Genomic DNA, 60,948 nt, shown 5'->3' on the forward strand with positions numbered 1-60,948 from the left:
ACAGGACCCAGAGATTCTACAACCGTCCTAAAATGCATGCCGTCTGCCAAGCGCCCGAATTTTGATCACGTGACCCCCAGGGATGCGACCACGGGGGCGCGAAAAACAGTCATCAGTCACTTTTTTCAGTTTCATTGTGACTGTCAGACTGCGATGCTATCTCAAAATTAAATGAATTTCCAAACTGCCAATCTTTAAAGAAATATTTCTTTAATTGAGAACAGCCACCGGATCATGACTCCGCATGGACAAGACTGACCTTTTGCCCCCCAATCCCTCCCTTTCCGATCCCCAAATCTCTGCTTCTCATTGGCTATCTTCCAAGTCATTCTTCAGACTTCTTTTCCTCGTCATTTCCCAGGAATGTGCTCCCTCCCCTCATTTCCACGACAACTGGACTTCAAAGGGATTTAGCAGGCAAAAGTTTATCTCTTGCTCTCCTCTCTATGCCAGCGTTGAAACGCTGACAGTGACTTCAAATGGTCACTAAAGTGAGTGGTTGTAAGTCAAGGACTACCTGAAAAGAACATGAAATCTACCTCTGACTTATTCACACCAAGACCACCACCTAGATCCTTCCGGAACTTATTTCTGTGTAAACCGTGTACGTGTTCTGACCCAGCTCCCCTAACACAACAAACCCTCTGACGTGAACTCAAAAGATTCCTTTATTAGGAGAGCCCCCGCAAAAAGTTTCTCTCTCACCGCAGGCTAACATGTCCGTCCGTCCGTGAGATGAATAGATGTCTGCCACTCCTATTCATCTCCGCCCACTGCCTTTTATCCCCAGAGCTAGGATGGGGCTTCACTAACAGCGGTGGATTTTCCGTCCCGAGGACCAGCCCATAGATTTCCACTGCTCTCCTCTCCTCTGCCTTCTGTACATCCACACATCAGGCACAGGACCCAGCTGTTCCTCCTCTTCCTCATCAGCCACCTCCAGACCTGGGGGCTGTTGACTCTTCATCTGAGGGATGACGGACGGCCCAGGCTCTGCTTCTCTCTCTCTCTCTCTCCCTCTCTCTCTCTCTCTCTCTCTCTCTCTCTCTGCCAACTCCATTCCCTCTTCCCCCTAGGAACTCTCCCCCTAGCCTCCTCCTCCTCCTCTGATTTGGCTGCTGGAGGGGCCGGCAGCTGACAGGCCACAACGGTAGGCTTCCAACCACCATAAAAACATCTGGCCTTTGCTTTTCCCAGATATCCTCAATTCCTTCCCTGTTTTTGGCGCCTCCAGCCTGTTCATTCTCCGGCGTACGATTTGTAATTGAATCCGTGCGGCCTTTCCTTTCGGAAGCAAACCCATTTCAACATATTGCATTCTTCTTTAAACTGAAAACCCTTGTGTCTGTTTGGGGGGGTCTATGACCATTCACCACGGCCAACTCATGAGGGACAACAACAGTGGTAGACATTACATACTGTAACAACTGGTTCGCCCAGAACTGAAAATGTGAGTGCACACACGGCATCGAAGAACCAGTGATTATGTAGGATGTGATAGCGCCAGGGCAGTCAGGTGGGAACCAGCTGCTGGTTGGAACTACCGGTTCGCCCGAACTGCTCCGAACCGGCTGCGGCCCATCACTGGACAACGAGAGGTACACTAATATCAAGGAAATGGTGGGATGGAATAATTAAAGAACGGATACAAAACAGGGGTGTGTTCTACTCACCTTTACTACCAGTTTGCAACGGGGCCGTGTGCACTTCTCTGCATGCTCAGAAGCTTCCCGATGACATCCGGGTCAGTGGGCGCTGGTTTTACTACCGGTTCTTGTGAACCGGTCCGAACCAGGGACAGCCCACCACTGATGCAAAAGGAGGGACGACATGAAACGTGAACGACAAAAATTAAAATATTTTTTTTTTCAATTTATTTTAAATCGTTGAATTGTTAAATTGTCCTGCAGTGAGTTGGCCACAGCGAGTTGGCTTCGAATAGAATAGAATAGAATAGAATAGAATAGAATAGAATAGAATAGAATAGAATAGAATAGAATAGAATAGAATAGAATAGAAACCATGGAGGTCTTCTAATCCAACCCCCTTCTCAAGGAGGAAACTATATATTATTTCAGACAAATGGTTGTCCAGTCTCTTCTTAAAAATCTCTAGTGTTGGAGCACCCACAACTTCTGGTGGCAAGTTGTTCCACTGGTTAATTGTTCTCACTGTCGGGAAATTTCTCCTTAGTACTAAGTTGCTTCTCTCCTTGGTTAGTTTCCACCCATTGCTTCTTGTCCTGCCTTCAGGTTCTTTGGAGAACAGGTTGACCTCCCTCTTCTTTAGGGCAGCCCCTGAGATGTTAGAACCCTGCTATCATGTCACCCCCAATCCTTCTTTTCATCAAAATCGACGTAACCAGTTCCTGCAACCGTTCTTCATATGTTTTAGCCTCCAGTCCCCTCATCATCTTTGTTGCTCTTCTCTGCACTCTTTCTAGAGCTGTGATGGCGAACCTATGGCACGCGTGCCACAGGTGGCAGGCAGAGCCATATCTGTGGGCACGTGAGCGTTGGCCTAGCTCAGCTCCAGCATATGGCCAGCTAATTTTCAGACCTTCCGGGCCAACCGGAAGTCAGGAAACGGGCCATTTCCCGCCTCCAGAGGGCCTCTGGGGGTGTGGGGAAGGCTGTTTTTGCCCTCCCCAGGCTCCAAGGAAGCCTCTGTAGCCTGAGGAGGGCGAAAAAACGGGCCTACTGGGCCCACTGGTAACCTTTTTGCCGTCGTGTGCCAAAAGCGTGGGAAGTGTGAGAGGGGGGATCGCGCGCGCATACACAGGGTGTGGAGGGGCATTGAATTATGGGTGTGGGCATGCACACGCCCCCCCCTGCGCTCCCGGCACGCGACATCAAAAAGGTTAGCCATCATTGTTCTAGAGTCTTAACGTTTTTAGTTGTCCCACAAGAAGTTGGCCATGGTCGTGGCGAGTTGGCTGTGAAGAGATGGCCGCGATAAGGTGGCCATAGCGAGTTAGCGAGTTGTCCCATTCTGGTTTGTTTTGTAACCTTCAGTTGTACAGTAGGGCAACAATTTTTAAACCAGGTTAACTCAGTTCTGTTCACTTATAGAATGCATGCAAAATCCAGGGCCCATTACCCGCTGGTCCTTGACTTACAACCAATCCTGGCTAAAATGAATATCCAAACTAACTTCAAAGAGCACTAAGACCCCCTGAGGTAAAAATATTCTCCTTTGTTGGCAAACTAACCTGTATAGGGCACAGATGTGATTACTCGTACGTCCTTGACTTATGAACATTCATTTAGCGACCGTTCAAAGTTACGACGGCACTGAAAAAAAGTGATTGAGAACCGTTTTTCCCACTTACGACCATTGCAGCCTCCTCCGCGGGTCACGCAATCCAAATTCGGACGCTCAGCAACTGGTTCGTACTTACGACCGTTGCTGTGTCCCAAGGTCACAAGATCTTTGGACAAACAAAGAACAAGGAGGCAGCCCGTTTCACTTAACAACCGTGTCACTCCCTTAACAACCACAGCGATTCACTTAACAACAAAGGCGGCAAGACGGGGCAAAACAAAACTCACTTCACAAATGTCAAGAACGACAGCAATTTGGGGCTCCCTTGTCGTTGTAAGTCAAAGACTGCCTGTACTTCATCCTCAAGGAAATCCCAGTTTAGCATAAATTTGAATACTGGGTTTTGTCTCAGTGGTGGTGTTCAGCCGGTTCGGACCGGTTCAGGCGAACCGTTTGTGGCGACCTGCGGGTCCCGGCGCTATGCCGTCCTATTTACCCACGTTTTCTAAGCCGCGCGCCTGCGTGCAAGCCGCACACGCGAGCAAAGTGCATACGCGGAAGGGGCGCGCACGCTCACATTTTTGGTGCGCGGCGAACCGGTGGTAAAATTATTTGAAATCCACCTCTGTTTTGTCTCTAAAGTCAACACAAGGGGGCAGCAACGTACAAGCAAATCCCTTAACAAGGAAGACTTCATTTTCCTTCAGGACAAGGACAATCAAAAAGAGACATTTATCTGATATCTTCTTTCTTTGTGGAGCCTTGAAAGATTTCTGGGAAATCAAGAAAGCTCTTTGTTTTTTTTTCAATCCCAGCTGCCCAAACGCTTGTCGGTTGATTGAGGAAGACGTGAGCGACGGGATACCTATAATAACGACAAAGAAAGCGAACCGGATGAGAATATTTGCGGACTCTGCTGTGACAATGGAGTGGCTGAGCGTTTATTGATTGATTGATTAGATGATTATCCCATCTTGATTACTTTATAAGTAACTCATGTGTTGAACCTATACAATGATTCTTCCTCCTCCTATTTTCCCTACAACAACCCTGTGAGGAAGGTCGAGCTGAGAGAGGGGGAATGGGCCAAAGTCACCCAGCTGGCTTTCGTGCCGAAGGCGGGACTAGAACTCACCGCCTCCTGGTGATTGGCCCAAAGTCACCCAGCTGGCTTTTGTGTCTAAGGCGGGACTAGAACTCACCGTCTCCTGGTGATTGGCCCAAAGTCACCCAGCTGGCTTTCGTGCCTAAGGCGGGACTAGAACTCACCGTCTCCTGGTGATTGGCCCAAAGTCACCCAGCTGGCTTTCGTGCCTAAGGCGGGACTAGAACTCACCGTCTCCTGGTGATTGGTCCAAAGTCACCCAGCTGGCTTTCGTGCCTAAGGCGGGACTAGAACTCACCGTCTCCTGGTGATTGGCCCAAAGTCACCCAACTTTTGTGCCTAAGGCAGGACTAGAACTCTCTGTCTCCTGGTGATTGGCCCAAAGTCACTCAACTGGCTTTCATGCCTAAGGTGGGACTAGAACGCATCTTAACAACTGTCTCGTTTAGCAACGAGAAATTTGGGGCTCAATTGTGGTCGTAAGTCGAGGATTGCCCGTACAAGTTTGGTCCAGACTCAGATACCTTTTATCAAACTTGGTTACAGCTGGATTCCCTTACTGACTGTCTCTGTAACACCTGCCCAGTGTCCATACAGGAAGTCCTCGATTTACAACAACAGTTCGTTTAGTGACCGCTCCAAGTTACAACATCTCTAAAAAAGAGTGACTTAGGACCGTTTTTCACACTTACAACCGTCGTAGCATCCCGTTGGTCACGTGATTTGCATTTGGATGCTTGACAACTGACTCACATTTATGACAATCGCAGTGTCCGGGATTTGTGTAACAACCTTCCCCGCTCCCCCGTTGACAAGCAAAGTCAACGGGGAAAGCAGATTCCTGTGTGACTCATTTAAGAACTGCAGTGATTATTCACTTAACAACGGTGGCAAAAAAAAAGTCATAAAATCGGGCAAATTCACTTAAGAAATGTCTCACTTAGCAACATAAATTTTGGGCTCAATTGTGGTCGTACGTTGAGACTAGCTGTATTCACACAGGGAAGAGATGCTTAGGGTCCCACCCTTATTAGATATCCCAGGGACACGGGTTCAAGAGAGACCTTCTCGGGGTTGGTGCCAGGCTCCAGAGATACGACTGGAAGGCAGCCCCTTCTCTCTCAGCGATCCATAAGGCTGATACGGCCATCTTGTCTGGACAAATGCATCTGGGTGTGGCTGATGGGAGAGGGAGTTCTTAGATGACCCAGAGGGGCGGGTTTGCCATTATGGCAATGCATTGAATTTTGATAAAGTACCTACATAAAAGCGTTTTATCGATTTTAATTGATTTTAAACCTCACCCACTGCCAAGAGAGCCGCAGCCTAAAAGTACGTTAAAAAAAAAAAAAAAAAGCCAAGAAATAAAGATTTATTTCTCTCCCGTGTTCAAAACTATGAGGTAAAAAACGCTACAAAAACGACATTTGGTCAAAATTTTGCTATTTCTCTTCCTCGAAAAAGGTCACTCTGGATCAAAATACTGTTCCCTGATCTATAAAGGCCATGTTTTATGTACTAATTTTTCTTTTTTCTTTTTGTGATTGGTGGCTTTTTGAATAAAAAATAATTTTTTAACTCAATGATATGCAGGTAGTCCTTGACTTATGACCACAATGGAAGCCAACATTTCTTGTTGCTAAGTGAGAAAGTTATGAAGTGAGACTTGCCTCATGTCGCTATCTTTCTTGCCACTGTTTTGTGAAGTGAATTGATGCCGTTGTTAAGTGAGTCACACGGACGTTAAGTGAATCTGGCTTCCTCATTGTTTTTGCTTGTCAGAAGGTCGCGGAAGGGGATCACGTGACCCCGGAACACTGCGACCATCATAAATACGAGTCTGTGGCCAAGCGTCTGAATTTTGATCACGAGGATTGCTTCAACGGTCGTAAGTGTGAAAAACGGTCCTAAGTCACTTTTTCCGGTGCCGTTGTAACTTTGAACAGTTGCTACACGAACTGTTGTAGCTGGAGAACTACCTGTACATACAATAATATTACTTTTTTATGGTTTCAATGAGTATATTCTGTCAGAGAGAACAGTTATTTTACCAAAATTTCCTCACCTTAGGGCACATCCACCACATGTGGTAGTATGTCCCTAGTTTGTGACCACATCTCCAACATTAGCACCAGCGAGACTGGCAAAAATGTACCCCAATTTATCACCCCAATATTGCTGATTCCTACAGGTGGTCTAGAGGTGGAGCTCTTGCCTCACAACCAGGAGGCTGTGAGTTCGATCCTAGGTAGAGGCAGATATTTCTCTTTCTGGGCACAATGAGAATATATCTGCTGAACAAAACTCCGCATTGGCAACAGGAAAGGCAACCGGGCAGAAAATACTCAGCTCCATTCAGTTGCCCAGACTCCACCCCACAAGAGATTATGGCGTTGTTAAAAGAAGATGATGATGATGATTGGTGATTTCTACAGAGACTCCACAGAAGAGGGCAGAAGGCCTACCTCTCCCACCCCAAACTCAATTGCCTTAGAGTTGTGGTACATCCAATTTTGGACACACGACAAAAAAAGACGTTGAGACTTCGGAAACAGTGCAAAGAAGAGCAACTAAGACGATTAAAGGCCCAAAGACTAAAACATATGAAGAACAGTTGCAGGATTTGGGTCTGGCTAGTCTAAAGAAAAGAAGGATTTGGGGGGGGCATGATAGGAATATTCCACTATTTGAGGGGCTGCCACAAAGAAAGACGGGGTCAATTTATATTCCGAAGCACCAGAAGGCAGGGCAAGAAACAACGGATGGAAACGAATCAAAGAGAGAAACAACCTGGAATTAAGGAGAAACTTCCTAACAGTGAGAACAATTAACCAGTGGAACAGCTTGCCACCAGAACTTGTGGGTGGCTCCATCACTGGAGGCTTTTCAGAAGAGACGGCTCAACCGCTTGTCTCAAACGGTATAAGATCTCCTGCTTGAGCAGGTCCCTTCCAGCTCAATTCTGATGGAGTGATCGAGTGAGTGATTGATTAAGTGATAAGAAGTGATGGTAGCTTAGCAAGCTGATCTTAGATCTGCAAAAACTGTCATGCGCCCTCAAACTTCAATTTTTGCAGCATTTCCTCACAATGGAAATTGGACAATCCTCTTCCTCATCCTAAACTTACTTACTTACTTTCTTTCTTTCTCTCTTTCTTTCTTTCCTTCCTTCCTTCCTTTTTTCTTTTTTCCTTTCCTTTCCCTCTTTTTCCTTTCTTTTTTCTCTTTCTTTCTCTTTCTCTCTGTCTCTTTCTTTCTCCCTCCCTCCCTCCTTCCTTCCCTCCCCCTCCCTTTCTTTCCCTTTCTTGCTCTCTGTCTCTTTCTCCCTTCCTCTGTCCCTCCCTCCCTCCCTCCCCCCTCCCTCCCTTCCACCACTCTCCCTTTTTCTTTCTTTCTTTCTTTCTTTCTTTCTTTCTTTCTTTCTTTCTTTCTTTCTTTCTTTTTTCTCTTTCTCTCTGTCTCTTTCTTTCTCCCTCCCTCCCTCCCTCCATTCCTTCCTTCCCTCCCCCTCCCTCTTTCTTTCACTTTCTTGCTCTGTCTCTTTCTCCCTCCCTCTGTCCCTCGCTCCCTCGCTGCCTCCCCCATCCTCCCTCTTTCTCTTTCTTTCCTTCTCTTTCTTTCCTTCTCTTTCTTTCTTTCTTTCTCTCTCTCTTCTTTCTTTCTTTCTTTTTCTTTTTTCTCTTTCTTTCTCTTTCTGTCTCTTTCTTTCTTTCTTTCTCCCTTCCTCCCTCCATTCCTTCCTTCCCTCCCTCCCCCTCACTCCCTCTTTCTTTCACTTTCTTGCTTTCTGTCTCTTTCTCCCTCCCTCTGTCCCTCCCTCCCTCTTTCTTTCTTTCTTTCTTTCTTTCTTTCTTTCTTTCTTTCTTTCTTTCTTTCTTTCTCCTTTCTTTCTTTCTTTTTTTCTTTTTCTTTCTTTCTCTTTCTGTCTCTTTCTTTCTCCCTCCCTCCATCCCTAGCTCCCTCCATCCCTCCCCCTCCCTCTTTCTTTCTTTCTTTCTTTCTTTCTTTCTTTCTTTCTTTCTTTCTTTCTTTCTTTCTTTCTTTCCTTTTTCTCTCTCTTTCTTTCTTTCTCTCTTTCTTCCTTCCTTCCTTCCTTCTTCTTCTGAAACCATCTGCTCACAGTCTGGGTGTTATTATCCGGGTGCATCAGGCACGACAATAGATATTAGAATCGCATCATCTCTAAGACGCCTGCTGGGGTAAATATGCCCCCAGATCCTCCGAGGGTGGGTGGGAGGCTGGCACAAGAAAGCTGCCCCCACCCCCCGCTGTCAGCCCTGGTGGCAGCAGAGCCTTGCAATTAAATCCCCAAAGCGATGGGGTCAGGATGACTTCTGTCTCTCCCCCCCCCCAGCCCATCCTTCCCAGGCCAGGCGCCTTCAAATTTCTCTCTCTCTCTCTCTCTCTCTCTCTCTCTCTTTTTAAGCTGGCTTCCAGATACATGTTGGCACGGCTGAGGCAGAATGCATCGATTTCCCTATTTTTCCCTTTGCTTCCTTTAGCCGTAAAGGTTTTAAAGTAATAGCCTCGTGCAAACCAAGCGAACCGCATTCACAAGGCACCTAATTCACTGTGTTTTGTGTGCGTGTGCGTGTGTGAATGTTGCACCATAGATCAATGAGTCAAATAAGATGAGATGAGTATGGGCTGTGTTAAGCCACCATCGATTACCACCACCAGCCTACAATCGGGGTTAGCGCTTAACCAAGCTTAGGGATTGCAGCCAGAGCTCTTTAGAATAGAACAGACAACTTGAGACAACTATTATTGAGATAATAGCGTAGAACAGAATAGAATAGGATAGAACAGAACAGAACAGAACAGAACAGAACAGAACAGAACAGAACAGAGAAGAGGAATAGACTAGAATAGAGAAAAGGAAAGGAAAGGAAAGGAAAGGAAAGGAATGGAATGGAATGGAATGGAATAGAATAGAATAGAATAGAATAGAATAGAATAGAATAGAATAGAATAGAATAGAATAGAAAAGACTAGACTAGACTAGACTAGACTAGACTAGACTAGACTAGAGAAGAGAAGAGAAGAGAAGAGGAATAGATTAGAATAGAGAAAAGGAATAGAATAGAATAGAACAGAATAGAATAGAATAGAATAGAGAAGAGAAGAGGAATAGACTAGACTAGACTAGACTAGACTAGAGAAGAGAAGAGGAATAAATAGAATAGAATAGAATAGAATAGAATAGAATAGAATAGGGAAGAGGAATAGACTAGAATAGAATAGAATGGAATGGAATGGAATGGAATGGAATAGAATAGAATAGAATAGAAGAGAAGAGAAGAGAAGAGAAGAGAAGAGGAATAGAATAGAGAAGAGAAGAGGAATAGAATAGAATAGAGAAGAGGAATAGAATAGAAAAGAATAGAGAAGAGGAATAGAACAGAACAGAACAGAACAGAACAGAAGAGAATAGAATAGAATAAGAGGAGAGGAATAGAATAGAATAGAATAGAATAGAATAGAATAGAATAGAATAGAATAGAATAGAATAGAATAGAATAGAATAGAATAGAATAAACAAAGTTGGAAGGGACCTTGGAGGTCTTCTAGTCCAACCCCCTGCTTAGGCAGGAAACCCCACACTACTTCAGACAAATGGTTATCCAACCTCTTCTTAAAAATTTCCAGTGTTGGGGCATTCACAACTTCTTTGCCTGACCTGGGTTCACTGCATTGTGCGAATGCGTCCGAAGGAGAAGGCCGAACGTGTCCCATTATCTGGATGGATCGTTGCGTCAGGGGACAAGGGAAGGCGGTCTACAAATCCATACATTTCCAAATACCCTGTTTCCCCCAAAATAAGACATTATCCCCTGATAATAAGCCCAATCGGGCTTTTGAGCACATGGCAATAAGGCCAAGCGCTTATTTCAGGGTTCAAAAAAAAAAAAAAAAAAAAAAAAGATAAGACAGGGTTTTATTTTCGGGGAAATACGGTAGGTTTATTGGATATGTTGCTTTTGCAATTGGGTTTCAGGTCTATAGCTGAGGGGAGTTTATTGTCATTTAATCATAACGATGCATTTCATCCCATCATCTGCCACATCGGCCTATCTCCGGTCCTTGGGAAGGTCTGGAAAGGCAGATAAAAATGTTAAATCCAGTCTGCATTGGAAGAAGCAGGAGGAGGAAAGAGAGGAGGGAAAAAAGGAGAAGGACCAGGAGGAAGAGGAGAGGAACAGGAGGAGGGGGAGGAAAAGGAGGAGGAGAGGAGGAGGAGGAGGAGGGAGAGGGAGGGGGAGGGAAAGGAGAAGGACCAGGAGGAAAAGGAGAGGAAAAGGAGGAGGGGGAGGGAAGTGAGAGGAAGAAGGAGGAGGTGGAGGAAAAGGAGGAGGAGAGGAGAAGGAGGGAGAAGGAAAGGAGGGAAAAAAGGAGGACCAGGAGGAAGAGGAGAGGAACAGGAGGAGGGAAGTGAGAGGAAGGAGGAGAAGGAGGAGGTGGACGAGGAGGAGGAGGGAGAGGGAGGAGGGAAAAAAGGAGGAAGAGGAGAGGAGCAGGAGGAAGGAAGTGAGAGGAAGGAGGAGGAGGAGGAGGTGGAGAAAAAGGAGGAGGAGGAGGAGGGAGAGGAGGGAAAAAAGGAGAAGGACCCAGAGGAAGAGGAGAGGAACAGGAAGAGGGAAGTGAGAGGAAGAAAGAGAAGGAGGAGGTGGAGAAAAAGGAGGAGGAGAAGGGAGAGGGAGAGGAGGGAAAAAAGGAGGACCAGGAGGAAGAGGAGAGGAACAGGAGGAGGGGAAGTGAGAGGAAGAAGGAGGAGGTGGAGGAAAAGGAGGAGGAGAGGAGGTGGAGGGAGTGGGAGACGAGAGAAAAAAGGAGAAGGACCAGGAGGAAGAGGAGAGGAACAGGAGGAGGAGAAGTGAGAGGAAGAAGGAGGAGGAGGAGGGGAGGAGGAGAGGGAGGAAGGGAGAAGAGTATATGAAGGAGAAGGAGAAGGAAGGGAAGAGGAAGAAGAGGAGGAAGACAAGATGGAGGGAGAGGAGTGTAAGAAGGAGAAGGAAGGTAGAAGGAGAAGAAAGAAGAAAGGAGAGGAAGAGAAGAAGGGGGAGAGGAGTGGAAGAAGGAGGAAGGGAGGAGGAGGAGGAGGAAGAAGAAAGGAGGAGAGGAAGAGAAGGAGGGGGAGAGAGTGGGAGAAGGAGGAGGGAGAGGAAAAGGAGGAGGAGGAGGAGGAGGAGGAGGAGGAGGAGGAAAAAGGAGAAGGAGAAGAATGATTAATGCTGATGGGGGAACACTCTATCTGAATAGTTAAAAGGGCCTGCCTTCTAATTGTTTTTAAAAAAATCAAAATATATATAGCTGGAGCCTGCTTGAGTTTCCAAGTTGGAAAAAAAAACAAAACCGGATCTGAATTTCCCCAGGACAAAGCTAAGTGATTCGAAGCAGCGGGCCAAGTGCCAAACCCTTTGCAACGCACCGAGTTCCCAAATGATAAAGCGAGGAGGAATGATTCTGCACCAGGGAACTTTTAGCTTGATTGTTTTTTTTTCCACCGGGGACTCAGTGTTCCCAACCTGTAAAATGGGTACAGGACGTCCTGTTTTTCCGACTTCATCCGTTCCGAGTTTCTAGCTTGGCTGCTTTGACATCTGGAATAGCAAGGTCTCGTGGAGTGACCACAATCGGGGGCCGGCCATTAAGCAAAGCGGTGGGTTTCAGATATTCTTACCCACCGGTTAGCCGCATGCTTGCTCCCAGCCTTCGGCGCATGCGCCTGGTCTCGAAAAAGTGGCTAAATAGAACGGCATAGTGCCAGGGTGGAGCCATCCGTGATCTCCGCTACCGGTTCGGGCTGATAGCCTGAATACCACTTCTTTAGCGGTTGCTAAACGAAACCGTGACTGCCCTTTGGAGCTTCCTTCAGCTTCGCTTTAATGTGGATAAAAGAAGGAATCATACAGAGACAGCTACATGAACTCTAGGAAACCCTCTATTCACATTATTATAAGAGAGAAACGTGCTTGCTTGGAGATTATATTAAAAATCAGCTAAACCTCATTAAGTGGTAATATATCTTCTGATGAGACCTAGATGTCACGGAAGGACAGCCAGATGGAATACATCTGAATGGCCCCACTGTCAGATACACAAAACCAGACACAAGAAACGAAGAGTCACTTATTACCTCTTATTACCCAAGGACAGCAGTAAATTTCCCATTAGCAACTATAAGCAACTATAAGAAAAGTTGTGTAGCTGAGATAATCTTATAAACTAAAAATAATGGTTTACTAATGGTTTAGTAATTAGGAAATGTGTCAATTATCATATAACAAGTGTATGTTAACCATATATGGAAAATGCATGATCTCACCGAAACCTTTGTCTTAGAAATGTATAAAAACAGAGGTATCACAGCTCTTTCCTTGTTCAAAGCTTCAGGTACAAATCTGGCTCTGAATCTTGCGCAATAAAACTGTCTCTGGCTGACCCAGGAATGTTGTTTGGTCCCTTCATTCCATAACAGCTTGGCTTCGCAGACCTGCGAAAGTCATAAATGTGAGGATTGGTCGTCAGGTGGCTTTTCCATCACCGTCGTGTCCGTGAATGGTCGCTAAATGAGGCGGTCTCTAAAGGAGGATGGCCTGTAAGCGCACTTAATTACACCACGCAGGAGAGTCACGAGTTCCTCTAAAATAAGATGATAGATAATCCTTGATTTACGACTGCGATTGATCTTGCTAACCGAGACAGTGGCTCAGTGAGGTTTGCCCCGTCTTACGACCATCTTTGCCACCGCTGTTAAGTGAATTAATTAAGTACTAAGTGAATAGCGGCAGTTCTTAAATTAGGAAGTGAATCTTGCTTCCCCACTGACTTACCACAGCTCGTTTAGCGACCGCTCAAAGTTACGACGGCATCGTAAAAAGTGACCGATAACCGTTTCTCACACTTACGACCGTTGTAGCACCCCCCGCGGACACGTGACCAAAATTGAGACGCATGGTTCATATTTATGACGGGTGCAGCGTCCCGGAGTTCGGCCCCCATTTTACGGCTTTTCTGGCCACCGTTGTTAAGCGAATCCCTGCCATTGTTAAATGAGTCACGCGGGTCGTTAAGTGAAAGGTCGTAAAAGGGGACCCAGCAGGGACCGTCATAAATACGAATCAAGCATCCGAATGGAAACGACGCGACTACGGGGGATGCTTGATTCGTATTTCGTCACTAAGTGTGAAAAACGGCCACAACTCCCTTTTTTTTTTCAAGGTGCCCTTGTTAACTTTCTCCTCGGGGAGCAGGAGGTTGGACTAAATGACCTCCGAGGTCCCTTCCACAAACTCTTATGACAGGAACTGTTGTTTAAATCGAGGCCTGCCTGCCTGCCTGGTTACTGCCCGGATTCTCTTACCAACTGTGGCAAGGAAGGTTCGTGGAGACTCACTGGAGCCACCGTCTCGCTTAGCGACGGAGATGGTGGTCGCAAGTCGAGGACCGGCTGGGTTTTTCTATCTGTCTTTAGGGACTGTAAATGGAGAGGTGGGAGATTTTGCTTTGCAGAAACGGGCCGGCCGCCAAAGCTGGTTTGTTGCCTCTTGCCAATATTTCCATTTTGCTTCTCTTAATGGCCTCCGTGTAATTAATCCTGCTCTCTTTCCCGGAGCGGCCCCCCCTCCCCTCGCTTTATTTCCCCGGGGGGGGGACACGGGACCCACCTCCAAAAGGCCTTGAAGGCCCCCCCCCCTCCAGCCCCCTTCTTGGTCGGAGTCCTTCCTTTGGAGAAAGCCAGAAGGATCAGGGTCTTTGAACAGAATTTAACTGTCGGAAGGGTCCTTCGAGGTCATCTAGCCCAACCCCGCCTGGCTCAGGCAGGAAATCCTAGTATATACCATTTCTTCTCTCTCCGGGCCTGCCCTAAAGGCTCAGTTTTCCTCAACTCAAGGATGGCTGCGATGAGGAGCGGGGTGAGGGGATAATCTTATACTTTCCTTCTTCTTTCCTTCTTTTTTTTCCTTCTTTCTTTTCCCTCCCTCCCTTACATCTCCTTCTTTTCCTTCCTTCTTCTAGTTTGATCTCCCCCTCCCTCTTTTCTTCTTCCTTCCTCCTCTTCCTTTTCCTGCCTTCCTTCTTTTTCTTTTCCTTCCTTCTTTATCTTTTCCTTCCTTCTTCCTTTCTTTTCCTTTCCTTCTGTCCTTCCTTCAATCCTTCTTTCTTTTCCTTTCTCTTTCCCTCCGTCTCCTTCCTTTTGTTCTAACTCTCTTTTCCTTCCTTCCTTTTCCTTTCTTTCTTTCTTTTCCTTCCTTCAGTCCTTTCTTTTCCTTTCTCTTTTTCCCTTCCTCCCTTCCTTTCATTCTACCTCTCTTCTCCTTCCTTCCTTCCTTCCTTTTCCTTTCCTTCTTTCTTTTCCTTCCTTCAGTCCTTCTTTCTTTTCCTTTCTCTCTTTCCCTCCCTCTCCTCCTTTCATTCTACCTCTCTTCTCCTTCCTTCCTTCCTTTTCCTTTCCTTCTTTCTTTTCCTTCCTTCAGTCCTTCTTTCTTTTCCTTTCTCTCTTTCCCTCCCTCTCTTCCTTTCATTCTACCTCTCTTCTCCTTCCTTCCTTCCTTCCTTCCTTTTCCTTTCCTTCTTTCTTTTCCTTCCTTCAGTCCTTCTTTCTTTTCCTTTCTCTTTCCTTCCTTCCTTTTCCTTTCCTTCTTTCTTTTCCTTCCTTCAGTCCTTCTTTCTTTTCCTTTCTCTCTTTCCCTCCCTGTCTTCCTTTCATTCTACCACTTTTCTCCTTCCTTCCATCCTTCCTTCCTTCCTTCATTTTCCTTTCCTTCTTTCTTTTCCTTCCTTCAGTCCTTCTTTCTTTTCCTTTCTCTCTTTCCCTCCCTCTCCTCCTTTCATTCTACCTCTCTTCTCCTTCCTTCCTTCCTTCCTTCCTTCCTTCCTTCCTTCCTTCCTTCCTTCCTTCCTTCCTTCTGGATGCTTGGCAATAGACTCACATTTATGACGGTGACAGTCTCCTGGAGTCACGTGATCCCCTTTTGCGACCTATCTGAGAAAGAAAGCCAACCAGGCAGGCTCACTTAACGACCGTGTGACTCATTTAAGAACAGCAGTGATTCACTTAACAGATGCAGCAAGAAAAAAGTCGGAAAGTGGGGCAAATTCACTGAACAAACTTCTCACTTAACAACAGAAACTTTGGGCTCAATTGTGATAGTAAATCGAGGACTACCTGTAATAGCAGCGCTGGCTAATAAACAGCTGAGACGCAATGATCATTCCAGAATTGCAGAATTCACCATGCAAGCTAGAATAGAATGGAATGGAATGGAATAGAATGTAAAATATAGAATAGAATATAAAGTATAGAATAGAATAGAATGGAATGGAATGGAATAGAATGTAAAATATAGAATAGAATATAAAGTATAGAATAGAATAGAATGGAATGTAAAATATAGAATAGAATATAAAGTATAGAATGGAATAGAATAGAATGGAATGGAATGGAATAGAATGTAAAATATAGAATAGAATATAAAGTATAGAATAGAATAGAATGGAATGGAATGTAAAATATAGAATAGAATATAAAGTATAGAATAGAATAGAATGGAATGGAATGGAATGTAAAATATAGAATAGAATATAAAGTATAGAATAGAATAGAATGGAATGGAATGTAAAATATAAAATAGAATATAAAGTATAGAATAGAATAGAATGGAATGGAATGGAATGGAATAGAATGTAAAATATAGAATAGAATATAAAATATAGAATAGAATATAAAATATAGAATAGAATAGAATGGAATATAGAATAGAATATAAAGTATAGAATAGAATAGAATAGAATAGAATAGAATAGAATAGAATAGAATAGAATAGACAGAGTTGGAAGGGACCTTGGAGGTCTTCTAGTCAAACCCCCCGTTTAGGCAGGAAACCCTATACCCGTGATGGCGAACCTATGGGCACGCGAGCATTGCCCTAGCTCAGCTCCAGTGCGCATGTAGGTGCCGGCCAGCTAATTTTCTGGCCTTCCGGGCCCACCGGAAGTCGGGAAACAGGCCGTTTCCAGTCTCCGGAGGGCCTCCAGGGAGCTGGGGAAGGCCGTTTTCGCCCTCCCCAGGCTCCAAGAAAGCCCTCTGGAGTCTGGGGAGGGCAAACTAGCCATCCCCGCCCTATACCCGTTCCAGACAAATGGTTGTCCAATCTCTTCTTCAAAACTTCCAGTGTTGGAGCCCTCACAACTTCTGGTGGCAAGCTGTTCCACCGGTGAATTGTTCTCACCGTCAGGAAGTTTCTCCTTCGTTCTAAGTTGCTTCTCTCCTTGATGAGTTGCCACCCGTTGCTCCTTGTCCTGCCCCTCAGGGGCTTTGGAGGATAGCTTGACTCCCTCTTCTTTGGGGGCAGCCCCTGAGATATCGGAACCCTGCTATCATGTCACCCCCCCCCCAATCCTTCTTTTCATCAAAATCGACGTAATCACTTCCTGCAACCGTTCTTCATATGTTTTAGCCTCCGGTCCCCTAATCATCTTTGTTGCTCTTTTCCGCACTCGTTGTAGAATCTCAACAATTTTCAGAGGTTGCAAAACAAAAAAAAAACAACCCTAACTTAAAGCAGGCCAATTTTTCTATTGGGGTACGGACAGCTTCTTCTCCCGGGCCCCAAAACCTCTTGCCTTGCTTTTAAATTTTCCACCGCCGTGGAAATCTTACTAACAATAGCTTGCCGCTGGACACGCACTCTGCTTCATCCACCCCCCCCCTCCGATGTAAGCATTATGGTGCCCATCAATATTATTTATGAACTGCCGAGAGAACGCAGCCATCGCTGAACGGATGGAGAGGTCCATCAGCGCTAAATATCTTAATGTACCAGGCTCGGGGACTCGCCTGATTGCATCGGCCCAAAAAGCCAATGCAATCCTAGGCTGCATTAATATATATATATATATATATATATATATATATATATATATATATATATATATATATAACTATTCCAACGGTGATCTTGATTTTATATATATATATATATATATATATATATATATATATATATATATATATATAAAATCAAGATCACCGTTGGAATAGTTAGAATAACAGAGTTGGGAGGGACCTTGTAGGTCTTCCCCTCCACGTACCCACACATATGCATGCTTGCCTTCCAACGCCAGAGGTGGGTTTCAGCAGGTTCTGACGAACCGGTAGCGGACATTTTGAGTAGTTCGGAGAACCGGTAGTAAAAATTCTGACTTGCCCCGTCCCCATCGATTCTCTGCCTCCCGAGTCCCAGCTGATCGGGAGGAAATGGGGATTTTGCCGTAACCTTCCCCTGGAGTGGGGAGGGAATGGAGATTTTACAGTATCCTTCCATTGGAGTGGGGAGGGAATGGAGATTTTACAGTATTCTTCCATTGGAGTGGGGAGGGAATGGAGATTTTACAGTATCCTTCCATTGGAGTGGGGAGGGAATGGAGATTTTACAGTAATCTTCCATTGGAGTGGGGAGGGAATGGAGATTTTACAGTATCCTTCCATTGGAGTGGGGAGGGAATGGAGATTTTACAGTATCCTTCCATTGGAGTGGGGTGGGAATGGAGATTTTACAGTATCCTTGCCCTGGAGTGGGGAGGGAATGGAGATTTTACAGTATCCTTCCATTGGATGGGGAGGGAATGGAGATTTTACAGTATCCTTCCATTGGAGTGGGGAGGTAATGGAGATTTTACAGTATCCTTCCATTGGAGTGGGGAGGGAATGGAGATTTTACAGTATCCTTCCATTGGAGTGGGGAGGGAATGGAGATTTTACAGTATCCTTCCATTGGAGTGGGGAGGGAATGGAGATTTTACAGTATCCTTCCATTGGAGTGGGGAGGGAATGGAGATTTTACAGTATCCTTCCATTGGAGTGGGGAGGGAATGGAGATTTTACAGTATCCTTCTCCTGTCACGCCCACCATGCCACGCCCACCAAGCCACACCCAGAGAACCGTTAGTAAAAAAAATTGAAACCCACTACTGCCCCCCCGCCCCATTTTGGGCCTAGCAGGCCTCCCTGAAGCCTCCAGGGTCCTGGAGGCTTCAGGGAGGCCTGCTAGGCCCAAAATGGGCCATAGGGGGCTGTGGCGATCTCCCCACAGAGCTGCAGGGAAGCCTACTAGAGCCCAAAACGGGCCGCAGAGGAGGTGCGCTGCAACCCCACCCCCCCACCCATGCATGCACGTCTCCCACATGCACCCCACATGAGTGGCAGAGACCCCAAAATCAGCTGGCCGGCAGGAGGTGGCCACACATGCGGATTGGAGCTGGGCTGGGTGCATGCCGTAGGTTCTCCATCACGGCTACATCCCCTTTCAGACAAATTGTTTGTCCAATCTCATCTGGAAAAGGCCTCCCGTGTTGGAGCACTCACCACCTCTAGTGGCAAGCAGTTCCACTGGTTAATAAACCTACTTTTTTCAGTTAGCCGGGCTAGTCCTGATTTTACGGTTGGTTTTTAAAATTTGATATTGATTTTAATTGAAAATGTTTTAAATGATGGGCCAAACTTTATTTACTTATTTTTTAATCGATTTTAACTTTTGTGTACAAATGTTTTATTTTGGCTGTTCACCGCCCTGAGTCCGAAAGGAGAAGGGTGGTATAGAAATCTGAAAAATAACTAACTAACTAACTAACTAACTAACTAACTAACTAAATAAATAAATAAATAAATAAATAAATTGTTCTTGCTATGGAGGAAATGTTGGAGCACTGACAACATCCGGTGGCAGATTGTTCCACTGGTTAATTGTTCTTGCTGTGGAGGAAGTTTCTCCTTAGTTCCAGGTTGCTTCTCTCCTCGGTTAGTTTCCTTTTTTTTTTTTTTTTAATTTGATTTTATTATAACATATAGTGATACAATCGGTACATTTTCGGTTCATTGGTGCAGTTATATACATATATACATCTACATACATTATTGCTTGTCTTTTGTTGATATTGTTTCTTGAAGCTAGATTTAATTTCAAACACTTAAAAATAATAGTGCTCAACTCCCTAAGACTAAATCTAATACTATTCATATAGATTTTGTTAATTAGTTAAAATTTAATCTCTATTACCTTCTTTATTTCTTTCCCCCATCCATTCGTACCACATGTCCCACACGCTATAAAATTCTGAATCTTCTCTGTCATTAATTTCTGAAGTCAATTTGTTCATTTCGGCGCACTCCAATATTTTTCCAATAACATGTTCTTGAGGTGGTATTTGTTTTTCTTTCCAATACTGGGCAAAGGAAATTCTAGCGGCTGTCAGAATATGTATAATTCTCTTCAGATCGTATAAATCTTTCGCCTTTTCCTCGGTTAGTTTCCATCCGTTGCTTCTTGTCCTGCTTTCAGGGGCTTTGGAGAATAACTTGAGCCCCCCCCTCTTCTTTGGGGCAGCCCCTGAGATATTGGAACGCAGCCGTCACGTGAAGTTCTTATATACTAAGGCTTTGCAAAGCCTTAGTAAGGCCACTTTTGGAAGATTGCATCCAGTTTTAGTCACCACGATGTAGAAAAGATGTGGAGACTCTGGAAAGAGCGCCGAGAAGAGCAACCAAGAGGATTCTTTCGCTTTCTTCCTTCTTCCTATCTTCCTTTCCTCCCAGCTTCTCTCTTTCATTCCCTCCCTTCTCTTCCTCTTTCTTCCTCCTCTCTCCCTTCTTCCCTCCTTCTCTCCCTTCCTTTTCCTCCCTTCCAATCTTCTTTCCTTCTTCCCTCCCTCCCTTGCTCCCTCCCTCCCTCCTTCCTTCCTCCCTTCCTTCTTTCCTATCTTCCTTCCTTATTCCCTTTTTCCTTCCATCCCTCCCTATCTTGCTCCCTCCCTCGCTCCTTCCCTCCCTCTTTCCCTCCCTTCCTTTTCCTCCCTTCCAATCTTCTTTCCTTCTTCCCTCCCTCCCTCCCTCCCTTACTCCCTCCCTCCTTTCTTCCTTCCTTCCTTCTTTCCTTTCCTTCCTACCTACCTTCCTTCCTATCTTCATTCCTTATTCCCTTTTTCCTTCCATCTCTCCCTTCCTTGCTCCCTCCTGCCCTCCTTCCCCCCCGCTTCCTTTACTTCCCTTCCAATCTTCTTTCCTTCTTCCCTTCCTCCCTTGCTCCCTCCCTCCCTCTTTCCCTCCCTCCCTTCTTCTTTCTTCCTCCCTTCCTTCCTTTCCTTCCTTATTCCGTTTTTCCTTCCCTCCCTCGCTCCCTCCCTCTTTCCCTCCCTCCCCTCCCACCTTCTCCCTTCCTATCTTCCTTCCTTATTCCCTTTTTCCTTCCATCCCTCCCTATCTTGCTTCCTCCCTCCCTCGCTCCCTCCCTCCCTCTTTCCCTCCCTTCCTTTTCCTCCCTTCCTTTTCCTCCCTTCCAAACTTCTTTCCTTCTTCCCTTCTTCCCTCCCTTGCTCCCTCCCTCTTTCCCTCTTTCCCTCCCTCCCTTCTTTCTTCCTTCCTTCCTATCTTCCTTCCTTATTCCCTTTTTCCTTCCATCCCTCCCTTCCTTGCTCCCTCCTTCCCTCCCTCCCTATCTTCTTCCATTCCTCCCTCCCTCTTTCCCTCCCTCCCTCCCTTCTTCTTTCTTCCTCCCTTCCTCCCTTCCTTCCTTTCCTTCCTTATTCTGTTTTTCCTTCCCTCCCTCCCTCTTTCCCTCCCTCCCTCCCTTCTTCTTCCTTCCTTCCTTTCCTTCCTTCCTTCCTATCTTCCTTCCTTATTCCCTTTTTCCTTCCATCCCTCCCTTCCTTGCTCCCTCCCTCCCTCCTTCCCTCCCCTCCTTTTCCTCCCTTCCAATCTTCTTTCCTTCTTCCCTTCTTCCCTCCCTTGCTCCCTCCCTCCTTCCCTCCCTCCCTCCCTTCCAATCTCCTTCCATTCCTTCCTCCCTCCCTCCCTCCCAAACAGAAAAGATGAGTGATGGACCTCGAGGAAACCTGAAATCTCCCTGGAGGGCTCTGTTCTACTTCTGGGATGTTCCTGGCACAGCCACAATTCCAGAGACAAAAACACCCCCCCCTGCCCCCCCACCCCCCGTCTCTGCCTCCCAAGACATCTGCTGCATAAGCAGCTTCTCCATCAAAGAAGTCAGCAAAGCCATTTATGCCAAAAGCGGAGAGCTCCTCCGTAATGGCCGAGGGGGGCTTTTCTGCTGAGCCGGCTGGTGGGCTGATGCGCTCAGCAGGAGCAGGCCCATCTTGGCTCGGCCCCCCCCCCCCCCCCCCCCCCCCGATGGAGGCTGGGAAGCAGGGAACGGGATTGGCCAAGCAGGACAGGACCAACTGGTTATGGAAAAGGTGGACGATGGAGCCGGTATCGTGTCTGATTTCACCACGGCGAGCTTTGCTATCCATTATCCAGACCAGTGTTTCCTCCACCTTGGCAACCTTAAGATGGGTGGACTTCAACTCCCAGAATTCCCTAGTTAGCATGGCGGTTAGCAACCTTATTTGACTTTAAAATGGGTGGACTTCAACTCCCAGAATTCCCTAGTCAGCATGGTGGTTAGCAACCTTAGTGACTTTAAAATGGGTGGACTTCAACTCCCAGAATTCCCTAGTTAGCATGGCTGTTAGCAACCTTAGTGACTTTAAAATGGTGGACTTCAACTCCCAGAATTCCCTAGTCAGCATGGTGGTTAGCAACCTTATTTGACTTTAAAAGGGGTGGACTTCAACTCCCAGAATTCCCTAGTCAGCATGGCGGTTAGCAACCTTATTTGACTTTAAAATGGGTGGACTTCAACTCCCAGAATTCCCTAGTCAGCATGGCGGTTAGCAACCTTATTTGACTTTAAAAGGGGTGGACTTCAACTCCCAGAATTCCCTAGTCAGCATGGCGGTTAGCAACCTTATTTGACTTTAAAATGGGTGGACTTCAAGTCCCAGAATTCCCTAGTCAGCATGGTGGTTAGCAACCTTATTTGACTTTAAAATGGTGGACTTCAACTCCCAGAATTCCCTAGTCAGCATGGCGGTTAGCAACCTTATTTGACTTTAAAATGGTGGACTTCAACTCCCAGAATTCCCTAGTCAGCATGGCGGTTAGCAACCTTATTTGACTTTAAAATGGGTGGACTTCAACTCCCAGAATTCCCTAGCCAGCATGGTGCTTAGCAACCTTATTTGACTTTAAAATGGGTGGACTTCAACTCCCAGAATTCCCTAGTCAGCATGGCGGTTAGCAACCTTATTTGACTTTAAAATGGGTGGACTTCAACTCCCAGAATTCCCTAGCCAGCATGGTGCTTAGCAACCTTATTTGACTTTAAAATGGGTGGACTTCAACTCCCAGAATTCCCTAGTTAGCACTGGCGTTAGATAGAAATCTCAGCGATTTTAAGATGGGTGGACTTCAACTCCCAGAATTCCCCAACCAGCATGGGGATTAGTCACCTGAATGGGTGGACTTCAACTCCCAGAATTCCCCAACCAGCATGAGGATTAGTCACCTGAATGGGTGAACTTCAACTCCCAGAATTCCCCAACCAGTATGGGGATTAGTCACCTGAATGGGTGGACTTCAACTCCCAGAATTCCTTAGTCAGCAGTGGAGTTAGAAATCTCGGCAATTTTAAGGTGGGTGGACTTCAACTCCCAGAATTCCCCAGCCAGCACTGGAGTTAGGAATCCCAGCCATTTTAAGATGGGTGGACTTCAGCTCCCAGAAGTCTCCAACCAACATAGGGGTTAGCAACCTTAGCAGCTTTAAGGTGAGTGGAGTACAACTCCCAGAATTCCCTAGTCGGCACTGGATTTAGAATTGTCAGCAATTTTAAGATGGGTGGACTTCAACTCCCAGAATTCCACAGCTACCATGGTGGTTAGTAACCTTAGTTACTTCAAAATGGGTGAATTTCAACTCCCAGAATTCCCCAACCAACATGGGGATTAGCAACCTTAATGGATGGACTTCAACTCCCAGGATTCCCTAGTCAGCACTGGAGTTAGCAACCTTAGTGACTTCAAAATGGGCGGACTTCAACTCCCAGAATTCCACAGCCAGCACTGGAGTTAGGAATCCCAGCCATTTTAAGATGGCTGGACTTCATACTCTGGCTGGGGAATTCTGGGAGTTGAAGTCCACCCATCTTAAAAGTTGCCGATGTGGAGAAATATCGATCCGTAATGTTTACAAGGATGGGCTAACCAGGTTATTTTTCTTAAACGGGAGTTTGAACGGGGAGAAGCACGGTCTGCCCTCTCCACGGCTTCTCTACCCACCTTACCTTGCTCCTTGGAGCTCTCGTGCCCGTGGTCTTCCCTGTGCCAACACAAGCAGCCGGATTAATAGCGCTTCTGAACCTCTGCCATCGATGAAATGCCGGGGAACGCCGCAAAAGGAAGGCAGAAAAACCACAGGAAACGCTTTGCAAGGAAGAAAACCTGGCAAAATGGCCCAAATTGGCCTTTGGGCTTAGCAAGGGGGAGGGAATCGCATGATTCGCACCAGGAGCCGGCTGCAAAATTTTGAGTGTTTTAGGTTTTTCTCCAGCCTGTGGTCCCTTGGATGAGGTGCGCTTAGGATGGGTGGCCCATTGAGGGGGGTGGGGTGGGATTCCCCTCTGCCTATGCTCAGAGGTATTGCCAGGTAGGGTTGAGTACCCGTAACGAAGGAGAAGCTGAGAGGCCAAGGTTTGGCATAGATCGTGGTTTAGAGCTGGTCTAGTGCTGCCAGAAGCACCAACTTGTCATATCGTTGCTAAATTAGGATCGCCAAGATCTAACTTTTTTTAAGGTGGTCTCCAATGTGAACCGAGGTCTCCCAGATGGCTTTCATGCCTAAAGCAGGACTAGAACTCCCAGTCTCCTGGTGAATGGCCCAAAGGCGCCTGTCGACTTTTGTGGCTAAGGCGAGACCAGAACTCACCATCTCCTGATGATTGTGCTGAAATCACCCAACTAGTTTTCATGCATGAGGCGGAACTAGAACTCCCAGTCTCCTGGTGATTGGCCCGAAGTCACCCAGCTGGTTTTCTTGCCTGAGGCGGTGCTAGAATTCCTGGTGATTGGCCCAAAATCACCCAACTGGCTTTCATGCCTGAGACGGTACTAGAACTCCCAATCTCCTGGTGATTGGCCCAAAGTAACCCTGCCAGCTTTCATGCCTAAAGCAGGACTAGAACTCCCAGTCTCCTGATGGTTGATCCCAAGTCACTCTGCCAGCTTTCATACCTGAGACGGTGCTAGAACTCCCAGTCTCCTGGTGATTGGCCCAAAGTCACCCAGCTGGCTTTTATACCTGAGACGATGCTAGAACTCCCAGTCTCCTGGTGATTGGCCCAAAGTCAGTCAGCTGGCTTTCATACCGGAGGTAGTGCTAGAACTCCCAGTCTCCTAGTGATAGGCCAAAGACACTCTGCCAGCTTTCATACCTGAGACGGTGCTAGAACTCCCAGTCTCCTGGTGATTGGCCCAAAGTCACCCAGCTGGCTTTTATACCTGAGACGATGCTAGAACTCCCAGTCTCCTGATGATTGTGCTGAAATCACCCAACTAGTTTTCATGCATGAGGCGGAACTAGAACTCCCAGTCTCCTGGTGATTGGCCCGAAGTCACCCAGCTGGTTTTCTTGCCTGAGGCGGTGCTAGAATTCCTGGTGATTGGCCCAAAATCACCCAACTGGCTTTCATGCCTGAGACGGTACTAGAACTCCCAATCTCCTGGTGATTGGCCCAAAGTAACCCTGCCAGCTTTCATGCCTAAGGCAGGACTAGAACTCCCAGTCTCCTGATGGTTGATCCCAAGTCACTCTGCCAGCTTTCATACCTGAGACGGTGCTAGAACTCCCAGTCTCCTGGTGATTGGCCCAAAGTCACCCAGCTGGCTTTTATACCTGAGACGATGCTAGAACTCCCAGTCTCCTGGTGATTGGCCCAAAGTCAGTCAGCTGGCTTTCATACCTGAGGTAGTGCTAGAACTCCCAGTCTCCTAGTGATAGGCCAAAGACACCCTGCCGGCTTTCATACCTGAGACGGTGCTAGAACTCCCAGTCTCCTGGTGATTGGCCCAAAGTCACCCTGCCGGCTTTCATACCTGAGACAGTGCTAGAACTCCCAGTCTCCTGGTGATTGGCCCAAAGTCAGTCAGCTGGCTTTCATACCTGAGGTAGTGCTAGAACTCCCAGTCTCCTGGTGATTGGCCCAAAGTCACCCAGCTGGCTTTCATACCTGAGGTAGTGCTAGAACTCCCAGTCTCCTGGTGATTGGCCCAAAGATATCCTGCCGGCTTTCATACCTGAGGTAGTGCTAGAACTCCCAGTCTCCTGGTGATTGGCCCAAAGTCACCCAACTGGCTTTCAGGCCTGAGGTGGTGCTACAACTCCCAGTCTCCTGGTGATTGGCCCAAAGTCACCCAGCTGGCTTTCATACCTGAGGTAGTGCTAGAACTCCCAGTCTCCTAGTGATTGGCCCAAAGTCACCCAGCCAGTTTGCATAAGTCCTGCCAGTTTGCCTAAGGCAGGACTAGAACGCCCAGTCTCCTGATGGTTGATCCCAAGTCACCCTGCCAGCTTTCATGCCTGAGGCAGTACTTGAACTCCCAATCTCCTGGTGATTGGCACAAAGTCACCCAGCTGTCTTTCATACCTGAGGCGGTGCTAGAACTCCCAGTCTCCTGGTGATTGGCCCAAAGTCACCCAGCTGGCTTTCATACCTGAGGTAGTGCTAGAACTCCCAGTCTTCTGGTGATTGGCCCAAAGTCACCCAGTCGGCTTTCATGCCTGAGGCAGGACTAGAATTCACCGTCTCCTGGTTTCTAGACCAATACCTTAACCACTACACCAAACTGCCTCTCGTGTTGATTTGTAGCAATCTGTGGGGACGATGGGTACGCCAAAATCAAACCCCCATGGTCAATAGCCCTGGGTTCCACCCTGTAAATATTTGGCCCAAGTCAAAACTCCTATATTACCATTAAATCATGATTAACTATTAAAATCATGATTAAACGGGTTTATTTTTAAAAAATGATCTATAACACTGTTTTTCAACCTTGGCCGCTTTAAGACTTCAATTCCCAGAATTCCCCAGCTAGCCAAGGTTGAGAAACACTGACCTGACCTGCTTCTCATCATGGGCAGCATTAAGGATGGACTAACCAGGTTATTAATTAACCAACTTAGCCTGTCTCTGAATTTGAGATCCCTATTAACCTTTCACCAATATTTATTTATCTTACACACTTCCTTCAAAATCAATATCCAAATTTGGGAATAAAACTCCCTTTTGAGAGTTAAAATTTCCACCACCAGTCAGTGAAAATGAATAATTTTTTTCCCCTTGGCAAAAAAATAATAAAAATCAGCATTTTTTAACAGCCGGGTAGTCCTCAGTTTACGACCGCAATCACTGATCCAAATTTCCTCACCGTTGAGCCAAGCGGCGGTTAAACGACTCGCCCCGGATTTTTATAACCTTCATTTGCTACCCTTCTTCAGCAAATCACCAGAGATGGTCGTTAAATGAACCGGTGGTCGTTAAGCGAACCCGGATGCCCCCATTGACTTTGACTGGTCGGAAATCGGCCGGAAAAGGTGACGAATGGCGATTATACGACCCCGCAACCATCGTAAACGCATGTCAGTTGCTAATGCCTGGATGATGTTCATGTGACTGGGGTTAATGCTGTGAGGGTCGTAAGTGCGAGGATTGGTCATAAGTCGAGGATCTGCCGTAAGTATGAGGATCGGATGTAAGTGCGAGGATAGGTCGTACGTGTGAGGACTTGTCCTAAGTCACTTTTTTTCAGCGCCGTTGAGACTTCAGTAATTGAACGCTCGTAAATCAAGAACTAGCCCAGGCAAGAATCGAGAATCTCGGGAGGATTTCACGGTGTTTATTAAAGGATGTGGGGGGTCAGCCCCGGCAAGCTATTTTGGGGGGGTGGGAGGGTTTTCAGGCTAAGATCAGGGAAGGCAGAGAAGGGGGAACTTTGAGGGGGGGGGTTGCCCGATGCCCGTGGTGCCAGCTGACGTCCTGAGTTGTGTTCGGAGGCCTGAAGCCGCAGAGGATGGAGGCAGCTCCCCGTTCATTCGATCTCTTTTTTCCCCACCCGAAGGGACTGGAGGCTGGAAGACGGAGGTGTGAGGACAGAGAAACAGGCACCTGGGAGAGAGAGAGGGTGGGAGGGAGAGGGAGGGAGAGACAGAAAGAGAGAGAAAGAAAGAGAGACAGAGACAGAGAGGGAGGAAGTGTGTGTGTGAGAGAGATAGAGAGGGAGGGAGAGAGATAGAAGGGGAGGGAGGGAGAGACAGAAAGAGAGAGAGGGAGAGGGAGAAACAGAGGGTGGGAGGGTGAGTGGGAGAGGGAGGGAGAGACAGACAGAAAGAGAGAGAAAGAGAGACAGAGACAGGGAGGACGGGAGAGAGAGAGAGAGAGACAGAGGGAGGGAGGGAGAGAGATAGAGAGAGGGGGAGGGAGGGAGAGACAGAAAGAGAGAGCGGGACAGGTAGAGACAGAGAGAGGGAGGGAGAAAAAGACAGAGGGGGAAGGAGAGACAGAAAGAGAAAGAGAGAGAGGTAGAGACAGAGAGGGCGGGAGGGAGGGAGAAAGAGAGAGGGGGGAGGTAGAGACAGAAAGAGAAAGAGAGGTAGAAACAGAGAGTGGGAGGGAGAAAGAGAGAGGGGGAGGGAGGGAGAGACAGAGAGAGGGAGGGAGAGATAGAGAGGGAGGGAGAGACAGAAAGAGAAAGAGAGACAGACAGAGAGGGAGGAAGGGAGGGAGAGAGAGAGAGAGAGACAGAGAGGGAGGGAGGGAGGGAGAGAGATAGAGAGGGGGGAGGGAGAGACAGAAAGAGAGAGAGGGAGAGGTAGAGACAGAGAGAGGGAGGGAGGGAGAAAGAGAGGGGGAGGGAGGGAGAGACAGAGAGAGGGAGGGAGGGAGATAGGGAGGGAGGGAGAGAGAGACAGAGAAGGAGGGAGGGAGAGAGAGAGACAGGGAGGGAGGGAGAGAGAGGGAGGGAGAAACAGAGGGAGGGAGAGAGAAAGACAGAGAGGGGAGAGGGAGGGAGAGACAGAAAAGAGAGAAAGAGAGACAGACGCAGGGAGGGAGGGAGGGAGACAGAAAGAGGGAGAGAGCGGGAAAGAGAGAGGGAGGAACAGAGAGAGGGGGAGGAGGAAAGAGACAGAGAAAGAGAGACAGCAAGAGAGAAGGAGAGAGAGGGGAAGGGAGACAGAGGGAGGCAGAGAGAGGGGGAGAGAGAGCGCGAGAGGGAGGGAGAGAGAGAGAAAATGATGCACAATGGTCATTTGCAAAGTTTGCCGATTCACACAATCCGCTAACCCCTACCCCCGGGTTCTTCCAGTTGGGGGAAAGCTGTACAGATGACCTCTGGAGTCCCCAAGACTCCCCTGTTTGCCACGCGCCCCGTGGCTGTTGCCCTCCTGCCCTCTCTAAGGATCGTGGGGTCGTTTCCCGCCAAAACCATTGGTTTCTCAGCCAAACACTAACAAAGCTGGCTAGAAATGGAGGCCACAGGCCAGGTTCAAGATGGTGGCGCCGGGCTCTCCTTTTTGAGAACCGCAATTCCCAGCATTCCGAGCTCTGCCGCTCGGAATGCTGGGAGTTGAAGTCCCCCTCATTCTAAGAGGCAGGCCTTCTGGAGTTGGTGCAGGCCTCGGTCTCTCATTTTTTTTCGCTAATTCTCACTTTTTTCCACCGCTGTCCCCCCAAAATTCATATCTCTACCTCGCCCCTCACCCCCCCACCCCCCAAAAAAACAGCTTCTTGGCATCTCCAAGTCGCCATGTTGCTTTTGATACTCACATTCAGGTGCTGGGCAGATCATGCCCTCAGGGTGGAGGGGTGCTTGGAGTGGGGGGGCGGGGGGGTCTCACTGGGGCAACGGAGAGGAGGATTTCTGTGTCCCAGGGGGGATTCCTTTGGCCCCGTAATATTCCACCACCTGTTTGGGGACTTCAGCCAAAACCGTCTTGGCCAGAGCATTGGGGCCAGTCTGGGAAGAAAAGAAAAAGACGAGTGGGAAGGAAGGGAGAAAGGGAGGGAGAGACAGAGGAAAGAAAAGAGGGAGAATGAACGGAAGAGAGGGAGGGAGAGAAAGAGAGAGGAAGGAAAAGAGAGAAGGGAGGAAGGAAAAGAAAGGAGGAAAGGAAAAGAATGAGGAAGAAGGAAAGGAAGGAAGGAATGGGACAAGGAGAAGGAACGGAGGGAGGGAGAGAGGAAGAAAAGTAGAAAAAAGGAAGGAAAGAAAGAAATATAAAGGAGGAAAGAAGAAGGATGGAGGAAGGAACAAAGGTAGAAGGGAGGGAGGAAGGAAGAGGACAGAGAGAATGGAAAAAGGAACGGTGATAGAGGGAAGGAATGAGACAGAGAAGGGAGGGAGGGAGGAAGGAAGGAAGGAGACAAAAGGAAGGAAGGAAGGAAGGAGAAAGAGAAGGAAGGAAAGAGAAAGAGAGAAGGGAGGGAGGAGAAAGAAGGAAGGGAGGAGACAGAGAAGGGAGGAAGGAAAAGAAAGGAGGAAAGGAAAAGAATGAGGAAGAAGGAAAGGAAGGAAGGAATGGGACAAGGAGAAGGAACGGAGGGAGGGAGAGAGGAAGAAAAGTAGAAAAAAGGAAGGAAAGAAATATAAAGGAGGAAAGAAGGAGGATGGAGGAAGGAACAAAGGTAGAAGGGAGGGAGGGAGGAAGAGGACAGAGAGAATGGAAAAAGGAACGGTGATAGAAGGAAGGAAGGAGAAAGAGAGAAGGGAGGGAGGAGACAGAGAAGGGGGGAAGGAAGGAGAGAGAAGAAAGGAAAGGAAGGAAGGAAGGAAAGAAGGAAAGAAGGGGACAGAAGGGAGGAAGGAAGGAAGGAGACAGAGAAGGAGGGAGGGAGGAAAAGAAAGGAGGAAAGGAGAAGAAAGGAAAGAAGGAAAAAGGAAAGAAGGAAGGAAGGAAGGAAGGAAGGAAGGAAAGGAACAAGGAGAAGGGAGGGAGGGTGGGGAATTAAAGTAGAAAAAAGGGAGGAAAGAAATATAAAGGAGGGAGGGAGGGAGGAGAGTGGAGGAAGGAACAAAGGCAGAAGGGAGGGAGGGAGGAAGAGGACAGAGAGAATGGAAAAAGAAACGATAATAGAGGAAAGGAATGAGACAGAGAAGGGAGGAAGGAAGGAAGAAGACAAAAGGAAGGAAGGAAGGAAGGAGAAAGAGAAGGAAGGAAGGAGAATGAGAGAAGGAAGGAAGGAGAAAGAGAGAAGGAAGGGAGGAGAGAGAAGGGAGGAAGGAAAAGAAAGGAGGAAAGGAAAAGAATGAGGAAGAAGGAAAGGAAGGAAGGAATGGGACAATGAGAAGGAACGGAGGAAGGGAGAGAGGAAGAAAAGTAGAAAAAAGGAAGGAAAGAAATATAAAGGAGGAAAGAAGAAGGATGGAGGAAGGAACAAAGGTAGAAGGGAGGGAGGAAGGAAGAGGACAGAGAGAATGGAAAAAGGAACAGTGATAGAAGGAAGGAAGGAGAAAGAGAGAAGGGAGGAAGGAGACAGAGAAGGGAGGAAGGAAGGAGAGAGAAGAAAGGAAAGGAAGGAAGGAAGGAAGGAAAGAAGGAAGGAAGGGGACAGAAGGGAGGAAGGAAGGAAGGAGACAGAGAAGGAGGGAGGAAGGAAAAGAAAGGAGGAAAGGAGAAGAAAGGAAAGAAGGAAAAAGGAAGGAAGGAAGGAAGGGGACAGAGGAGGAAGAAAGGAAGGAGACAGAGAAGAAAGGAAGGAAGGAGACATAGAAGGAAGGAAAGAAGGAAGGAAGGGGAAAGAAAAGGGAAGAAGGAGGGAGATAGAGAAGAAAAGAAGGAAGGAGACAGAGAAGGAAGGAAAGAAGAAAGGAAGGAAGGGGACAGAGAGAAGGAAGGGAGGAAGACAAATGGAGAAGGAAGGACTGTATAGGCCGAAACTCAAGGGCACAGGACCGATGCTCCAAGCAGGCCTTTAACCCCTCTTGGACCCCGGGGTCTTCTGGATACCCCCCCCACAATACCCCCCCCCCCAGCAGAGCCTGGCCCTTCCTTCACCTTCTTAAACTCCCTGACGGGCACGAACTGCACGATGTCCCGTACGGCCCGGCCCTCCTCCGTCTCCAGCATCCCGCGGTCCCCGTTCAGCTCCCGCATGTCGGAGAAGTCGGCGTTCCCGATGCCCACGATGATGATGGAGAGGGGCAGGCGGGAAGCCCGCACGACGGCATCGCAGGCCTCGGGCATGTCGCTCACCACCCCGTCGGTCAGGATGAGCAGCACGCGGTACTTCTGCGGAAGAGGGCAGAGGAGGGTCTCAGGGAGCCCCGAGGGGGGCACAAGGGGTGAGACACCCCCCCCCATTGCCCCCTTTGGGGTCCTAGATGACCCCCCTTGTCCCTTACCGTGGGCATCCCGCTTTTCTCCTCTTCGGCTGCAGGCCCTGCCACCTTGTTGATGATGGGCGCCACGTTGGTGGGGCCGTACAGCTCGATCTGGGGCAGGCAGCGCTTGTAAGCCTCGATCACCCCGAGAATCTCTGCCAGGGAAGGAAAGAAATTAGATTCCCACCAGATCTGGAATAGGTTAATTTCCTTCCTTCCTTCCTTCCTTCCTTCCTTCCTTCCTTCCTTCCTTCCTTCCTTCCTTCCTTCCTTCCTTCCCTCCCTCCCTCCCTCCCTCCCTCCCTAATATTTCCTCTTTTTAAAAATTCTCCTATTCCTTCCTTCCTTCCTTTCTTCCTTCCTTCCTTCCTCCCTCCCTCCCTTCCTTCCTTCCTTCCTTCCTTCCTTCCTTCCTTCCTTCCTTCCTTCCTTCCTTTCTTCCTTCCACTCTCCCTCCTGCCCCCTCCTATGGGCAATTAATTAATATTTTCTCTTTTTAAAAATTCTCCTTTACCTTCCTCCCTCCCTCTCTCTCTCCCTCTCTCTCTCCCTCTCTCTCCCCCTCCCTCCCTCCCTAATATTTTCTCTTTTTTAATATTCTCCTTTTTTCCTTCCTCCCTCCCTCCCTCTCTCCCTAATATTTCCTCTTTTTTAAAATTCTCCTATTCCTTCCTTCCTTCCTTCCTTCCTTCCTTCCTTCCTTCCTTCCTTCCTTCCTTCCTTCCTTCCGCTTTGCCCAAGGTTTCCAATCCCCCAAATCTTTCTTTTTTTAAAAAAAAATCATCAGCTGGCACTAGAACGCAGAATTCCACCCCACAAAAAATCACAATTCTTCCTACTTTCGCATTCGGGGTTCTCCGGATCGAAGTTGATGGCGAAATCGTGAGACACCTGTCCAAGAAAAGAAAAATGAAATAAAATAGGAACGAGGAGTCGAATGAGGAGCACCAAAAAGGGAACGATTCGGCTTCCTTGGATCTCAGGACTCGTACCTCGAAATCGGGAGGGATTCGCGCTCCGAAACCAAAGGCCGGGAACCGTTTATCGCTGGAAGAGAAAACGCTGTTTAGTTTTTCCATCCGGACAGGGGCCAGTTCTGACTCAGTCTTAGCAGAAGCAAGAAACAGACTCCTGGTCACGAAAAACCCCTCTTTATTTACCTCTTGAGAATTAATTGCATTCACACACCAAAAAGTCCAGCCAAGGAGTTAACTGTAGTAACAGACCTTATCAGTTCCTTGCGATAATTGCAAGGCCCGTGAGCTCCCAGCCGAAAGGCTGCAAATTAAGTTCTGGCATGCAGTCTTTGTGGTACGAAACGCAATGAGCAAAATCTTCAGAAATACGAACGGTTGTCTCCTACGATCACCACTCCCCTTTCCTTCTCTTTATTCCCCAGCCAGGGAGGGGCCGTTCAGCGTCCACCTATGCTTTGTTTCCTATGTCGACTCCTTGTCCTCCGTTGCTCCCCTCTCCTAACTGCTCTGTGCATACGAGCATCTGGAACAGGCCCCAGCTGTTCTTCCTCCTCACTCATCTCAGCCTCCAAAGGCAGCTGCCTCTCCGGTGGCTGGGAAATGTCAGATGGCCCTAACTCTATCTCTGCGTCCGACGCAGAGCATCCGTCAGAGCCTTCCCCAGACTCCAGCGCTGGCCCACGTTCCTCCCCAACCTCCTCCTCATCCGAGTCTGCCCCCAGCTCCGTTGGCAGCTGGCGGGCCACAACAAGGACAGGGGAATTCTGGGAATTATGGTTTCGACATTCCAGGCGCAAACTTATCTCTGTACCTGTCGTAATCCTGGCAGATCTCGCCCACGGATGACAAAGTTTTCAGGTATTCGTTGGGCTCCCGGGGGTTGATGAAATGGAGGGAATGTTCACTTCTGGGGTCGCCGTTGGAAGCTGTGAAGTCAATGGCTACCTGGGCAAGGGAGAGAGAGAGGGAGAGAGAGAGAGCCAGCGGTGTAGCCTAGATTTTCAGTAAGGCATTTGACAAGGTAGACCACAACCTACTTCTTGGTAAGCTGGAAAAAAATGTGGGATAGACAGCATCACGACCAGTTGGATTTGTAACTGGCTGACAAAGTGTACTCAACGAGTAGTCCTTAACAAATGGTACTACGTCTACATGGAGGGAAACAAGCAGTGGGGTACCACAAGGTTCTGTCTTAGACCCTGTTGTGGCCCGTATGCGGCCTGTGCAACTAGTAGTTGATTCAGACAGCGAGGAGACTGGTGTGGTGCTGCACCAGCAGCCTGTGCAGCTGTCACTCGAGTCAGACAATGAGGAGGCTGAAGAAGATGTGGTGCCAGAGGCGGGAATTCAGCCAGGGCCTTCAGAACCTCCAGAAGCTCACTTAAGTGAAGAGGACGAAGAGGGGGAGCCTCTTCTCGATGCACGGGCGCACAGAGCTGCCAAAATGCAGGAGTGGCTCCTCAGGAGGAGGTCTTCTCAAGAGTAAGGCTTGGGGCTAATTGGCCACTCCCTTAGCCTATTTAAGGAGGAATGCCGACTGAAGCAATTTGCAGGGAACAACTTCGTTCACATACCTTCGTGTCTTGTCTTGCTTATCAGCTTCCTGCAAATTGCTCTGGGCATTCTGCCAACCACAGTAAGCTTTCAGTTATTATTCTTTGAATTCTTGGCGGCTGTTAATGCAATTAATTAACAGCCGTTGTTGTAAAAGACTGGTTTATTTAGTAAACTAAGGTTTGAACGGACTTTGTGTGCGCTGCGTTCTTTGGGGTCCGTAGCTGGGGCAGAACAGGCCCAGGACTCTTCAATATCTTCATAAACGACTTAGATGAGGGAATAGAAGGAGAATTCATCAAATTTGCAGATGATACTAAACTGGCAGAAATAGCCAACATACCGGAAGACAAACTCAGGATCCAAAAAGATCTTGACAAACTTGAACAAATGGGCAAAAATATACAACAAAACGAAATTTCATGCAGAGGAAAGCAAGGTTTTACACCTAGGCAGGAAAATTCAAGGGTACAAATACAGATTAGGTGAAATCTGGCTCAAAAACAGTAACCACGAGAGGGATCTCGACGTCTTAGTATACAATCACTTAAACACGAGCCAGCCGTGTGCGGCCGGCAGCAGCCGAAAAAGCTAATACAATCCTGGATTGTATAAAGAGAGGCATAGAATCAAAATCACGTGAAGCATTAGTACCGTTTTATGAAGGCTTAGTAAGGCCACACCCCTGGAATCCTGCATCCAGTTTTGGTCACCACATTACAAAAAAAGACGTTGGGACTTTAGAAAAAGTGCAGAGAAGAGCAACTAAGAGGATCAAAGGCCTGGAGACTAAAACATATGAATAACAGCTGCAGGTTTTGCGTCTGGCTAGCCTAAAGAAAAGAAGAATTAGGGGGGACATGATAATAGTAAAAGGCGAAAGATTTATATGATCTGAAGAGAAACCAGATAATAGTATTCCAAGAGTAGTGCAGTGGCCTAGAGGTAGAGCTCTCCCCTCACAATCAGGAGGCTGTGAGTTCGATCCTAGGTAGAGGCAGATATTTCTCTCTGTCTGGGCACGATGAGAATATATCTGCTGAACAAAACTCCGTACTGGTGACAGGAAAGGCATCCGGCCACTAAACACTCAGCTCCATTCAGTTGATCAGACTCCACCCGGCAAGGGTCATTAAAAGAAGATGATGATAATAGCAGTATTCCAGTACTTGAGGGCAGTGGTAGGATCCTGCCGGTTGAATGACTCCTGCGGTTCGGTGATTGCGTGTTTCGCCTGACACGCGCACTCGCACAGTTTTAACAAAGCTAACCTTCCATGTTACTTCTGGGGAGTAACACAGCTGAGGTGCGGCAATCCGCTCTGCCGTGTGAATCAGCTGATAGGATAAAGGTAAGTAAAGCGAAGGGGAGAGTGGGCGGGCCCACCTGATTGACGGAGCGAACCGGTTCGCTCCCAACTGATTGTCAGAGCTACCGGTTCGCTCTCGGCTGACTGTCGGAGCGAACCGGTTCGCTGCCAGCTGAACGTCGGAGCTACCGGTTGACTCCCAGCTGATCGTCGGAGCGAACCGGTTCGCTCCCAGCTGAACATCGGAGCTACCGATTGACTCCCAGCTGATCGTCGGAGCTACCGGTTCACCTGAACCGGTCCGAACCGGCTGAATCCCATCCCTCCTTGAGGGGCTGCCACAAAGAAGAGGGGACCAAATTATTCTCCAAAGCACCAGAGGGCAGGACAAGAAATAACCAGGTTGGAAACCTGGAATTAAGGAGAAACTTCCTAACAATGAGGACAATTAACCAGTGGAACAGCTTGCCACCAGAAGGTGTGGGTGTTTCACTGGAAATGTTTGTAAAACTTTTAAAAACTTTTCAATTAAAAAAAAAAAAAACTTACCGTGAAGGAGATCTGTAAGCCACCCATGATGTAATCCAGAAAAGTGTGGACTTTCTCCATCTGCAGAGAAACAATGATGGTAAGGATGTGACGGTTAGCCATCTTCCAAATCTTTGCTTTTTCTTCTTCGGAACCCGAAATATTAACCCAGCTAGTCCACAACTGACAACATTTCACTAAAGGACCGTTCGAAGTTACAACGGTGCTGAAAAAAACAGGACCTTTTTTTCCCCACACGTGTGACCGTTTCGGCATCCTCGTGGTCTCGTGAGGTAAATCTGGGATGCTCGGCGACCGACTTGCATTTCTGATGGTTGTCGCAGAGTCCCAGGGGGTCACGTCGCGATTCCCTTTTAGCGACCAGCAATGTCAACAGAAAGCTGGATTCATTTAACAACCGTGTGACGAAATTTAAACAACGGCAGTTAAATTTACGCTTCACGGCGGCAGCAAGGAAGGAAGGTCGTAAAATGGACCGTAGAACTCACAACAACCGTCTTGCTTACGGGATTCCCCTTTCGCGACCTTCTGACGAGCAACGTCAATGGAGAAACCGGATTCATTTAACAACCGGGTGACTCATTTAACGACGGCAGCGAATCCGTTAACCAATGTGGCAAGGAAAGTCGTAAGGAAAGACGGCAAAATTGACTTTGAACAAATTTCTCACTTAGCAACATAAATGTGGGGTTGAATTGTGGTCGTAAATCGAGGACTACCCCTACCAACACCCCAGAAACAAGGTTGGTCAACTATGGCAACTCCCAGAATTCCTGAGCCAACTATGTATCTCCATGAAGGAATATAGGTAGTCCTTGACTTATAACATTCATTTAGCGACCGTTCACTAAAGTTACAACAGCCCTGAAAAAAGTGGATTCTGACCTTTTTTCACACTTACGACGGTTGCCGCACCTCCTACGGTCACGTGATCAAAATTCAGATGCTTGGCAACGTCAACGGGAAAGCCTGAGTCACTTAACAACGGCATGACTAATTTAACGACGGCAGTGATTCGCTTAACCACTGCGGCAAGGACGGTCATAAAATGGGGGAAACTCACTTAACGACCGAGCTTCCGAGCAGCAGAAATTTTGGGCTCAATTCTCGTCGTAAGTCGAGGATTACCTGAAGATTTGATCGGTTATACCTTTCCAGCAGTTGAAGCCTGAGATATGATCCATAAATTTAGAAACATGTTTTTTTTTCCAAGCATAGGAATATTTTTTTTTATAATCAGAAGAGTGAATTGCTGAGCTGTTTGAGAATTTCAAAGTTTTTAAAAATAATTCTGCTTAAGGTTCCATCTTCTTCTTACCTAAACCAGGCCGGAGAAATTATGACTGCTAAAAAGCTCACCTTGCATTGAGTGAGGACGATATATCCCGAATTTTTGTAATTTTTCTTCTTTTCTTGATACTTGTGGTTAATGCAATCCCATTTCACCTGCCAAGAAAAAAAATAAAATCGGATTATAATGCAAATTCGGGCTTCTGCTCGTCAAAGGGTTGGACTAAGATTTTGTTCAACGAACCCCAGCATTAAAAAACATGTTTAATTTAGGTTTTTGTAAAATATGTAAGTTCCTAAGGGTCGATTTCCCCACAATATAAATTACTGACGGTATACAGGTGGTCCTTGACTTATGGCCGTTATTAAACAAATGTTCCTTCCTTCCTCCTTCCCTCCTTCCCTCTCCCTTCTTCTCTCCCACTTTTTCTTCCTTCCTTCCTCCCTTCCCTCCTTCCTTCCTCTCTCTTTCTCTTTTTCTTTCTTTCTTCCCTTCCTTCCTCCTCCCTCCCTCCCTTCCTTCTTTCCTTCTTTCCTTCTCTTCTTCTTTTTCTTCCTTTCTTCCTTCCTCCCTTCCCTCCCTCCTCCCTCTCTCTTTCTCTTTTTCTTTCTTCCCTCCCTCCTCCCTCCTTCCCTCCTTTCCTTCTCTCCTCTCTCCCTCTTTTCCTTCCTTCCTTCCTCTTCCTCTTTTTCTTCCCTCCCTCCTTTTCTCCCTCCCGCCCTCATTCTTTTTTCTTCCTTCCCTCCTTCCCTTCCTCCTCCTTTCCTTCCCTCCTTCCTTTCTTTTTCTTCCTTCCCTCCCTCCTTCCTTCTCTCCCTCCCTCCCTCCCACCTTTTCTCCCTTCCTCCCTTTCCCCTCCCTTTCCCCTCTCCTTCCTCTCTCTTTTTCTCCCTCCCTTCGTTTCTTCCTCTCTCTCTCCTATTCTCCCTCCCTCCATCCCTCCCTTCTTTCCTTCTCTTCCTCTTTTTCTTCCTCCCTCCCTCCTTCCTTCCTCTTCCTCTTTTTTCTTTCTTTCTTCCCTTCCTTCCTTACTCCTTCCTCCCTCCCTCCCTTCTCTTCCACTTTCCTTTCCTTCCTCTTTCTCTTTTTCTCCCCTCTCTCTCTCCCTCCCTCCTTTCTCTCTTTCTCTTGTTCTTCCTTCCCTCCTTCCCTTCCTCCTTCCTTCCTTCCTCTTTCTTTTTCTTCCTTCCCTCCCTCCTTCCTTCTCTCCCCCTCCCCCGCCTTTTCTTCCTCCCTCCCTCTTTCCTCTCTTTCTCTTTTTCTTCCTTCCCTCCTTCCCTTCCTCCTTCCTTCCTTCCTCTTTCTGTTTCTTCCTTCCCTTTCCCCACTCCTTCCTTCTCTCCCCCCTCCCCCCCGCCTTTTCTCCCTTCCTCCCTTTCCCCTCTCCTTCTTCTCTCTTTCTCTCCCTCCCTTCGTTTCTTCCTCTCTCCCTCCTTTTCTCCCTCCCTTCCCATTCCAATCCCCATTTACCTCTTCTCCGGAGGAAACCTGGAGCATCTCTTGAAAACTTGTGTTGAATTCCCCGATGTAATCGTGCTTCCCGCTGGAATCGTGATCGTAAACCACACACTGGAAAATCAGCCGGGAGAGAGTGACAAAGCCAGAAATACAGAGCAGAATTTAGCTCCGAAAGGAACTGCCTTTAAATCCAATTAAAAGTCAGGTTTCATGGGGTTTTTTTTTCCTCCAGAGAAATAAAAACAGATGGAAAATTGGTTCTGCTTACTGAGCCGCTTCCTTGGGGTTTTCCTAACTGTTCATGGTAATTTGAGATTATTTTCAAGATCGAATGCAGTTTTTCTCTCCAACCTGGCCGAGATTAATTCTGGCCATTTGAGTTTAATTTTCAAATCTAACGGAGTTTAGATTTTCTTTTAAAAATACCTTTAAAATATAGCTATGGGTAGTCACAATTGGCTGAATTTTCATTGCTGGGCTAGGTCATTAAGTGAGTCGCACCCCAGGTTACGACTCCGGTGACAGTTATTCTGCAAATCACTGCAGTTGGTAAGTGAAACCGGCGGTCGTTAAACGAATTTGGCTTCCCGGCTGTCAGGAGAGATGCTGCAACCATCATAAATACAAGCCGGTTGCCAAGCACCCAAATTTGATCACGTGACTGTCAGGATGCTGAAATGGTCATAAGTATGAGGACCAGTCATAAGTCACTTTTTTTCACTGCCATTATAACTTTGAAATGGGTCGCTAAATGATATGTAGAATGAAAAAACTTTTTTTCATGATGGACTTTCAAGGCAGCCAAAAAACTTTGAAAATCGATATTTTGCACTCAAGTTCATCCTATTCCTTGCCTTCATTTTCTTTCTTTCTTTCTTTCTTTCTTTCTTTCTTTCTTTCTTTCTTTCTTTCTTTCTTTCTTTCTTTCTCTCTCTCTCTTTCTTTCTTTCTTTCTTTCTCTTTCCTCCCACCTTCCCTCCCTTCCCTTCTTCCTTCCTCTTTTCTTTCTTTCTTTCTTTCTCTCTCTCTCTCTTTCTTTCTTTCTTTCTTTCCTCCCCCCTCCTTCCTTCCCTTCTTCCTTCCTCTTTTCTTTCTTTCTTTCTCTCTCTCTCTCTCTTTCTCTCTCTCTTTCTTTCTTTCTTTCCTCCCCCCTCCTTCCTTCCTTCCTCTTGTGTTCCTTTATTTCCTTCTTCCCTCCTTCTTCCCTCCTTCCTTCCTTCTTTCCTCTCTCCTTCCTTCCTTCCCTCCCTTCTTCCTCCCTCTTCTGTTCCTTTATTTCATTCTTCCCTTCTTTCCTCTCTCCTCCCTCCCACCCTCCCTCCCTTCCCTTCTTCCTTCTTCTTCTTTCTTTCTTTCTTTCTTTCTTTCTTTCTTTCTTTCTTTCTTTTCTTTTCTTTTCTTTTCTTTTCTTTTCTTTTCTTTTCTTTTCTTTTCTTTTCTTTTCTTTTCTTTTCTTTTTTTAAAATACGGCTCGGAAGAAACTTACCCGTATAGGCCTGTCGGGATCACAACTGCACAACGATTGCAAAGAGATTCGGAAAGGTTGCCACCGAGGACTGAGATTGTTCTTCACCACCTGATACACAAAAAGAGATGATAGGCCCGTTTTTTCGCTTTCTTGGAGCCTGGGGAGGGTGAAAACAGCCTTCCCTACCCCCCTGTAGGTCCTCCGGAGGCCAGAGACAGCCCGTTTCCCAACTTCCGGCGGGTCCGGAAGGCCCGTTTTTCGCTCTCCCCAGCTCCAGAGTCTTTCTAGGAGCCTGGGGAGGGTGAAAACAGCCTTCCCTCCTCCCCCGAGGCCCTCTAGAGGCCAGAGACAGCCCGTTTCCCAACTTCCGGTAGGCCCGGAAGGTCCGAAAATCGGCTTGCCAGCATGCACATGCGTGCTGGAGCTGAGCTAGGGCAATGCTCGCGTGCCCACAGATATGGCTCCGTGTGCCACCTGTGGCACGCGTGCCATAGGTTCGCCATCATGGTTGTAGGTCATCTAGTCCAACCCGCCACCCCCCACCCAAACGTCGGGTGAGAGATTTACAAAAACGTGACTCCTGAGAAATTGTCTTCCCCCCCCCCCCCCGCTCTAAACCGAAGCACCTGTTCGAATCCCTGGGACAGGTCTCCTTGTGTGAGTAGGGGGTTGGACTAAATGACCTCCAAGGCCCCTTCCAACTCTGTTACTGTTACCCGTCCTCTCTTCTTTTCAGTTTAGCTTCACAGACTTTTTGATGGCGGCTCTTAAAATCTACTATGTTTCCTACCGCAAAAATCCGAAAAGGGCCTTATCCAAGCAAGCCTTTACAACCTATATTTTCCTCTGAGGAAAGGAAGCTGGGTTTTTGCATTTTATTCTCTCTTTTCCGTTCTGGCTCGCTTCGCTCGGTGTTTTCCTCAATTTTTGAACTGCACGAGTGCAAATTCCTTGAGTAAAATTGGACTCAATTTTATTTCCATTCATTCATTTACTAACTCAATGATAGTATATTATATAGGTCAGTGATGGCTAACCGTTTTTCACTCTCCACTGGCTCCAGAGCCTTTCTAGGAGCCTGGGGAGGGCGAAAACGGCCTTCCCCAGCCCCCCCAGCCCCTCCTGAGATCGGAAATGGCCCATTTCCCAACTTCCAGTGGGACCGGAAGGCCTGTTTTTCACTCTCCCCAGGCTCCAGAGGCTTTCTAGGAGCCTGGGGAGGGCAAACATGGCCTTCCCCAGCGCCCCCCGGAGACCCTCCTGAGACCGGAAATGGCCCATTTCCCAACTTCCAGTGGGACCGGAAGGCCCGTTTTTCACTCTCCCCAGGCTCCAGAGCCTTTCTAGGAGCCTGGGGAGGGCGAAAACGGCCGACCCCCCCCAGAGGCCAGAAACAGCCCATTTCCCAACGTCTGGTGGGCCCGGAAGGCCGGAAAATCAGGTGGCCGGCACACGCATGCGTGCTGGAGCTGAGCTAGGGCAACAGCTTGCGTGCCCGAAGATATGGCTTCGGGCCATATCTTCGGGCACATGGATGGATGGATGATCTATCCATCATCTATCCATCCATCCATGCCTCTATCCATCCGTCCGTCCATCTGTTTGTCGTCGATCATCTATCTATCTATCCATCCATCCATCCATCTATCCATCCATCCCTCTATCCATCCGTCCGTCCATCTGTTTGTTGTCTATCTATCTATCTATCTATCTATCTATCTATCTATCTATCTATCTATCTATCAATCTATCTATCACCTATCAAAATCTATTGGCTGCCCATCTTACCTCAGGATAACTCTGGACAGCTTACAATCACAAAAGATAAAAAAAATAGTATAAAATTCAGTTTATTTTACGTACTTTACTTTCTTTTTTCAAATTTCTTGGCCGGCCATCTCATTTCGAAACGACGCTTGGGCGTTTTGCAGCATTGAAAGCATTGAAAATCACCAAAGGGCGAATATATTTCTAAAACATTCCTTAGATCGAACGGATCTATTCGGATAGCCGGTGCCTGCGGAGAGGTTTGCAAAGCCTCTCCTTGCTCCTCTCGGTTCCAGCCTGTTTTAATTTTTTATATCTTCATTTCCTCCCCACCCCCCTTTTTTTTTAAAAATCCCCTCCCATCAAATTCTCCGGAGGGGCCTTGTAATATCCTCACCTCTGTCCTCCAAACCAGATTCTCCGACTCGCCAACGCTAACTTTATATATTTCCAGGAAAGGATCGGATTTGCTGAAGAAATCCTGGAAAAAACAAGAAAAAAAGGAGAGCAATTTTTCAAAGAGTTACGGACGAAGCAGCCATTTTGTGACACCCGGGGGAGCCAAATCACAACAATCCAGATGTAATACATCACACCAGCTGTTCTCACACGGCACACCGGAGGTCCTTTGAGGTCCCCTAAGGCACCCTCGCCACCTTTCTAAAGGCGGTCCTCGACTTACGACCACAACTGACCCTCCTGTTCCTGTCGCTAAGCGAGACATTTACGTCAGCTTTGCCCCGTTTCGTGATCTTTCTTGCCACGATTGCAGAGGGGGTATTCAGCCGGTTCGGACAGGTTCGGCTGAATTGGTAGCAGTGACTGCGGGTGGGGTGGAACTGTCTACCCACCGAGACGTAATGCCGTCCTATTTAGTCACATTTTTGAGGGCGAGGGCATGCGCAGAAGGCAGATCGCATGAACCCCCCCCCCCGGGACATAGCAACTGTCATAAATATGAGTCAGTTGCCAAGCGGCTGAATTTTGATCACATGACCTGTGGGGATGTTGCAACGGTTGTAAGTGTGCCAAACGGTCATAAGTCGCTTTTGCGGTCCGTCGTAACTTCGAACGGTCACTAAATGAATAAGTCAAGGACTGCCTGTGGATCCCCAGCGTAATAATAAACCTTAAAGTCTTCCATAGCTGGCTTGGTGTTAAAGAATACAGCTAGTCCTCGACTTACAACAGCTCGTTTAGTGACGGTTCGAATTTACAATGGCACGGGGGGGGAAAAAAAATAAACTTCTGACCGTTTTTCAGACTTAAGACCCTTGCGGCATCCCTATGGTCACGTGATCTAAAATTCGGAAGCTTGCCCACTGACTCCTATTTATGACGCTTTGAGGCATCCCCGGGGTCAGACGATCCCGTTTTGCGACCTTCTGACGAGCCACGTCGATGGGGGAAGCCCGATTCGCTTAACGACGGTGTGACGCCCGTCCTTGAAGAAGTGACCAGAAAGGTCGTCAAATGGACCTTTCGTTCACCGAATGAACGTCTCGCTTAGTGACAGAAAAATTTGGACAATTGCGGTCGTAAGTCGAGGACTGCTTGTATTTTATTTAATTCTTTCTTCGGTCGTTCTCGGAGCTCAATCTCTCAAAATAGGCAAAATATTTAGCCATTTCTCCTCCTGATTTTTTGGGGAGATCTCCGAAGATTCCTGGGGACGGAAGAACGGAAAGTCAAACGCACGCAGGGCTGAAAAACAATTTTCGCCCAGCGGTGCACAAAGAATTGCATTTTTAAGTCCTGCGGAGAGCAGGTTTTCTCCAAATGAGCTCAGCTCCCCTGGGAAATCCGCAGGAAAACAGGCTGGCCAAATTAAATGGGACATCCAGAAAACTGACGCAGCTGCATCGCACCAGCAGCTCTCACAACCTTGCGAAACGAAGAAAAGATGGCGGGAGGCACCACGGCGGCGCAGATATGAAAGCGGAGGAAGATTGACAGCCTCTCCCAACGGCGAGAAGAACCAGCGGGCTGCGTCGGCCGACTCCTAACCAATAATCCTGTTTAACGGGATCAAAACTGTGCAGTGTTTTTTCCCCCCCAACCTGGACCACTTTAAGAGGGGATGACTTCAACTCCCAGCATCCCCCCGGTCTTGACTGAGGAATTCTGGGAGTCGAAGTCCGCCCCTCATAAAGTGGTCCAGATTGACAAACACTGAGCTGGAATGCTTCTGAGCACGGAAAGTGTTTTAGCAAGATGGATAAACCATTTTAAGCCAGGTGGACTTCAACTCCCAGAATCCCCCAGTCTTGACTGAGGAATTCTGGGAGTTGAAGTCCGCCCCTCATAAAGTGGTCCAGGTTGACAAACACTGATCTGGAGTGCTTCTAAGCACAGACAGTGTTTTAGCAAGATGGATGAACCGTTTTAAGCCAGGTGGACTTCAACTCTCAGAATCCCCCAGTCTTGACTGAGGAATTCTGGGAGTCGAAGTCCGCCCTTCATAAAGTGGTCCAGGTTGACAAACACTGATCTGGAATACTTCTAAGTGCGGACAGTGTTTGAGCAGGATGGGTGAAACATTTTAAGATGGGTGCGTGGACTTCAACTCCCAGAATCCCCCAGCCTTGACTGAGGAATTCTGGAAGTCGAAGTCCGCCCCTCATAAAGTGGTCCAGGTTGAAAAATCACTGATCTGGATTGCTTCTGAGCATGGGCAGTGTTTTAGCAAGATGGATGAACCATTTTAAGCCAGGTGGACTTCAACTCCCAGAATCCCCCAGTCTTGACTGAGGAATTCTGGGAGTCGAAGTCCGCCCTTCATAAAGTGGTCCAAGTTGACAAACACTGAGCTGGAATGCTTCTAAGCATGGACATTGTTTTAGCAAGATGGATGAACCATTTTAAGCCAGGTGGACTTCAACTCCCAGAATCCCCCAGTCTTGACTGAGGAATTCTGGGAGTTGAAGTCCACCCTTCATAAAGTGGTCCAAGTTGACAAACACTGAGCTGGAATGCTTCTGAGCACCGACAGTGTTTTAGCAAGATGGATGAACCATTTTAAGCCAGGTGGACTTCAATTCCCAGAATCCCCCCAGCCTTGACTGAGGAATTCTGGGAGTTGAAGTCCACCCTTCATAAAGTGGTCCAGGTTGACAAACACTGAGCTGGAATGCTTCTAAGCATGGACATTGTTTTAGCAAGATGGATGAACCATTTTAAGCCAGGTGGACTTCAACTCCCAGAATCCCCCAGTCTTGACTGAGGAATTCTGGGAGTCGAAGTCCGCCCCTCATAAAGTGGTCCAGGTTGAAAAATCACTGATCTGGATTGCTTCTGAGCATGGGCAGTGTTTTAGCAAGATGGATGAAGCATTTTAAGCCAGGTGGACTTCAACTCCCAGAATCCCCCAGTCTTGACTGAGGAATTCTGGGAGTTGAAGTCTGCCCCTCATAAAGTGGTCCAGGTTGACAAACACTGAGCTGGAATGCTTCTAAGCATGGACATTGTTTTAGCAAGATGGATGAACCATTTTAAGCCAGGTGGACTTCAACTCCCAGAATCCCCCCAGCCTTGACTGAGGAATTCTGGGAGTCGAAGTCCACCCGTTGTAAAACAGCCAAGGTTGAGAAAGATTGCTTTAAAAGGCAATTGACAATTTGCGGGGGGGGGGGGGGAATCTAACCAAGCAGATCTGTTTGTGAAAAAACGGAATCGTTCCAAAGGATGCCGTGTTTTTGTTACGCAACCTCAAATACGTTGTAAAAATAAATATATTCTTTGCCCCACTGGGAGCAGCCATCTAAAGTTTGGAGGAAATCCATCAGAGATTCAATTCATACCAGAGGCAGAATTTGCATGCCGGAAAAATTCACACACAATCGCTTTAGATAACCAAGCAGATCCAGCTAACAAGAAATCCGTGGCAGTGAGGATAATTTAATGTCATTTAAACAAATTGAATGCTTCCAAGACCAAGATGATTAAGGGACTGGAGGCTATAACATATAAAGAGCAATTGCTGGAATTCGTTATGTCTCGTTTAATGAAAAGAAGGATTAGGAGAGACATGATAGCATCTTCTAATATTTGAGGGGCTGCCACAAAGAAGAGGGGGTCAAATTATTCTCCAAAGCATCTGAGGGCAGGACAAGAAGCAATGGATGGAAACTAAACAAGCAGAGAAGCAGCCTAGAAATAAGAGAGAAATTTCCTGACAGTGAGAATAATTAACCAGTGGAACTCCTTGCCTCCAGAGGTTAATAGGGGTGCTCCATCGCTGGAGATTTTGAAGAAGAGACTGGACAGCCATTTGTCTAAAATGATATAGGACAGTGATGCCTAACCTTTTTCCCAACTTCCAGTGGGACCGGAAGGCCCGTTTTTCACTCTCCCCAGGCTCCAGAGCCTTTCTAGGAGCCTGGGGAGGGCAAAAACGGCCTTCCCCACGCCCCCAGAGGCCAGAAGCAGCCCGTTTTCCAACGTCCGGTGGGCCCGGAAGGCCGGAAAATCAGGTGGCCGGCACACGTATGCACGCTGGAGCTGAGCTAGGGCAACGGCTCGTGTGCCCGAAGATATCGCTTCGCGTGCCACCTGTGGCACGCGTGCCATAGGTTCGCCATCACAGATATAGGATCTCATGAATCGGGGGTTGGACTAGAAGCGGTTCAAAACCCTAGTATAGGTCTCCTGTGTATAAGTATAATTAAGTATAAGTATAATTTTATTTCTATACCGCCCTTCTCCCGAAGGACTCAGGGCGTTGTACCGCCTATTTAAAAACACAAGACAAACATCAATTAAAAATTAAAAATTATTAAATAAATTATTACATAAATGTGTGAGCTGGGGGTTGGACTAAATGCCCTCCAAGATCCCTTCCAATTCTGTTTCAATTCAATTCAAGCTGTTTTTTTTTTTCCCCCGTTAACTTCGCACTTTATTCTTCCTCATTTAAAAAAGCAATAATCCATGAAATAAAGTTTGATTTAAAATGTTTAAGGCCTGGAGACTAAATTTAAAGAGAAGAACTGATTTTAAAAGGCCCGGAGACAAAAAAAAAAAAACATATGAAGAACGGTTGCAGGAATTGGGTATGGGCAGTCTAGAGTAAAGAAGGACCAGGGTATGACATGATAGCAGATCTCCAAGATCCCTTTAAACTCTATTATCCTGTTAACCTGCCTAGTTTAAAAAACAATAATCCATGAGGTAATGTCTGAATTTAAAATGCCGGCAATTTTCTAGGTTGCACAGCTCTCTTCTCAGCCGAAGAGTCCTGTGTGACACCTCAACCTCGACATTCCTTTTTTTTTTTAGGATTTGCTTTCTGGTTTTTTTTCCCCCGTTTCCCTTACCTTGTCATCCAGTTCTTGACCGCAAAATTCCAGTTGTACAAACTTATTGGTCGGGGAGACCTCTTCAGCTTCGATCTGCCGATAAAAATAACCCCCGAGGATCATTTCAAGAGAGGAAAAAAATATGCCATTTTCTTCAAATCGATACAGGTCATCCTCAAACTTACGACCACAGTTGGGAGAGCCGAATTTCTGTCAGGGAGTCGTTAAGTGAGTCACACCGGAACTCGTCACCATTTTGCCATGCAAACCATTGCAGTTGTTAAGTGAATCCCCCCGGTCGTTAAACGAGACCAGCTTTTTCCCCTCGCTGACTTTGTTTGTCGGAAGCCGCAAATGGCGATCCCATGACCCCAGGACACTGCAACCGTCATAAGTACATGCCAGTTGCCAGGTGTTCGAATTTTGATCATGTGATCGTGGGGGGGGAATGTTACCATGGTCATAAATATGAGGACTGATTGCAAACCTCCTTTTTTTCAGTTCCATGGTCACTTTGAACGGTTGCGAAAGGAAGGTCGTAAGTTGAAGATTACTCGTATTCCCGTTAACTTTTCTCAGTGATATTTGATTTTATCAAACAGTTTAATATATTCTGAGATATTACTCATTGGAACTAGGCACCCCACTTCTCTCCCACCCTATATTTGAAATCTGTGGGGCTTCAATTCCTGCGCACCAGGGGTTGACGACGGTCATTAGATGAGGTCAGGGAACAGTCTAGTTCAGGAGTCAGCAACCTGCGGCTCTGGAGCCGCATGTGGCTCTTTCACCCCTCTTCTGCGGCTCCCTGTCACTCAAAATAGGCGTCACAACCGCCAATGTGCGACACCCTCAGGCCCGCGATTTATTGAGCTTTTCAACTCCTGGTGGGCCAAGAAATGAATAAATCCAAGAAAAGAAAAGTTTCAGAAGAAAACAGAAGGTTTAATTCAACTACATATGCTAGTTTTGTGGCTGCTCAAGAAATAATCAGGCACGGGAAGGTTTTTGTGGCTCCCGGTGTTTTCTTTTCTGTGGGAAACGGGTCCAAATGGCTCTTTGAGTGTTTGAAGGTTGAAGACCCCTGGTCTAATTCAAATCCCTACTTTTCCTGTCAAGCACACAGGCCAGGCTACCTCACAAGGTTGTGGTGCAGATAAAATACAACAGAGGGGGAAATACAAACCACCTCCGGAAAGGGAGGTTGTAAATACTTGCAACATTACGAGAAGTATCTTGCTCTCCCGTTTCTAAAAGCCAAAATAGACAACTCTTGTAAGTAAGCCAAGCTGCACACCGGGGAAAGAAAGCTAAATGTTGATTACCAGAGGATGACATTGGTGGAGCCAAGGTCAGCTTCACCTAGCTGTTACGGGACTAAGGATCCCAAAGCAATATTGGCTTTCAATTAAAATAAATTATTGCTAGACCACCCAGATCGTGTTTCTGATCAGATAAATTTCTGATGATAATGTTTCCATTACTCCGACAATTCCCTGCATTAGGCCGTGTCCCCTCTCTCCCCCCCGCCCCCTGCTCCTTCTGAATTATCCTTGGTTTCCTCTCGGTCTTCTCTAAAATTAAGATTATTTCCCATTTCTCTTCCGCCCCTGCCCCTTCCCCCTGGATTTATCTACCGTGATGGTTGAATTCTCCAAAATCTCTCCGTTTGGCAACACCAGCTCCTTGGTGACTTTGGTTTGGGAGACAATCTGGAGATGAAAAGATAGAATTGGTGTTTGGATGGATGGATGGATGGATGGATGGATGGATGATTAGAAAGATAGGGAAAGGGTGATAGATAGATAGATGATAGATAGATAGATAGATAGATAGATAGATAGATAGATAGATAGATAGATATAGAGAGATACAGTAGATATACATAGATACATAGATACTAAGATGATTGATAGATAATAGATAGATATCTACTGTAGATAATAGATAGATAGATAAATAGATAGATAGATAGATAGATAGATAGATAGACAGGTGATACATAGATGATACATATACAATAGATAGGTGATAAATAGATACAAAGATGATTGATAGATAATAGATAGATATCTACTGTAGATAATAGATAGATAGATAGATAGATAGATAGATAGATAGATAGATAGATAGACAGATAATAAAGAGAGATAGATAGATAGAGATAGAGAAAAAGATAGATGATAGAATGATTGATATATAGATTAGATGGATGATACATAAATGGATGAGATAGAAAAATAGATAAAACATAAATAAAAGATATAGATAGATAGATGATAGATAGATAGATAATATATAGATAGATAAACGGATAATAAAGAGAGATAGATAGATATAGATAGATAAAAAGATAGATGATAGAATGATTGATATATAGATAATAGATGATAGATGGATGATACGTAAGTGGATGATAGAAAGATAGATAATACATAAATAAAAGATAAAGATAGATAGCTAGATAGCTAGATAGATAGTAAGCAGATGAAGATAAATAGATGATAGAAAGATAGAAAGATATAGATGATAGATTGATAATATAGATATAGATAGATAGATAATATGCATAGATAGATGTAGATAGATAAAAAGACAGATGATGGAATGATTGATAACAGATAATTGATAGATGGATGATACATAAGTGGATGATAGATAGAAAGATAGATAATACATAAATAAAAGATAGAGATAGAGATAGATAGATAGATAGATAGATAGATAGATAGATAGATAGATAGATAGATAGATATAGATAGTCAGTAAGTAAGTAGATGGATAAATAATAGATGATAGATGGTACAGTAGATGATACAGTAGATAGATGATAGATAGATAGATAGAGATGATAGATAGATAATATAGATATAGATAGATGGATAAACAATAATTTGTTGGGGCCAAATTATTTAATATGTTTTTAAATTGTTTTTAAATTTTATATATGTGTTTGTTTTATTTTTGGCTGTGCACTGCCCTGAGTCCTTCGGGAGAAGGGCGGTATAAAAATTAGATTAAATAAATAAATAAATAAATAAATAAATAAATAAACAAACAAACAAACAAACAAACAAATAAATAAATAAAATAACAAAGATAGATAAATAGATAGATAAAAAGATAGATGATAGAATGACTGATATAAAAATAACAGATTAATTGATAGATGGATGATACGTAAGTGGATGAAAGATAGAAAGATAAACATAAATAAAAGATAGATAAATGATAGACAGACGGACAGACCAAGAGAGAGAGAGAGAGACAGATAGCTAGAGAGAAAGAGAGAGAGAGAGAGAGAGAGAGAGAGAGGCAGATTCCCTTCCTACCTGCCCCAGGGAGCATTCGATGGTGCCCATCAGCATCCCAGACACACAGCCCAAGTCGGAATCACTTTCTCCGTCGGCATCAAAGACCTCGAATTTCAAATTTTGCATCTCCTCGAAGAAGTAATCCAGGGCAAAGACGTGAGCGAAAACGGGGTTCCGGGAGCCGTGCAGGACTTCCGAGCGCCCCACCTGGGAAGGAGGAAAGGAGAGGTGGATGCCAGTAAGCCCAGAGGGGTCCCTGTTTGGGAGAAAGGCTGGGAAATGTTTTTTTTTTTAGCAAACGTGGGAGCTTTGATTCAGCTGTGCCTTTAAAGCCGAATATCGCATTTACTGGGTTTATTTGATGCTTGCAAAACAGTTTTTTTCTCAAGTTTAGCAACTTTAAGACGGGCGGACTTCGACTCCCAGAATTCCCCAGCCAGCCTGTTTTAGAGGAGCGGTAAATAAAAGCAAAGCTTATTTTTTTTAGTTGTCCGTCAAACACCGGTGAGATACAGACAGTGGTGGGATTCAGCCGGTTCGGACCGGTAGTGTGGCTCCGGTGCTTTGCCGTCCTATTTAGCAGTGTTTTTTAAGCCGTGTGCATGCGTGCAAGTCTCTGGATACAGCTAGCCCTCGACTTACGACCGCCATTGAGCCCAAAGTTGCTGCTGCTAAATAAGATTTTAAGTGAGTTTTGCCCCATTTTACGACCTTTTCTTTCCACGGTTGTTAAGTGAATCAGAGTCGTTAAGTTAGTCAGAGGGTCGATAAGCGAATCGGACTTCCCCGTTGACTTTTACTCGTCCAACGGTCGCAAAAGGGGATCACGCATTTCCCTCCCGCCCCGGATGCTGCAACCGTCATAAATATGAGTCAGCATCACAGCCTCTGAATTTTAGACCACGTGACCGTGGGAAGGCTGCAAAAGTCGTTAAATGTGAGAAAAGTCCCTTTATTCAGTGCCATCGTAACGGTCGCTAAATGAAGTCGAGGACTATCTTCTACCTCTGTGAAATCAAAGAATGTGACTTTTTTGCAATTGACCGACGGGAAGGTTGTCGATGCCCAGATGTTTTTTTTTAAAAAAATAGCCGTATACCTCGTTCCACTGTCCATCGCTGAGCAGCTGGATAACCAGACAGGGATCCGGTTTAATGTTGGCTTCTTTGTCCGGCAAGTTCCAGCAGGAAACCCGGAGTTCGACCCGAGACGCCCCCAAAGCCACCGGCTGGGAATCGGCCCCTTCAGACATGACCGAACCTAAAAGGAAAGAAGGAGAGAAGGAGAAAAATAGGAGAAAAATAGATGGAAGGACGGGCCGGTCGAAGATCTCCCCGCGGGGAGATGGAAAAGCAAAGAGAAGTGAAGAGGCCTAATTGGCTGTGTGGATGATGGGAAGTGTGATCCTGCAGATTTAGAAGCGGCCTGCGTTAGAGGAATTTTAAGAAATCCACCCATTTTAAGATGAGTGGATTTCAAACATGGCTGGCTGGGAGATTCTGGGAAAGGGAAAGGGAAAGGGCTTAATTGCTGACTGGGAATATTTCCTTCCTTCCTTCCTTCCTTCCTTCCTTCCTTCCTTCCTTCCTTCCTTCCTTCCTTCCTTTCCTCACTCCCTCCCCCTCTTTCCTCCCTCCCTCCCTCCTCCCTCGCTCCCTTCTTCGTTTGTTCTTTCCTTTCTTCTTTCCTCCTCCCCACCCTCTCTCCCTCCATTCTTCCTTTGTTCCTTCCTTCTTTCCTTTCCTTCCTTCCATCCCCTCATTGAGAGGACTTGAGCACTGAAATCCAGAGGCTAGAAAGAGGAATGGGAATGGAAGGGAGGGAGGGAGGGAGGAAAGAAGGAAGGAAAAAGGAAGAAAAAGGAAGAAAAGAGGAAGGAACAAGGAAAGAAGAAAGAAAGAAAAGAAGAAGGGAGGGAGGGAAGGAAGGAAAGAAAGGGAGGAAGAAAAAACAAAGGAAAGGAAAAGGGGAAAGGGGAAAGAAAGAAAAGGGGAAGGAACAAAGAAAAAGAAAGAAAGAAAAGAAGGGAGGGAGGGAAAGAAGGAAAGGAAGGAAGGAAGGAAGGAAGAAAACACAGGAAAGGAAAGGAAAATGGAAAAGAGGAAAGAGGAAAGAAAGAAAAGAGGAAGGGACAAGGGAAGAAGAAAGAAAGAAAGAAAAGAAGGGAGGGAGGGAAGGAGGAAGGAAAGGAAGGAAGGAAGAAAAACAAAGGAAAGGAAAGAAGGAAAGGAAAATGGAAAAGAGGAAAGGAAAGGAGAACAGAAAAGAGGAAAGGAAAGGAAAATAGACAAAAGGAAAGGAAAGGAAAATAGACAAAAGGAAAAGAAAGGAAAATGGAAAAGAGGAAAGGAAAAGAGGAAGGAACAACGGAAGAAGAAAGAAAGAAAAGAAGGGAGGGAGGAAGGGAAGGAAGGAAGAAAAACAAAGGAAAGGAAAGAAAGAAAGGAAAATGGAAAAGAGGAAAGGAAAGGAAAGAGGAACTGGGGATCCATCCATTTGGAAGGATAAACCCAGCATGGCATTCCCATTGATGCCAACTCCAGCCAGAGGTCCGGGATGGATGGGTGGGAGGGGGGGGGCAGCCTCTCTGAGCCGGGTACCGAGGGATGGACGTGGGCACTGTTTTCCTGGCAGGCCACGGGCCTTTCTGGGGCTTGTGCCCCGTGCAACCTTCCTCTCCAGCTCCGGCCACGGGATGGGAACGCGTGGGAGGCCAGCTGGCATTTTCAACTTGGCACCTGCATTTGGTGAGCCCGCGGGGTGCTGAGTCAGCTGCCCGGCTTTTGATTTATTACATGGGGATTTGGGGGGGTGGGGTCGGCTGCCACGGGGGGGGGGATGTGAGTCAGGTCCAATCCAGGATCTTCCAGCCGCAGCAAAAAATTAAAAATTGTTTCAAGATGTGTTTTCCAATCTGGACAGCAGCGAGTAAAGATTTCAAGGGATGTAACCAGAGATGGGATTCAGCCGGTTCGCTCCACTTCGGGAGAACCGGTTGTTAACTTTCTGAGCAGTTTGGCAAACTGGTTGTCGGAAGAAATTATTAGGGCAGAGAACCGGTTGTTAAATTACTTGAATCCCACCACTGGATGTAACATGGTCAGTCTGAACCCGGTTAAGATTTCCAGGGATGCAACATGGTCAGTCTGAACCCGGTTAAGATTTCCAGGGGCGTAAAATAGTCAATTGGAACCCGATTAAGATTTCCAGGGACGTAACATGGTCAGTCTGAACCCGGTTAAGATTTCCAGGGATGTAACATGGTCAAACTAAACCATAGTTAAGATTTCCAGGGACATAAAATGCTCAATCTGAACCCTGTTAAGATTTCAAGGGATATAACATGGTCAGTCTGAACCTGGTTAAGATTTCCAGGGATGTAACATGGTCAGTCTGAACCTGGTTAAGATTTCAAGGGATGTAACATGGTCAGTCTGAATGCAGTTAAGATTTCAAGGATCATAATATGGTCAATTGGAACCCGATTAAGATTTCCAGGGACGTAACATGGTCAGTCTGAACCCGGTTAAGATTTCCAGGGACATAACATGGTCAGTCTGAACCCGGTTAAGATTTCCAGGGATGTAACATGGTCAGTCTGAACCTGGTTAAGATTTCCAGTCACGTAAAATGCTCAGTCTGAACCTGGTTAAAATTTCCAGGGACGTAACATGGTCAAACTGAACCCGGTTAAGATTTCAAGGGCCATAAAATAGTCAATCAGAACCCTGTTAAGATTTCAAGGGACATAACATGGTCAGTCTGAACCTGGTTAAGATTTCCAGTCACGTAAAATGCTCAGTCTGAACCTGGTTAAAATTTCCAGGGACGTAACATGGTCAAACTGAACCCGGTTAAGATTTCAAGGGCCATAAAATAGTCAATCAGAACCCTGTTAAGATTTCAAGGGACATAACATGGTCAGTCTGAACCTGGTTAAGATTTCCAGTCACGTAAAATGCTCAGTCTGAACGTGGTTAAAATTTCCAGGGACGTAACATGGTCAAACTGAACCCGTTTAAGATTTCAAGGGACGTAACATGGTCAGCCTAAACCCAGTTAAGATTTCCAGAGCCACGGATGAGAAAAGAGACTCTGTAAATCCCAAGACTTCTCCTCAAGGAATGATCTACTCAGGATTCTTCAACTCGGTGGCAAAACGGAGCCTCCATGTTTCACGGCAGTATACCTTGGGATACCACCAGCGTGCCGGACGGGTGGGAGAATGCGAAAAAAAGGAAAGGAAGGAACCTAGCCTTCCTCATCTCGGATTTATGAGCCTCGTGGCTGCATCCCGCGCTCGAAATAGGACGCTGGAGTAAATTTACTCTGGGTCTGCTCCAGCAACGGCTCACTCGAAGCGCTGACTCAGCGACAACCGGATGGAGATCAAAATGCATTTGTAGAAGCTCCACTTTTCTCTGGGAATCCGGCAAATAAACAACAAATCAGACGATTTTTCAGTGAATGTTGCCCTTTCTTCTCACGGTCGTTAAGCGAATACTTGCCATTTCTTAAGTTAGGAACGCCGTTGTCCGGTGAATCTGGTTTCCCCGTCGACGTTGCTCTTCGGAAGGTCGCAAAAGGGGGATCATGTGATCCCCCCGGGGGACTCGGCACCCGTCATGAATACGAGTCAGTGGCCAAGCGTCCAAATTTTAATCACGAGGATGCTGCGACGGTCGTTAAGTGTGAGAAACGGTCATAGGCCACTCTTTTCAGTGCTGTCGAAAAGGGGTCTCTGAACCAAATTATTAATTAGCCCTTGATTTACAGCAGCTCATTTAGTGACCATTTAAAGTTACAACGGCATGGAGGAAAGTGACTTATGACCGTTTCTCACACTTACGGCCATGGTCACGCGATCAAAATTAAAATGCTTGGCAACCGACTCACACATACGACGGTTGTACATGTGCAACCTTCTGACCAGCGAAGTCCAGGGGGGAAACACGATTCACTTAACAACGATGTTACTAATTTAACCATTGCAATGATTCACTTAACAACGGTGGCCAGAAAGGTCGCAACGCGGGGCAAAATTCACCTCACAAACGCCTCGCTTCGCGACATCAATTCTGGGCTCCGTTGCAGTCGTAAGTCAAGGCTTACCCATGCCTTCAAAGCTAAGTTATATATAAGGATATTAAGATGTTATTCATTATCTTAATTAATGCCCAAGTATTACATTCTTTACGGCGGAGGTCGGCTGCAGGAAATCGGTCCAGGATGTCGAAAAAGTCAAAATGGCCGCCCGAAGAATGCAGTGGAAATTTCCTTGCATCTATTGACGTTATTGTGGCTGCAATCTGAATTATTATTATTATTGTTATTATTGTTATTATTGTTATTATTATTATTATTATTATTATTATTATTATTATTATTATTATTATTATTATTATTTTAACCATATTCGGAAGACACCCCGAGATATCCACCCGAATGAAACGATGGTGGTTTGTGGCCATCAGCGAATTGCAAAATAAAATAAAATAAAATAAATGGACTTATTTTGAAAAAAAACGAAAACCTAAGCAAGGGCCGGAACAAACTGTATTTTTTGCCTCTCGCGTGTGCAAAAAAAGAAAAGGCTCTGAATTTCACCAACCTGAAGCCAGGAATGTTCTTGGACGTCGGGGAAACTGGAGGGCAAAAAATGCAATTTAATTTGAGGAAAGGGATTTGTTTTTTTTTCCAAGTTAAGAATCGCACCTAACCGCACCGCCTTTAAAAAGCATGATTAAAATAAAAAATAAAATAAAATAAAAACAGCCAGAAGGAGCAGATTAAGTGGTAGTTTTCCAATCTGGAACGCAATCAAGTTAAAAAGGTCCGCTGTGCAATCTTTGGAGAATTACAAAACCCATCAGGCTGCAGTGAGGGAAGTGGCTCATTGGAACTCTTCGGCCGACCATCAATTCAGATGCTGCTGAGAAGCCCCACGGATCGGGGATGGGGGGAAAACGAACCCCTGGATTCTCAACGGGAATAATATTATTAATAAAATCAAATTGATACAATGGACGGGACCCACGGTCTTTAAAAGAAATTTCCCAATGGAAACTAGCCCAATTTAAAAACAAAACGATAATTAAAAAATTACCAATGCGTAGGGAAAAAAACCCAACACAGTTCGAAAGGTTCCTTAGAGACCATCAAGACTGACCCCGCTGCCTAGTGCAAAAATATCATCTAGATTCACTCCCTTTGTGGTGCAAATGATCATCTAGACTCACCCCTTATCTAGTTCAAAAGATCATCTAGACTCACCCCTTATTTTATGTAAAAGATCATCTAGACTCACCCCTTATTTTATGTAAAAGATCATCTAGACTAACCCCTTATCTTATGCAAAAGAACTGTGATGGCGCACAGTGCCATATCTGTGGGCATGTGAGCGTTACCCTAGCTCAGCTCCAGCACATATGCGCCTGCCGGCCAGCTGATTTTTGGGCCTTCCGGGCCCACCCGAAGTCGGGAAATGGGCTGTTTCCGGCCTCCGGGGTGGTGGGGAGGCCATTTTCACCCTCCCCAGGCTCCAAGAAAGTATCTGGAGCCTGGGGAGGGTGAAAAATGGGCCTTCCGGGCCTGCCGGAAGTCAGGAAATGGGCTTCTTTCCGTCCTCTGGAGGGCTTCTGAGGGGGTAGGGGAGGCTGTTTTTGCCCTCCCCAGGCTCCAAAAAAGCCTCTGGAGCCTGGGGAGGGCAAAAAAAATCCCGGGCACACCGGTAACCTTTTTGCTGTCGCGTGCCAAAAGCGAGGGAAGTTTGGGGGGTCACATGTGTGGGAGGCGTTGAATTATGGTGTGGGCACGTGCGCGCACAACCCCACTGTGCTCCCCCCACTTATTGGCACATGGCGGCAAAAAGGTTAGCCATCACTGATTTAGACTAATCCCTTATCTAGTGCAAAAGATCATCTAGACTACCCCCTTGCCTCGTGCAAAAAATCCAGAGAAGAAAAGCGACCGAAAAAAACCCTGGAAGCCTGATTAATTAATGTTTGGTGCGGGGAAAGATCGTTGCTGTCCGGCTGAATCCTGGCCAAACGTCCCCGTTTTTGTTTAATTAATTTATTGAAAAAAAAATCTAAGCGTTTTCCAAAAGAAGAAATCAGCCGCCATCTGAACAGCTCTCGAAAGGTGGAAAAATAATTTCGTAGGTTTGTGAATTATCCTAGTTAAAGTCTTTTATTCCCGTTCGGTAACTCAATCGCAAATTCTGCGGAGGTGTGGGAGCTTGTAGTAAAATTATAGTAATTGTTGAAATCGGTGGCTTTTTCCCCAGCTGCTATAAATATATATATATCTGTTTTCTTTTCTTTTTGTAGGCCTTTATGTGTATTTCTCTTTAGCCAGGTTTTTCCTACATAAACCAAGATTTTTATGCAAGATTTTATGCAAAATCTTGGTTTACGTAGGAAGAACCTGGCTAAAGAGAAATACATACATATGTGTGTGTGTGTATATATATATATATATATATATATATATATATATATATATATATATATATATATATATATATACACACATATATATAGGTTATGTATGGTTTTGTTATCATGTTTTGCTCCTGTTTTAAAGTCCAGACGATCCTCGACTTACGACTGCAATGGAGTCCCAAATTTCAGCTGTGAAGCGAGACAGCTGTGAAGCGAGTTTCGCCCTATTTTACCACTTGCCGCAGTCGTTAAATGAACCACTCCAGTTGTTAAGTTAGGAACGCGGTGGTTAAGCGAATCCGTCCTCCCTATTGACTTTGCTCGTCAGAAGGTCGCAAAAAGTGACCCCGTGACCCGGGGGGGGCAATGCAACCGTCATAAATACGAGTCAGTTGCCAAGCGTCCGAATTTTGATGCCGCAACGGTCGTTAAGTGTGAAAAACGGGCATGAGTTGCGTATTTCGGTGCCGTCGTAACTTCGAATGGTCACTAAATGAATTGTTGTACGTCGAGGACCCCCCCTCTTCAGCGTCGGGCATTTTGAGAAGGATGTCCCTAGATAATTAATACCTAAATAAAAATAATCGTCAGTATCTGGGAGCCATTAAATACCTACTTTTCTCTGTTGTGTGAGAAAAAAAAAACAACCCACAACTTTCTTCCATAAATTCACCACAACAAAGAGTTCCACGGAGCCGCAAGCGTGCGCCCCCACAAACCGCACAAATATTATTTTAACCAAGTCTCTCTCTTTTTTTTTTTCCTCCTTTCCTTGCAAATCTTTAATTGCTGTAACTGTATATTAAATGAAGGTAGCGGAGGACAAATCTGGAACATTGCGGGCGTGTCATGAATCAACAATCGGGCCTCTCAAGATCACACCACACACAACGTGTCAGTCACAAGCCACGAGAGAGAGAGAGAGAGAGGTTAGCGAAATCGGTTGTGCGTTGCCACTAAACCGCCCTCCCCCCCCCACGCACGCAGCGGGACCTCCCAAAATAAGCAAAAAATAAGCAAGATTTTGCGGCCCTCCTCGCCCAAAAAAACAGGTGAAAAATGTGCGTGTAAGACAACAGCGCGAATTGTGGAAGGGGTTGTCACACAGCACAACGAGTCCAACCTCGACTCTTTTAAAGCCACGAAGCTGTGCCGGGTTTGCATCGGAAAACGTGGCCCTCAAGAGGAAGCCTCCGTTTGAACGGTCCAAAAAAACAACAACCCTCCTCCTCCAAACCCCAGCAACTCCCAAGCATGTGTAGAGTGCAATCGGCCATTGCACACTTGCTTTTTGGGCACTTCGCTGTAATAAAATCAGGCTGTTCCCCGGAGAACCAGCGACACCCCATTTTTTCACCCCCCGCAAACATCAAATGCATCCAATCGAGCAGGAGAGACGAATGGAACTTCCATGGGCCAAGGCAATCTATCTGATAACCAGAGCAAGCCAAAAGGGAAGGGTGGGTGGGTGGGGGGTATTTCTTTATTCCTAGAAGGAAAAAAAAAATGGAGGGTCAATGAAGGAAACCCCCCCCCAAAAAAAACCCCAAAGAAAAATGGCAAGAAGTCCCCGTCGAAAGGATGCCTCAGCACCCCTGGAAATGGGGAAACGGGAATTTCAAGTAACGCAAAAGTTGTGTCGCCCCTTAAAAAAATAAATAAATCGCACAAGGTCTACCTATTGCATAACACAAGTTATGCAACATCCTTCCATGTAACCAAAGGGGCAAAACACGGTTTTCTTTCGGCTTTGCCCTTAGCCGTCGATTGCCCTTCTCAGATACACTGCTCCTGAATCAGGAGGCTCTATTTTGCTGGGTCCAATTAACCAGGTTGGGTGGGGGCAAAGGATATTTTCCACCCACCCCCTCACCCCCAAAAGGATGGCTTGCTAGAGGCTTCTCTCCCACGATCCCCCATGACTGCGAAACCCCAGGGAGAGAAGGCAGTGGCACATGGGTAAGGGAGTCATCCCGCTCGGAGCAGGATGATGGGACTAAGTCGGGGGTTGCAAAGCTTCCAACCAGCTTCCAAAAGTCCCGAAAAAGATGCTTGAAAAAGGACATGCCCGGGGGGTGGGGGGAAGGAAAGGCAGGAATTCCACACAGTGCCTACTCCGGCTGGGAAGCATGGGCCTTGTGATTCGTCCACAATAGCTGGGAACCTGGTGTGGAAAGGAGGTTAGGACGAGGTGCGGGATCGGTCCGGTTCGGGGAGGAAGGAGCCGCGGGCAAAGCTCCGCGCACCGGACCCCGAAGTGCGCACTGGAGGTCGTGGGAAAGTGGCCGAACTCTGAAAAGTGGGGACCCTCCCAAGAAGCGGACTGGGGTCTTCGTGGGGGGGGTTGAGCACCCTAAAATTGCCCATTGGACCCTCCCTGGCCATCCCAGGGCGACCCCCCTCCCTGCGAGGAGGAGGAGGGAGGGAGGGAGGGAGGGAACCCCACTCAACTTGGGGACCACAAAGCCCATCTTCCGCGCAACGGCGGTCGTGGGGAAGCGGACAAACTCGGAAAAGCAGGGACCCTCTCCCAAGCCAGGGTGGGGTCTTCGGGGGTGGGGTGGGGGTGGGGGTTTGAGCGCCCTAAAATTGCCCATCCCAGGCTGACCCCCCCCTCCCCGCGAGGAGGAAGAGGAGGAGGGAGGGAACCCCATCAGATAAATCCCCCCAACTTGGGCACCACAAAGCCCATCTTCCACACCCTACAATTGCCCATCCCAGGATGAACCCCCCCCTCCCCACGAGGAAGAGGAGGAGGAGGAAGAGGAGAAAGGAGGGAGCCCCATCAGAGAAATCTCCCCAACTCGGGGACCACAAAGCCCATCTTCCGCGCCCTACAATTGCCCATCCCAGGATGACCCCGCCACTCCCCGTGAGGAA

At 46.7% G+C, this 60,948-nt stretch overlaps 1 protein-coding gene across 1 annotated transcript; it reads right to left on the reverse strand.

The window, feature by feature from the left end:
- Positions 1-27,243: 27,243 nt before the first annotated feature.
- Positions 27,244-53,347, reverse strand: CPNE6 (copine 6). The gene is given in 19 exon segments (XM_070954779.1): positions 27,244-27,426; positions 29,086-29,275; positions 31,314-31,547; positions 31,661-31,794; positions 32,479-32,530; positions 32,632-32,686; positions 33,428-33,561; positions 36,029-36,088; positions 37,388-37,474; positions 38,790-38,888; positions 40,264-40,353; positions 42,410-42,493; positions 47,328-47,402; positions 48,947-49,021; positions 50,642-50,830; positions 51,723-51,896; positions 52,318-52,322; positions 53,204-53,272; positions 53,275-53,347. Coding segments are annotated over 18 exon segments (1,812 nt in total). The 3' UTR covers positions 27,244-27,426; positions 29,086-29,152.
- Between the last annotated feature and the right edge of the window lie 7,601 nt (positions 53,348-60,948).

The sequence above is a fragment of the Pituophis catenifer genome, unplaced genomic scaffold, assembly GCF_029215685.1.
Source record: "Pituophis catenifer annectens isolate HBS135680 unplaced genomic scaffold, rPitCat1.0.hap2 SCAF_15, whole genome shotgun sequence".
Lineage (NCBI taxonomy): Eukaryota > Metazoa > Chordata > Lepidosauria > Squamata > Colubridae > Pituophis > Pituophis catenifer.